Genomic DNA, 66,229 nt, shown 5'->3' on the forward strand with positions numbered 1-66,229 from the left:
TGACCAAAAGAACAACAAGGCTGTGTGCACACGCTGCAGATTTGGTGCGTTTTTCAATGGAACAGGCTGCCACGAGAGGTGGTGAATTCTCCTTCAATGGAAGTCTTCAAACAGAGGCTGGACAGACATTTGTCTGAGATGGTTTAGTGAATCCTGCATTGAGCAGGGGTTGGACACTAGGACCCTGGAGGTTCCTCCAATTCTAATGTTCTAGGATTCTATGTATAAACACCAGCTGCAATCTTCCATGGAGAAGTAACTGTGGTTTCAGGAGAACTTGCAGCAGAAGGTCTGTGCCTTCCGCTAGCTCCTCCCCCTTCCGCTAGCTCCTCCCCTTCCTTCTGTAAAGAGTATTAATAGCACTAACTGTCATCTATCTCACTAATAGGAAAGTTTGTCTTCACTGAATACAGATTTTACAGATGTTACCGCGAATTGAGACTGAAAGATCAATCCAGCAGGAAAAAGAAGACTTCTCTGATAAGATTATAAAATTACTTATTTTCATGTGTAATATTAATTTACAAAACAAAAATTAAAACAACGGTTATTCTTTAACTAATAAAGCACTTAGGACAGGGATTCATTAAGACTGGCCATATTCAAGCTGCTCTTGATGAGGGAGCGTGCTGGAGTCAGACGGTCCAGATTCATTAAGTGGCGCATGAATTATGCGCTTCTGACAAGTGGTGTGTGCACCTTGCCACAAATCTTACTCCAGTCACGGACTGGAGTAAGATTTCTGGTGTAAGGGAAGCCACAGTTCGCTATGAATTAGACAAGCTGTGGTGCCACACTTCCATCCTGCCCCAACTCTGCCCATTTTGGTGAAGCTGGGCAAAACTGACGTGAAAACACCAAACGTCACAGCATTTTTGATCAACTCAGTAATGTACGAGGTGTATGAAGCGGAGCCGCGCGAGGACAAGGTGTGCGGAGCGGAGCCGCGCGTGTACGAGGTGAGTGGAGCCGCGCGTGTACGAGGTGTGCGGAGCAGAGCCCCGCGTGTACGAGGTGTGCGGAGCGGAGCCGCACGTGTACTAGGTGTGTGGAGCGGAGCTGCGCGTGTACTAGGTGTACGGAGCGGAGCCGCGCGTGTACTAGGTGTGCGGAGCAGAGCCCCGCGTGTACGAGGTGTATGGAGCGGAGCCGCTCGTGTACTAGATGTGCGGAGCGGAGCCGCGGGTGTACGAGGTGTACAGAGCAGAGCCGCGCATGTATGAGGTATGCGGAGCGGAGTCGAGCGTGTACGAGGTGTGCGGAACCACGCGTATATGAGGTGTGCGGAGCAGAGCCACACGTGTACGAGGTGTGCAGAGCAGAGCAGCGCATGTACGACGTGTAAGGAGCGGAGACGCGCGTGTACGAGGTGTGCGGAGCAGAGTCGTGCGTTTACGAGGTGTGCAGAGCAGCGCATGTACGACGTGTAAGGAGCGGAGATGCGCGTGTACGAGGTGTGCAGAGCAGAGCCGTGAATGTACGAGGTGTACGGAGCGGAGCCGCACGTGTCCGAGGTGTGCGGAGCGGAGTGGAGCCGCACGTGTACAATCTGTACGGAGCGAGACCGCGCAAGTACGAGGTGTACGGCGCGGAGCCGCGCGTGCACGAGGTGTGCGGAGTGGAGCCGCGCGTGCACGAGGTGTGCGGAGTGGAGCCGCGCGTATACGAGGTGTGCGGAGAGGGGCCGCGCGTGTACGAGTTTTACGGAATGGAGACGCGCATGTACGAGTTGTACGGAGCGGAGCCGAGCGTGTATGATGTGTGCGAAACGGAGCCGCGCGTGTACGAGGTGTATGGAGCAGAGCTGCGCATTTACGAGTGTGCGGAGCGGATCCGCGCTTGTACAAGGTATACTGAGCGGAGCTGTGCGTGTACGAGGTGTGCAGAGCGGAGGCGCGCGTGTATGAGGTGTATAGAGCGGAACTGTGCGTGTACGAGTTGTGCGGAGCGGAGCCGCGCGTGTACAAAGTGTACAGAGAAAAGCTGCGCGTGTACGAGCTGTACGGAGCGGGCCGAACGTGTACGAGGTGTACGGAGCAGAGCAGCGCGTGTACAAGTGTGCGGAGCGGAGCCGCGCGTGTAAGAGTGTGCAGAGCCGCGCGTGTACTAGGTGTGTGGAGTGGAGCTGCGCGTGTACAAGGTGTGCAGAGTGGAGCTGCGCGTGTACGAGGTGTGCGGAGCGGAGCCGCGTGTGTACGAGGTGTATGGAGCGGATCCACACGTGTACAAAGTGTACGGAGCGGAGCCGCGCGTGTATGAGCTGTACAGAGCGGAGCCGTGCATGTACGAGGTGTGCAGAGCGGAGCTGCACGTGTACAAAGTGTATGGAGCGGAACCATGCGTGTACAAGGTGTACGGAGCAGAGCTAATCGTGTATGAGTTGTACGGAGCGGAGCCGCATGTGTACGAGGTGTGCGGAGCGGATCCGCGCGTGTACAAAGTGTACAGAGAAAAGCCGCGCGTGTACGAGCTGTACGGAGCAGAGCAGCGCATGTACGAGTGTGCGGAGCGGATCCACGCGTGTACAGGGTGTACGGAGCGGAGCTTAGCGTGTACGAGGTGTGCAGAGCGGAGCCGTGCGTGTACGGGGTATGTGGAGCAGAGCCGCGCAAGTACAAGGTGTGGAGAGGAGACACGCGTGTACGAGGTGTGTGGAGTACAGCCGCGCGTGTACGAAGTGTGCGGAGCGGAGTCGCGCGTGTACGAGGTGTGCGGAGCGGAGTCGCGCGTGTACGAGGTGTGCAGAGCAGAGCCGCACATGTACGAGTATGCGGAGCGGAGCCAATCGTGTACGAGGTGTGCGGAGCGGATCCGCGCGTGTACAAAGTGTATGGAGCGGAGCCGCGCATGTGCGAGGTGTGCAGAGCAGAGCTGCGCGTGTACAAAGTGTATGGAGCGGAGCCGCGCGTGTACGAGGTGTGCGGAGCGGATCCGCGAGTGTACAAAGTGTACGGAGCGGAGCCGCGCGTGTGCGAGCTGTACGGAGCGGAGCCGCGCGTGGACGAGCTGTACGGAGCGGAGCCGCACGTGTACGAGCTGTACAGAGCGGAGCCGTGCATGTACAAGGTGTGCAGAGCGCAGACATGCGTGTACGAGGTGTGCTAAGCGGACCCACGCGTGTACGAGGTTTGCGGAGCAGAGCCGCAAGTGTACGAGTGTGCGGAGCTTAGCCGCTCGTGTACAAGGTGTACGGAGCAGAGCCGCGCGTGTATGTGGTGTGTGGAGCGGATCCGTGTGTGTACAAGGTGTACGGAGTGGAGCCGCGCGTGTAGGAGCTGTACGGAGCGGAGCCGTGCGTGTACGAGCTGTACGGATGTATGATGTGTGCAGAGCATAGCCGCGCGTGTACGAGTGTGCAGAGCTGGAGCGGAGCCGCACGTGTACGAGATGTACGGAGCGAAGCCACGCGTTTACGAGGTGTACGGAGAGGAGCCACGCGTGTACGAGGTGTACAGAGCGGAGCCGCGCGTGTCCGAGTGTGCGGAGCAGAGTCGGACGTGTACGAGGTGTACGTAACGGAGCCACGCGTGTAGGAGGTGTACGGAGCGGAGCCGCACGTGTACTACGTGTAAGGAGCATAGTCGCGCGTGTACGAAGTGTGCAGAGCGGAGCCGCGCATGTACGAGCTGCACGGAGCTGAGCCGAGCGTGTACGAGTTGTACGGAGCGGAGTCGCACATGTACGAGTGTTTGAAGCGGAGCTGCGTGTGTAAGAGGTGTACACAGTGGAGCCGAGTGTGTACGAGGTGTACGGAGCTGAGTCGTGCTTGTACGAGTGTGCGGAGCAGAGTCGCGCGTGTACGAAGTGTATGGAGCAGAGTCGCGTGTGTATGAGTGTGCGAAACGGAGCTGCGTGTGTACGAGGTGTACAGAGTGGAGCCGAGTGTGTACGAGGTGTACGGAGCTGAGTCGTGCTTGTACGAGTGTGCGGAGCAGAGTCGCGCGTGTACGAAGTGTATGGAGCAGAGTCGCGCGTGTATGAGTGTGCGAAACGGAGCTGCGTGTGTACGAGGTGTACAGAGTGGAGCCGAGTGTGTACGAGGTGTACGGAGCTGAGTCGCGCTTGTATGATGTGTGCAGAGCATAGCCACGCGTGTACGAGGTGTACAGAGCGGAGCCGCGCGTGTCCGAGTGTGCGGAGCAGAGTCGGACGTGTACGAGGTGTACGGAGTGGAGCCACGCGTGTAGGAGGTGTACGGAGCGGAGCCGCGTGTGTACTAGGTGTACAGAGTGGTGCCGCGCATGTACGATTTGTACGAAGCTGAGCCGCGTATGTACAAGACGTACGGAGCAGCGTCGTGTGTGTACGATGTGTGCGGAGCAGAGGCGCGCGTGTACGAGTATGCGGAGCGGAGCCGCCCATGTACGAGATGTGCAGGGCGGAGCCGCGCGTGTACGAGATGTGCAGAGCGGAGCCGCGCGTGTACGAAGTGTACAGAGCAGAGCAGCGCGTGTACGAGTGTGCGGAGCTGGAGCGGAACCTCGAGTGTACGAGATGTATGGAGCGGAGACACGCGTGTATGAGGTGTGCGGAGTGGATCCACGCGTGTACAAGGAGTATGGAGCGGAGCAGCGAGTGTATGAGCTGTACGGAGAGGAGCCACGCGTGTACGAGGTGTACAGAGCGGAGCCGCGCGTGTCCGAGTGTGCAGAGCAGAGTCGGACGTGTACGAGGTGTACGGAGCGGAGCCACGCGTGTAGGAGGTGTACGGAGCGGAGCCGCGTGTGTACTAGGTGTACAGAGTGGTGCCGCGCATGTACGATTTGTACGAAGCTGAGCCGCGTGTGTACAAGACGTATGGAGCAGCGTCGTGTGTGTACGATGTGTGCGGAGCAGAGACGCGCGTGTACGAGTATGCGGAGCGGAGCCGCCCATGTACGAGATGTGCAGAGCGGAGCCGCGCGTGTACGAAGTGTACAGAGCAGCGCGTGTACGAGTGTGCGGAGCTGGAGCGGAACCTCGCGTGTACGAGATGTATGGAGCGGAGACACGCGTGTATGAGGTGTGCGGAGTGGATCCACGCGTGTACAAGGAGTATGGAGCGGAGCAGCGAGTGTATGAGCTGTACGGAGCAGAGCCGTGCGTGTACGAGGTGTGCAGAGCGGAGGCGCGCGTGTATGAGGTGTATGGAGCGGAGCTGTGCGTGTACGAGGTGTGCGGAGCCGCACATGTACGAGTGTGTGGAGGCCAGCGTGTATGAGGTGTGCAGAGCGGAGCCGCGCGTGTACGAGTGTGCGGAGTGGAGCTGCGCGTCTACGAGGTGTGCGGAGTGGAGCCGCACGTGTACGAGGTGTGTGGAGCGGAGACACGCTTGTACGAGGTGTGTGGAGCGGAGACACGCGTGTACGAGGTCTATGGAGCAGAGCCAATCGTGTACGAGGTGTACGGAGCGGAGCCGCGCGTCTACGAGGTGTGCGGAGTGGAGCCGCACGTGTACGAGGTGTGTGGAGCGGAGACACGCTTGTACGAGGTGTGTGGAGCGGAGACACGCGTGTACGAGGTCTATGGAGCAGAGCCAATCGTGTACGAGCTGTACGGAGCAGAGCCGCACGTGTACAAGCTGTACAGAGCGGAGCCATGCATGTACGAGGTGTGCAGAGCGGAGCCGCGCGTGTACGAGGTGTGTTGAGCAGAGCCACGCGTGTACGAGGTGTGCGGAGCAGAGCCGCACGTGTACGAGTGTGTGGAGCTTAGCCGCTCGTGTACGGAGCGGAGCCGCGCATGTACGAGGTGTATGGAGCGGAGACACGCGTGTATGAGGTGTGCGGAGCGGATCCATGCGTGTACAAGGTGTACGGAGTGGAGCCGCGCGTGTAGGAGCTGTAAGGAGCGGAGCCGCGCGTGTACGAACTGTACGGAGCGGAGCCGTGCGTATACGACGTGTGCAGAGCGGAGCTGCGCGTGTACAAAGTGTATAGAGTGGAACCGTGCGTGTACGAGGTGTGCGGAGCAGAGCTGCGCGTGTACGAGTGTGCGATGCCGCACGTGTACAAGGTGTGCAAAGCAGAGCCGCACGTGTATGAGGTGTGTGGAGCGGAGCCGTGCGTGTACAAGGTGTGCGGAGCGGAGCCGCGCGTGTACGAGGTGTGTGGAGCGGAGCCGTGCGTGTTCGAGGTGTACAGAGCAGAGCACTGCGTGTACGAGTGTGCGCAGCGGAGCCGCACGTGTACGAAATGTGCAGAGCAGAGCAGCGCGTGTACGAGGTGTGTGGAGCGGAGACACGCGTGTACGAGGTGTGTGGAGCTGAGCCGCGCGTGTACGAGGTGTGTGGAGCACAGCCGCGCATGTATGAGGTGCGCGGAGCTGAGCGGATCCGCACGTGTACAAGGTGTACGGAGCAGAGCCGCGCGTGTACGAGCTGTACGGAGCGGAACCGTGCGTGTACGAGGTGTGCAGAGCGGAGCCGCACGTGTACGAGATGTGTGGAGCAGAGACATGCATGTACGAGGTGTACAGAGCAGATCCGCGCGTGTACGAGCTGCACGGAGCGGAGCCGAGCGTGTACGAGTTGTACGGAGCGGAGTCGCGCATGTACGAGTGTTTGAAGCGGAGCTGCGTGTGTAAGAGGTGTACACAGTGGAGCCGAGTGTGTACGAGGTGTACGGAGCTGAGTCGCGCGTGTACGAACTGTATGGAGCAGAGTCGCGCGTGTACGAACTGTATGGAGCAGAGTCGCGCGTGTACGAGTGTGCGAAACGGAGCTGTGTGTGTACGAGGTGTACAGAGTGGAGCCGAGTGTGTACGAGGTGTACGGAGCTGAGTCGCGCTTGTATGATTTTTGCAGAGCATAGCCGCGCGTGTGCGAGGTGTACAGAGCAGCGCGTGTACGAGTGTGCAGAGCTGGAGCGGAGCCGCACGTGTACGAGATGTACGGAGCGAAGCCACGCGTTTACGAGGTGTACGGAGAGGAGCCACGCGTGTACGAGGTGTACAGAGCGGAGCCGCGCGTGTACGACCTGCACGGAGCGGAGCCGAGCGTGTACGGAGCTGAGTTGCGCGTGTACGAGTGTACAGAGTGGAGCCGAGTGTGTACAAGGTGTACGGAGCGGAGTCGTGCTTGTATGATGTGTGCGGAGCGGAGCCACGCGTGTACGAGGTATACAGAGCAGAGCAGCGCGTGTCCGAGTGTGCAGAGCAGAGTCGGACGTGTACGAGGTGTACGGAGCGGAGCCACGCGTGTAGGAGGTGTACGGAGCGGAGCCGCGTGTGTACTAGGTGTACAGAGTGGTGCCGCGCATGTACGATTTGTACGAAGCTGAGCCGCGCGTGTACAAGACGTACGGAGCAGCGTCGTGTGTGTACGATGTGTGCGGAGCAGAGACGCGCGTGTACGAGTATGCGGAGCGGAGCCGCCCGTGTACGAGATGTGCAGAGCGGAGCCGCGCGTGTATGAGATGTGCAGAGCGGAGCCGCGCGTGTACGAAGTGTACAGAGCAGAGCAGTGCGTGTACGAGTGTGCGGAGCTGGAGCGGAACCTCGCGTGTACGAGATGTATGGAGCGGAGACACGCGTGTATGAGGTGTGCGGAGTGGATCCACGCGTGTACAAGGAGTATGGAGCGGAGCAGCGAGTGTATGAGCTGTACGGAGCAGAGCCGTGCGTGTACGAGGTGTGCATAGCGGAGGCGCGTGTATGAAGTGTATGGAGCAGAGCTGTGCGTGTACGAGGTGTGCGGAGCCGCACATGTACGAGTGTGTGGAGGCCAGCGTGTATGAGGTGTGCAGAGTGGAGCTGCGCGTGTACGAGTGTGCGGAGTGGAGCTGCGCGTGTACGAGGTGTGCGGAGTGGAGCCGCGCGTGTACGAGGTGTGTGGAGTGGAGACACGCTTGTACGAGGTGTGTGGAGCGGAGACACGCGTGTACGAGGTCTGTGGAGCAGAGCCAATCGTGTACGAGGTGTACGGAGAGGAGACAATCGTGTACGAGGTGTACAGAGCGGAGCCGCGCGTGTACGAGGTGTGCAGAGTGGAGCGGATCCGCGCGTCTACAAAGTGTACGGAGCGGAGCCGCGCGTGTACGAGCTGTACGGAGCGGAGCCGCGCGTGTACGAGCTGTACGGACCAGAGCCGCACGTGTACAAGCTGTACAGAGCGGAGCCGTGCATGTACGAGGTGAGCGGAGCCGCGCGTGTACGAGGTGTGCTGAGCGGAGCCACGCGTGTACGAGTGTGTGGAGCTTAGCCGCTCGTGTACGAGGTGTACGGAGCGGAGCCGCGCATGTACGAGGTGTATGGAGCGGAGACACGCGTGTATGAGGTGTGCGGAGCGGATCCATGCGTGTACAAGGTGTACGGAGTGGAGCCGCGCGTGTAGGAGCTGTAAGGAGCCGAGCCGCGCGTGTACGAACTGTACGGAGCGGAGCCGTGCGTATACGACGTGTGCAGAGCGGAGCTGCGCGTGTACAAAGTGTATCGAGCGGAACCGTGCGTGTACGAGGTGTGCGGAGCAGAGCTGCGCGTGTACGAGTGTGCGGTGCCGCACGTGTACAAGGTGTGCAAAGCAGAGCCGCACGTGTATGAGGTGTGTGGAGCGGAGCCGCGAGTGTACGTGGTGTGTGGAGCGGAGACACGCGTGTACGAGGTGTGTGGAGCGGAGCCGTGCGTGTACAAGGTGTGCGGAGTGGAGCCGCGCGTGTACGAGGTGTGTGGAGCGGAGCCGTGCGTGTTCGAGGTGTACAGAGCAGAGCACTGCGTGTACGAGTGTGCGCAGCGAAGCCGCACGTGTACGAAATGTGCAGAGCAGAACAGCACGTGTACGAGGTGTGTGGAGCAAAGACACGCGTGTACGAGGTGTGTGGAGCTGAGCCACGCGTGTACGAGGTGTGTGGAGCACAGCCGCGCATGTATGAGGTGCGCGGAGCGGATCCGCACGTGTACAAGGTGTACGGAGCGGAGCCGCGCGTGTACGAGCTGTACGGAGAGGAGCCGCGCGTGTACGAGCTGTACGGAGCGGAACCGTGCGTGTACGAGGTGTGCAGAGCGGAGCCGCACGTGTACGAGGTGTGTGGAGCAGAGACACGCATGTACGAGGTGTGTGGAGCAGAGCCGCACGTGTACGAGGTGTGTGGAGCTGAGCCGCGCGTGTACGAGGTGTGTGGAGTACAGCCGCGCATGTATGAGGTGCGCGGAGCGGATCCGCACGTGTACAAGGTGTACGGAGCGGAGCCGCGCGTGTACAAGGTGTATGGAGCGGAGCCGCGCGTATACGAGCTGTACGGAGAGGAGCCGCTCGTGTACGAGCTGTACGGAGCGGAACCGTGCGTGTACGAGGTGTGCAGAGCGGAGCCGCACGTGTACGAGGTGTGTGGAGCAGAGACACGCATGTACGAGGTGTGTGGAGCAGAGCCGCACGTGTACGAGGTGTGTGGAGCGGAGTCGAGCGTGTACGATGTGTGTGGAGCGGAGACACGCGTGTATGAGGTGTGTGGAGCTGAGCCGCGCGTGTACGAGGTGTACGGAGCGGAGCCGAGCGTGTATGAGGTGTACGGAGCAGAGCCGCACGTGTACAAGGCGTGCGGAGCCGCGCGTGTACAAGGTGTGCGGAGCGGAGCCGCGCGTGTACGAGGTGTGTGGAGCGGAGCCGTGCGTGTTCGAGGTGCACAGAGCAGAGCACTGCGTGTACGAGTGTGCGGAGCGGATCCGCGCGTGTCCGATTGTGCGCAGAGGAGCCGCGCGTGTACGAAATGTGCAGAGTAAAGCAGCGCATGTACGAGGTGTGTGGAGCTGAAGACACGCGTGTACGAGGTGTGTGGAGCTGAGCCGTGCGTGTACGAGGTGTGTGAAGCACAGCCGCGCGTGTATGAGGTGCGCAGAGCGGAGCGGATTCGCACGTGTACAAGGTGTAAGGAGCAGAGCCGTACGTGTACGAGCTGTACGGAGCGGAGCCGCGCGTGTACGAGGTGTACGGAGCGGAACCGTGCGTGTACGAGGTGTACGGAGCGGAGCCACGCTTGTACGAGGTGTACAAAGCGGAGCCACGCGTGTAGGAGGTGTATGGAGCAGAGTCTCCAGTCTACGAGTGTGCGGAGCGGAGCCGCGTGTGTATGAGATGTAAGGAGCAGAGCCGCGCATGTACGAGTGTGCGGAGCGGAGCCGCGAGTGTACGAGGTGTACAGAGCAGAGTCACACGTGTATGAGGGGTACGGAGCAGAGCCGCGCATGTACGAGTGTGCGGAGCGGAGCCGCGCATGTACGAGTGTGCGGAGCGGAGCCACGCGTGTACGAGTGTGCGGAGCGGAGCCGCGAGTGTACGAGGTGTACGGAGCAGAGACGCGCGTGTACGAGGTGTACGGAGCAGAGCCGCGCGTGTACGAGTGTGCGGAGTGGAGCTGCGCGTGTACGAGGTGTGTGGAGTGGAGACACGCTTGTACGAGGTGTGTGGAGCGGAGACACGCGTGTACGAGGTCTGTGGAGCAGAGCCAATCGTGTACGAGGTGTAAGGAGAGGAGACAATCGTGTACGAGGTGTACGGAGCGGAGCCGCGCGTGTACGAGGTGTGCAGAGTGGAGCGGATCCGCGCGTCTACAAAGTGTACGGAGCGGAGCCGCGCGTGTACGAGCTGTACGGAGCGGAGCCGCGCGTGTACGAGCTGTACGGACCAGAGCCGTGCATGTACGAGGTGTGCAGAGCGGAGCCGCGCGTGTACGAGGTGTGCTGAGCGGAGCCACGCGTGTACGAGGTGTGCTGAGCGGAGCCACGCGTGTACGAGGTGTGCGGAGCAGAGCCGCACGTGTACGAGTGTGTGGAGCTTAGCCGCTCATGTACGAGGTGTATGGAGCGGAGACACGCGTGTATGAGGTGTGCGGAGCGGATCCATGCGTGTACAAGGTGTACGGAGTGGAGCCGCGCGTGTAGGAGCTTTAAGGAGCCGAGCCGCGCGTGTACGAACTGTACGGAGCGGAGCCGTGCGTATACGACGTGTGCAGAGCGGAGCTGCGCGTGTACAAAGTGTATCGAGCGGAACCGTGCGTGTATGAGGTGTGCGGAGCAGAGCTGCGCGTGTACGAGTGTGCGGTGCCGCACGTGTACAAGGTGTGCAAAGCAGAGCCGCACGTGTATGAGGTGTGTGGAGCGGAGCCGCGAGTGTACGTGGTGTGTGGAGCGGAGACACGCGTGTACGAGGTGTGTGGAGCGGAGCCGTGCGTGTACAAGGTGTGCGGAGTGGAGCCGCGCGTGTACGAGGTGTGTGGAGCGGAGCCGTGCGTGTTCGAGGTGTACAGAGCAGAGCACTGCGTGTACGAGTGTGCGGAGTGGATCCGCGCGTGTACGAGTGTGCGCAGCGGAGCCGCACGTGTACGAAATGTGCAGAGCAGAACAGCGCGTGTACGAGGTGTGTGGAGCTGAGCCGCGCGTGTACGAGGTGTGTGGAGCACAGCCGCGCATGTATGAGGTGCGCGGAGCGGAGCGGATCCGCACGTGTACAAGGTGTACGGAGCGGAGCCGCGCGTGTACGAGCTGTACGGAGAGGAGCCGCGCGTGTACGAGCTGTACGGAGCGGAACCGTGCGTGTACGAGGTGTGCAGAGCGGAGCCGCACGTGTACGAGGTGTGTGGAGCAGAGACACGCATGTACGAGGTGTGTGGAGCAGAGCCGCACGTGTACGAGGTGTGTGGAGCTGAGCCGCGCGTGTACGAGGTGTGTGGAGCACAGCCGCGCATGTATGAGGTGCGCGGAGCGGATCCGCACGTGTACAAGGTGTATGGAGCGGAGCCGCGCGTGTACGAGCTGTACGGAGAGGAGCCGCGCGTGTACGAGCTGTACGGAGAGGAGCCGTGCGTGTACGAGCTGTACGGAGCGGAACCGTGCGTGTACGAGGTGTGCGGAGCGGAGCCGCACGTGTACGAGGTGTGTGGAGCAGAGACACGCATGTACGAGGTGTGTGGAGCAGAGCCGCGCGTGTACGAGGTGTGTGGAGCGGAGTCGAGCGTGTACGATGTGTGTGGAGCGGAGACACGCGTGTATGAGGTGTACGGAGCAGAGCCGCACGTGTACAAGGCGTGCGGAGCGGAGCCGCGCGTGTACGAGGTGTGTGGAGCGGAGCAGTGCGTGTTCGAGGTGCACAGAGCAGAGCACTGCGTGTACGAGTGTGCGGAGCGGATCCGCGCGTGTCCGAGTGTGCGCAGAGGAGCCGCGCGTGTACGAAATGTGCAGAGTAAAGCAGCGCATGTACGAGGTGTGTGGAGCTGAAGACACGCGTGTACGAGGTGTGTGGAGCTGAGCCGTGCGTGTACGAGGTGTGTGAAGCACAGCCGCGCGTGTATGAGGTGCGCGGAGCGGAGCGGATTCGCACGTGTACAAGGTGTACGGAGCGGAGCCGCGCGTGTGCATGGTGTAAGGAGCAGAGCCGCGCGTGTGCATGGTGTAAGGAGCAGAGCCGCGCGTGTACGAGGTGTACGGAGCGGAGCCGCGCGTGTACGAGGTGTACGGAGCGGAGCCGCGCGTGTACGAGGTGTACGGAGCGGAGCCGCGCGTGTACGAGGTGTACGGAGCGGAGCCGCGCGTGTACGAGGTGTACGGAGCGGAACCGTGCGTGTACGAGGTGTACGGAGCGGAGCCACGCGTGTAGGAGGTGTATGGAGCAGAGTCTCCAGTCTACGAGTGTGCGGAGCGGAGCCGCGTGTGTATGAGATGTAAGGAGCAGAGCCGCGCATGTACGAGTGTGCGGAGCGGAGCCGCGCGTGTACGAGGTGTACAGAGCAGAGTCACACGTGTATGAGGGGTACGGAGCAGAGCTGCGCATGTACGAGGTGTACGGAGCAGAGCCGCGCATGTACGAGTGTGCGGAGCGGAGCCACGCGTGTACGAGTGTGCGGAGCGGAGCCGCGAGTGTACGAGTGTGCGGAGCCGCGGGTGTACGAAGTGTACATAGCAGAGCCGCGCGTGTACGAGTGTGCGGAGCGGAGCCGCGTGTGTACGAGATGTAAGGTGCAGAGCTGCGCGTGTATGAGTGTGCGGAGCGGAGCCGCGAGTGTACGAGGTGTTCGGAGCAGTCACGCGTGTATGAGGTGTACGGTGCAGAGCCGCGCGTGTACGAGGTGTACGGAGCAGAGCCGCGCGTGTACGAGTGTGCGGAGCGGAGCCACGCGTGTACGAGGTGTACAGAGCAGAGCCGCGCGTGTACGAGTGTGCGGAGCGGAGCCACGCGTGTACGAGGTGTACAGAGCAGAGCCGCACGTGTACGAGGTGTACAGAGCAGAGCAGCGAGTGTACGACGTGTAAGGAGCGGACCCACGCGTGTACGAGGTGTATGGAGCGGAGCCGCCCGTGTATGAGGTGTGCAGAGCGGAGCCGCGCATGTACGAGGTGTGCAGAGCAGAGCCGCACGTGTACGCGGTGTACAGAGCAGAGCAGCGAGTGTACGACGTGTAAGGAGCGGAGCCACGCGTGTACGAGGTGTATGGAGCGGAGCCGCACGTGTATGAGGTGTGCAGAGCGGAGCCGCGCATGTACGAGGTGTGCAGAGCAGAGCCATACGTGTACGAGGTGTACAGAGCAGAGCAGCGCATGTACGACGTGTAAGGAGCGGAGCCACGCGTGTACGAGATGGAGCGAAACCGTGCGTGTATGAGGTGTGCGGAGCAGAGTCGCGCATTTACAAGGTGAGCAGAGCAGCGCGTGTACGAGGTGTACGGAGCGGAACCGCACGTCTACGATGTGTGCGGAGCGGAGTGGAGCCGCACGTGTACAAGGTGTACGGAGAGACGCCGCCAAGTACGAGGTGTACGGAGCAAAACTGCGCAAGTACGAGGTGTACGGAGCGTAGACGTGCGTGTACAAGGTGTGCAGAGCAGAGCAGCGCGTGTACGAGTGTTCAGAGTGGAGCGGAGCCGCGCATGTACGAGGTGTACGGAGTGGAGCCACACTTGTATGAAGAGTACGGACCGGAGCCACGCGTTTACGAAGTGTACGGAGCAGAGCCGCGCGTGTTCGAGGTGTACAGAGCGGAGCCGCGCGTGTACGAGTGTGCGGAGCGGAGTCGCGTGTGTACGAGGTGTACGGAGCAGAGTCACGCGTGTACAAAGCAGAGCTGCACGTGTACGAGGTGTACGAAGCAGAGCCGCGCGTGTACGAGTGTGTGGAGCGGAGCCGCCCGTGTACGAGGTGTACCGAGCGGAGCCGCACGTTTACGAGGTGTCTCTGCATACAGCTGAATTTTACCACCACAAAAGGACTAGGTGGACTCTGGCTAGCAACAGAAAAAAAATTATATTTTTTTTACTGTGCATACAAATCAATTTCACCCCCAAAAACTGATAAGGTGGGCTACTATACCTTGCGCTATCACACTGGCAAATTATAAAAATATATTTTTGTGTTCTGCACTCAGCTCTGTATAACAGCTGAATTTCAATCCCACAAAATGAAAAGGTATGCTAGTCTTTATTAAAGCCATAAAAAATAAATAAAAAGTTGAATAAAATGTAACACTAAAGCCAAGTTCACACAACATGAAGACTGCATTTTTTTATGTCCGCACCATACAACAAAATAACAATCTTATTATTGTGTGTTTGCTGAGTTTCTTTTGAGTTTTCCCCCTTAAAATGTGTTTTGGTGAAGCTGTGAATCTACATTTTTAATACTACAGAAAAACTTAGATTTTTGAGCTTAAAAATGTTTTTTTTTTTTACAGGCTCCACAGAGGCTTATATATATATATATATAAAAAAAAAATGCATGAAATCCGCACAGTTCAGCAGCGTCTTTAGACTCACTGCAGGCGTAGATTTCATTAAATCACATCCACTGCACTTGCACATTTAGTCCGTGTTCAGATGTAGCATAAGTGCTGTGTTTTTTCAGCTGCTTTTTTGGAACAGTCATTTTGCAGCATTTAAATGGCCAAGAAAAGTGGATGTGATTTCATGAAAACGGCTCTGTGGTCTAAAGACGCTGCTGATCTGTACGGTTATGGTTTATTTTACGTCTAGAGACTTCTATGTGGAAAAAGAGAGAAAACGCAGGTAAAAAGACTGCAGGTACCTTAAGTGCAGAATCAAAGCTATTCTGTATTATAACAAAAAATGAACAATGCGGCTTCACATCTGCACCAAAAAACATCAAATAAGGGGGAAAAGGCATAAAAAATGCAGCAAGTACGCAATAATCAGAGAAGATTGTTATTGTGTAGTTTGGTGTGGACATCTGCAGAAAACAAAAAAAAAATACAGTATTTATTCAACATGTGAACACGGCCTTGCAGACACAAAAAAGCCAATGTCAAATAGTGAAGCTACATAAAGATGAGAAAGTTGAATGGACAGAAAATAAATCCATAGATCCCAAGTGAAAGAAGCACGACGCACAGATGACACCATGCCAGCTTCATCAAAAGTCACGCCGGATGAGGTAAGGTTAGTAGTGACGCATGAGCGTGTTCTCTTAACCCTCTCACAGAGCACGCTCAGGTGCTGCCTGAGTATTTTCGGCATCTATGCTCGAGCCGCCGCGGCTGCATGTGTCGCAGCTGTTAGACAGCTGTGACACATGCAGGGATTGCATGTTTGTTAGGCAATCCCTGCATGTGTCACAGCTGTCTAACAGCCCCAGCGGCCCGAGCATAGATACCGAGCACGCCGAAAATACTCGGGCAGCAACCGAGCATGCTCGGTGAAAGGGTAAACTGAGCACGCTCGTGCAACACTATAGGTAAGAGATTCGTGGCCTCCTGTCCAGCGTCCCATGAATTGATCCTCTCAGCTCTAGTTCCAACTGTCCCGGATACGGTGAACAGCCCCGTATAAATAAACTAGCTACTGTGAGCGAAATACGCTCTCTTCTATACCTTCCGAACTCCAAATTAATAAGATTTGTTTTACGAGCGCTCGGGAAATCAATACAGCACAGCCTTGTATGGTGTACTAGAAAAGACTTCTGCTTTATTAGCACATGTGGCACTTTAAATAGGGTCAGAGACAAAGGAATAGTTCCCTCTGACCTATGAACCAATAGTAACCTTAAGGGAGTGAATAGTAATGTGAAACCTCACTACCCATCAGTGTTACCTGATGACCATTACATAAGAGTGAAAACAAAATGGATACCACAGAGAAACAAGATGGATTATTTTCTCTCACACTACTGAATCCGTTCTACACCTGGGTGGCGAGCATCTTTATTGGTATATGGTCTCCCATGCTGGTATGTGCTGCCCCCCTCCTGGTATTTGTGCTGCCCCTATCATCCTATACTGGGATGCATGGCACCTCTCACCCCCCAATCCTGGTATGCGTGGCCCCCCTCATCCCCCAATGCTGGTATGTGTGGCCCCCTCATCCCCCAATCCTGGTATGCATAGTACCCCTCATCCCCCAATCCTGGTATGCGTGGCCCCCCTCATTGCCCAATGCTGGTATGCGTGGCACCCCTCATCCCCAATCCTGGTATGCATGGCACCCCTCATCCCCAATCCTGGTATGCATGGCACCCCTCATCCCCCAATCCTGGTATGTATGGCATCCCTCATCCTCTAATCCTGGTATGCATAGGGCCCCTCATCCCCCAATCCTGGTATGGATGGGGCCCCTCACCCCCCAATCCTGGTATGTATGGGCCCCTTACCCCCCAATCCTGGTATGTATGGCATCCCTCATCCCCCAATCCTGGTATGCATGGCGTCCCTCATCCCCCAATCCTGGTATGCATGGCGTCCCTCATCCCCCAATCCTGGTATGCATGGCGTCCCTCATCCCCCAATCCTGGTATGCATGGCGTCCCTCATCCCCCAATCCTGATATGCATGGCGTCCCTCACCCCCCCAATCCTGGTATGCATGGCGTCCCTCACCCCCCAATCCTGGTATGTGTGGCCCCCTCATCTCTTTCACGCTGCACACACATACAAAAAAATAAACACTTATACTCACCTTTCTTCCCTGTGCTCCAGCGCTGCTGTGTCCTGCTCTGCCGGGGGAGGAGTGCGGCGCCGGAGTACGTGCGTGCCCATACCGCGCTGTCCGGCGCCACTTTGCTGAAGAGACACTGCAAATGTGTCTTCAGTAAAATGGCGCTGGATAGCGCTATGCGCATGCGCCGATCCGACGCCTCACTCCTGCCCCGGTCTCTGGCGAAGAGAGAGGCGCCGCGACAACGCTCCTCCCGGTCAGGTAAGTATATGAGTATGCATTCAGTGTCTAGGCATACCGCGATCTCCGGCGCCATACACTGCTCTTACCTGTAACGGCTCCATGCGTTCTTCTGTCTAGAGCCAGACTGCGCGTCACACATGCGCAGTCTATCGAGGCTTCAGACAGAGGGACGCTTAGCTGATTATATTATAGATATAATTATAACACTGTTTATCAATGTACTATATTTTGTTGCTGTGGTGCTCTTTCAGTCATATTTTGATTTATTTTTTTATCTGCAGCATGTGGTCTGAAGAGCGGCAGGCACAATCTAGTACCGTCCTCCCGTGTGGTCTGAGGCACGGCAGGCACAATCTAGTACCGTCCTCCCGTGTGGTCTGAAGCACGGCAGGCACAATCTAGTACCGTCCTCCCGTGCGGTCTGAAGAGCGGCAGGCACAATCTAGTACCGTCCTCCCGTGTGGTCTGAGGCACGGCAGGCACAATCTAGTACCGTCCTCCCGTGCAGTCTGAGGCACGGCAGGCACAATCTAGTACCGTCCTCCCGTGTGGTCTGAGGCACGGCAGGCACAATCTAGTACCGTCCTCCCGTGCGGTCTGAGGCACGGCAGGCACAATCTAGTACCGTCCTCCCGTGCAGTCTGAGGCACGGCAGGCACAATCTAGTACCGTCCTCCCGTGTGGTCTGAGGCACGGCAGGCACAATCTAGTACCGTCCTCCCGTGCAGTCTGAGGCACGGCAGGCACAATCTAGTACCGTCCTCCCGTGTGGTCTGAGGCACGGCAGGCACAATCTAGTACCGTCCTCCCGTGTGGTCTGAGGCACGGCAGGCACAATCTATTACCGTCCTCTCGTGTGGTCTGAGGCACGGCAGGCACTATCTAGTACCGTCCTCTCGTGCGGTCTGAGGCACGGCAGGCACAATCTAGTACCGTCCTCTCGTGTGGTCTGAAGCACGGCAGGCACAATCTAGTACCGTCCTCCCGTGTGGTCTGAGGCACGGCAGGCACAATCTAGTACCGTCCTCCCGTGTGGTCTGAAGAGCGGCAGGCACTATCTAGTACCGTCCTCCCGTGCAGTCTGAAGAGCGGCAGGCACTATCTAGTACCGTCCTCCCGTGCGGTCTGAAGAGCGGCAGGCACTATCTAGTACCGTCCTCCCGTGTGCTCTGAGGCACGGCAGGCACAATCTAGTACCGTCCTCCCGTGCGGTCTGAAGCACGGCAGGCACAATCTAGTACCGTCCTCTCGTGTGGTCTGAGGCACGGCAGGCACTATCTAGTACCGTCCTCCCGTGCGGTCTGAAGAGCGGCAGGCACTATCTAGTACCGTCCTCCCGTGTGCTCTGAGGCACGGCAGGCACAATCTAGTACCGTCCTCCCGTGCGGTCTGAAGCACGGCAGGCACAATCTAGTACAGTCCTCCCGTGTGGTCTGAGGCACGGCAGGCACAATCTAGTACAGTCCTCCCGTGTGGTCTGAAGAGCGGCAGGCACTATCTAGTACCGTCCTCCCGTGTGGTCTGAGGCACGGCAGGCACAATCTAGTACCGTCCTCCCGTGCGCTCTGAGGCATGGCAGGCACAATCTAGTACAGTCCTCCCGTGTGGTCTGAGGCACGGCAGGCACAATCTAGTACCGTCCTCCCGTGCGGTCTGAGGCACGGCAGGCACAATCTAGTACCGTCCTCTCGTGTGGTCTGAGGCACGGCAGGCACAATCTAGTACCGTCCGACTTCTTTACAGCACTCTAGGTCATACAGGTGGTGGTCGTACTTTATATGGGGAAAAACAGGTGACAGGTTCCCTTAAGGCTGTGTGCCCACGATGCATTTTTTAAGCAAAAACGCTGCAGAAACGCTTAAAAAACACATGGTAGAAGGCCTGCCATGTTCCCCAATGATAATCCGCTTGTGCTGTGCACATGCTGCGGAAATTTCCTCTGCGGATCATCATTGCGGAAAAAAACACAGCACTATCAATTATTTTGCGGAAGTGCTGCATTTTCGCCGCCATTGACTTGCATTAGATCGCATGGATTACGCATCACTGTATATGTAGATGCGCATTCCATGCGTTCTAGTGTGCGGATGGTACCCAGGTATAGAGGAGAGGAGACCGTCCTCCGGACCAGGGTACCATAGAAAACTGTAAAGAAAAAAAAAAGAATAAAATAAAAAATAAATATATACTTACCTTCTGGCGGCCCCCCGCTGCACTCCTCCTCTCATGCCGGCAGTTCGCGATGTACTGAAGGACCTGTGCTGACATTATAGTCATGTGACAGGTCACGCGACGCTGACGTCGGCAGGTCCTTCAGTGTATCGCTGCTGGCAAGGGAGAACGGAGGGAAAGCAGGACACCGGGGGCCATCAGAGGGTAAGTATATATTTATTTTTTTAACATTCTTTCGGTCACACTATATAAATCCATGCCGGTTGCATGGATTTATTTAGTGTGACCAAGTTGTCAAACACTTTCCAAGTGATGCTAAAATCGCTTGGAAAGCGCTTGACAACCTGCAAGCGGAAATGCAAGTGAAGAACGCTTCACTTCCGCTTGTCCCTGGCAGCAAAACGCATGTACAATCCGCATGCATAATCCGCATGTACAATCCGCATGTACAATCCGCATTGTGATGCAGCAGGCATCCCTTTAATGGTTCAGTGTGTGTTTTGACGGACCACGTACCTCCCTCAGCTGACTGGTCACATGACTGTGACATCACACAGGTCCTTTTGCACAACAGAAGGTCTGGACATGTGACTGTGAGATAAGCACAGGTCCTGTGGCTGTTTCTATAGGATATAAAAACCCTGGTAATTTGAGACAGAAGTATGCAGGGGTGCAATGGGTGTGATAGGCGTGAGGCCTGTTACCTGTTACCTGTTACCTGTTACCTGTTACCTGTTACCTGTTACCTGTTACCTGTTACCTGTTACCTGTTACCTGTTACCTGTTACCTGTTACCTGTTACCTGTATGTGTGGCACCGTGTGAGGCCTGATGAATCTTGGTGGGCTCCTGGAGGGTGAAGCCTGGATCCTTGTGTGTGTAAGCGATGCCAGTAAGCCTTGGAGAGCCAGAGGTTTTGGAGGATAAGTGTCCTGGAGGGCAGAGCCTGGATCTGTGTGTGTGAGAGATGCCAGTGGCCTTGGACGGGACAAGGGCTGGAGACCACGTGTGGTAAGCTGTAGAGCCACAGTGGTGGCGGAACCAAATGGACTGAAGCAGCTAAAACCTGACAAAGGTAATACACTTTGTTATATGGACATTGCTATAGTATTACCTTGCTGAAGGCTGTATCTGAAGCCAAGTGGGCCTGTCTGCCACTTGAGCTCGTGGACATTATATGTGTGAACTGCGGTTTATGAAGTATAATAAACTGCTGAAGTGTGAAAACCGGAAAGACATTGCTGGTGTGCATTAATTGACGCGCTGCAGCGAGTATTCCCCAGGATGATGACTAGCGCTGCCTTACAGCATGCACGATCCGCATGGACGATCCGCATGGACGATCCGCATGCACAATCCGCATGCGTTTTTTTCTGCCAGGGAGTTGCAGAAAATCTCAGGATAAAATCCTGAGCATTTCTGCATCGTGGGCACACAGCCTAAAGCAGGTTTTCATCTATGCAGCTTGTACAAGTGAACTTCATTGTTTGAAAAGTGGGTTACCTGTCTAAGCCATGTTATTATAGTACCTTTTATATGGTTTACACAGGTGCATCATGGGCTTTTCCTGCCCTATGAGTAAAATGAAAGGCTAAAATACAATGTGGAAACTTAATCAGAGAAATGTTTTATTTACATTCAGAACAGGTTTAAAAGAAACAAAATAACCATTACCACAGAAATCTCAAACGTTTAATTGTAGAAATATTATAGAAATAACATTTTACCATTATGTATAGAAATAATTCTAATTTTATAAAAGTGCATTTATGGGAGGATTGTGGGTAAGGTCTTTGGCTTTGCCCCGACCCCTCGGACTGCCTCCGGTGTCTGATGTCTCAGCGTCCTGGAACTGAGATCATGATGCTGCTTTGGATAGCAAATCAATAGCCTTGAAAAACCCAGGAATAAGGGAAGGGGGTCTTTAGGGAAATTGGTCTCGAAAACAAGGCAGCGTGGAAAAATCTATTTTGTGGCTGTAGTCGACAACATCTCAGACCCAAGCGTTGTTGACTACCGAGAGCCACTCATCCTGGAACCAAAGGAGACGGCCACCCACCCTGAGAAACATCCCAGGTGGGAATCTTCTAGATCCGGGTCTGGCAGACCAGCGCTGGTGGGTTCGTTGATGCCAGGAGGGGGCTAGCCTAAAGGAAGGTCTCTTCTTTTCCTGGTGGGCCGGAGTGTTGTCCTTTTGGTTGCTTTTCTACACTGAAAATTTCCGAAAGGACCATAACTGGACTGTGCGTCTCTTGGGAGGAGGGCATTTGGCCCTCTGTTGCAGAAACAAAATACTCTTACTCCCCATGGCATTAGAGATCATCTTATCTAGCTATTCGAAAAGGCAGGAGCCCTGGAAGGTGAGGCTGGTGGACTTTTTGGAAGCTGAATACAAGTTCCATGATTTCAGCTATGAGGCCATGGGGATGGTGATGTTGCCGGCTGCCAGGGCTGAATAGGGGGCTGCAGGGGGGCGGGCACACTCTCCTTATGGGGTCTCTGGGGGGATATAATGTTTGCAGGGGGCCATCCGCTGGGACGCCCCCCCCACCCCACAAGCGTGCATCATCCCCCCCCCCCCCCACAAGCGTGCATCACCCCCCCCCCCACAAGCGTGCATCATCCGTCCCCCCCCAAGCGTGCATCGTCCGCCCCCCCCAAGCGTGCATCGTCCGCCCCCCCCCCAAGCGTGCATCGTCCGCCCCCCCCCCCACAAGCGTGCATCGTCCGCCCCCCCCCCCACAAGCGTGCATCGTCCGCCCCCCCCACAAGCGTGCATCGTCCGCCCCCCCCACAAGCGTGCATCGTCCGCCCCCCCCACAAGCGTGCATCGTCCGCCCCCCCCCACAAGCGTGCATCATCCGCCCCCCCCACAAGCGTGCATCATCCACCCCCCCCACAAGCGTGCATCATCCACCCCCCCCCCACAAGCGTGCATCATCCGCCCCCCCCCACAAGCGTGCATCATCCGCCCCCCCCCCACAAGCGTGCATCATCCGCCCCCCCCCCACAAGCGTGCATCATCCGCCCCCCCCACAAGCGTGCATCATCCGCCCCCCCCACAAGCGTGCATCATCCGCCCCCCCCCACAAGCGTGCATCATCCGCCCCCCCCACAAGCGTGCATCATCCGCCCCCCCACAAGCGTGCATCATCCGCCCCCCCACAAGCGTGCATCATCCGCCCCCCCACAAGCGTGCATCATCTGCCCCCCCACAAGCGTGCATCATCTGCCCCCCCACAAGCGTGCATCATCTGCCCCCCCACAAGCGTGCATCATCTGCCCCCCCACAAGCGTGCATCATCTGCCCCCCCACAAGCGTGCATCATCTGCCCCCCCCCACAAGCGTGCATCATCTGCCCCCCCCACAAGCGTGCATCATCTGCCCCCCCCACAAGCGTGCATCATCTGCCCCCCCCCACAAGCGTGCATCATCTGCCCCCCCCCACAAGCGTGCATCATCTGCCCCCCCCCACAAGCGTGCATCATCTGCCCCCCCCACAAGCGTGCATCATCTGCCCCCCCCCACAAGCGTGCATCATCTGCCCCCCCCCACAAGCGTGCATCATCTGCCCCCCCACAAGCGTGCATCATCAAGCCCGCAGCATCCCCCCCAGAATACCTCCAGAGCCCGCAGCATGCCCTCAGTATCCCCACAGAGCACCCAGAGCCCGCAGCATGCACCCAGAGCCCCCACAAGCCTGCAGCATCCCTCCAGAGCAACCACCAGCCCGCAGCATGCCCCCACCAGAGCCATAGACATGCCACCACAGCCCGCAGCATCCCCACAGAGCCCCCACATGCGTGCATCATCAGGCCCCCCCCAGCGTCCCCACAAACCCGCAGCATTCCTCCAGAGCCACCACCAGCCCGCAGCATGCACACACAGCCCCCACCAGAGCAATAGACATGCCACCACAGCCCGCAGCATGCCCCCAGCATCCCCACCAGCCCGCAGCATCCCTCCAGAGCCACCACCAGCCCGTAGCATGCCCATAGAGCCCCCACCATGCCCTCAGCATCCCCACCAGCCCGCAGCATCCCCCCAGAGCCCCCACCAGCCCGCAGCATGCCTAGACAGCCCCCACTAGAGCAATAGACATGCCACCACAGCCCGCAGCATGCCCCCAGCATCCCCCCAGAGCCACCACCAGCCCGCAGCATCCCCCCAGAGCCACCACGAGCCAGCAGCATCCCTCCAGAGCCCCCACCAGCCCGCAGTATGCCCCCACAAGCCCGCAGCATTCTTCCAGAGCCACCACCAGCCCGTAGCATGCCCACGGAGCTCCCAGAGCCCCCCCAAGCGTGCATCATCCCCCCCCAGAGCCCCCCCAAGCGTGCATCATCCGCCCCCCCCCCAAGCGTGCATCATCCGCCCCCCCCCCAAGCGTGCATCATCCGCCCCCCCCCAAGCGTGCATCATCCGCCCCCCCCCCAAGCGTGCATCATCCGCCCCCCCCAAGCGTGCATCATCCGCCCCCCCCAAGCGTGCATCATCCGCCCCCCCCAAGCGTGCATCATCCGCCCCCCCCAAGCGTGCATCATCCGCCCCCCCCAAGCGTGCATCACCCGCCCCCCCCACAAGCGTGCATCATCCGCCCCCCCCACAAGCGTGCATCATCCGCCCCCCCACAAGCGTGCATCATCCGCCCCCCCCCCACAAGCGTGCATCACCAAGCCCGCAGCATCCCCCCCAGAATACCTCCAGAGCCCGCAGCATGCCCTCAGCATCCCCACAGAGTACCCAGAGCCCCCACAAGCCTGCAGCTTCCCTCCAGAGGAACCACCAGCCCGCAGCATGCCCCCACCAGAGCCATAGACATGCCCCCACAAGCGTGCATCATCCGCCCCCCCCACAAGCGTGCATCATCCGCCCCCCCCACAAGCGTGCATCATCCGCCCCCCCACAAGCGTGCATCATCCGCCCCCCCCACAAGCGTGCATCACCAAGCCCGCAGCATCCCCCCCCAGAATACCTCCAGAGCCCGCAGCATGCCCTCAGCATCCCCACAGAGCCCGCAGCATGCACCCAGGGCCCCCACAAGCCTGCAGCATCCCTCCAGAGCAACCACCAGCCCGCAGCATGCCCCCACCAGAGCCATAGACATGCCACCACAGCCCGCAGCATACCCCAGAGCCCCCACACGCGTGCATCATCCGACCCCCCCCACACGGGTGCATCACCCCCCCCCCCCGCAGATTACCTCCAGAGCCCGCAACATGCTCCCACAGAACCCGCACCAGCCCCATAGAGCACCCACGAGCCCGCAGCATGCCCCCAGAGCCACAAGCCCACAGCATGCCCCCACCATCCCCCACAGACCCGCAGCATCCCCCCAGAGCCACCACGAGCCCGCAGCATCCCTCCAGAGCCCCCACCAGCCAGCAGCATGCCCGCAGCATCCCTCCAGAGCCCCCACAAGCCCGCAGCATCCCTCCAGAGCCACCAGCCCGCAGCATGCCCACAGAGCCCCCACCAGAGCCATAGACATGCCACCACAGCCCGTAGCATCCCCACAGAGCTCCCAGAGCCCCCACACGCGTGCATCATCAGCCCCCACCAGCCCACAGCATGCCCCCACCATCCCCCACAGACCCGCAGCATCCCCCCCCAGAGGCACCACCAGCCCGCAGCATCCCTCCAGAGCCCCCACCAGCCAGCATGCCCCCAGCATCCCTCCAGAGCCCCCACAAGCCCGCAGCATCCCTCCAGAGCCACCACCAGCCAGCAGCATGCCCACACAGCCCCCACCAGAGCAATAGACATGCCACCACAGCCCGCAGCATGCCCCCAGCATCCCCACCAGCCCGCTGCATCCCCCCAGAGCAACCATGAGCCCGCAGCATCCCCCCAGAGCCCAGCACTGACCTCCTCCTGAAGCTTCACCGTATCACTTTCTGCATGAATCTATGGCGTCTGGTGCTAAACTAGAACACGCCCATAATGCAGTCAGGACACGCCCACGGAAACGACGTCATACCTGGAAGGAGCCCATACATTCTAGCGTTTACCAGGGAGGAGGCTGCAGAGCGAGTGGTTGGTGGGGAGGCTGCTGAGTATTGGGGAGACATGGCGGATGACTGCGCACCCCACACTGAGCTCCCGGGGGGGGGGGGGGGGGGCAGTCTCAGTCCGGGGGGGGCACCCTGGCTTCCTGTGGATGTGGTTAGTCCCCTGCACTATAGAGAGCGGCACATAGACTGCTGTAGAGCAGCAATGGTCGGTGACGGGTCAGAGCCGGTGATTACAGGGAGCCGCAGCCTCTCACCTGTCAGCAGTTGGACTATGAACCAGGTTTCCAGTCACTGACAGTATGGCTGGAGCTGCGCCCATTATGCACTGTAAGGCTATGTGCCCACGTTGCATTTATGAAGCAGAAAATTTCTGCTGCATAAATGCAAGTCCTCTCCCGGAAAAACGCATGCGGAATTCCGCACGCGTTTATCGCGCGTTTTTCGCGCGTTTATCACGCGTTTTCCACATGCGGAATTGCCTTGCGTTTTTTATGCATTGGACAAAGGCAATTCTGCTTGCGGAAACGCAAAATTAATTGACATGCTGCGGATTTTTGAACGCGGCATAAACGCTGCGGAAAAATCCGCAGCATGTGCATAGAAGTTGCGGAATCCCATTGGGGACCATGGGGTGCGGATTACCATGCGTTTTTCAAGCGTTTATGCTGCGGAAATTCCGCAGCATATATGCTTGAAAAATGCTACGTGGGCACACAGCCTTAGAACTTGGCGATTTCTGCCATGTTTGGAGGTTCCTGGATTCTGTATTTTTCTGCACAGGGTTTGTCCATGAGAAAAAGGAACACAGAGCGCCAGTCCTGGCCACAGGTTGTGTCTGGTACTACAGCTCCGGTCTAGTGACGTGACAGGTGCTGTAATGCCACACACAGCCTGTGCCCAGGGGTGGCGCTGTAATACAACAGCTCTGGCTTTCTACTCTGGGACAACTTCTGTAAGGCTGAATTCACACATCTGTGCTCCACGGAGCGAGCTCAGATCTGACAACCGCTGGGTCACCAGTGCTGATCTGTGATTACCTCCTAGGAATAGATGAGGCACTGATCAGGTCCGGAGAGCCGGGCCGGGTCCTCCGATCCCACCACGGATGTGTGAATTCCTCCTTAAGTTAATATCTTAGTGTTAGAGTTCTCCTTTAGAATTTGTGTTCACATGAGAGTAATTTATTATAGTTTATTGTGTAACTTTCGAAAAACGTATCGATTACTAATCCTGAGTTACAGCCAGTGATAGTCTAGAGCTGCGTTCAGAGATCTGCAGGCTTCTGAGCTGAAATCTCCCAGCAGTCCTTGCTGAGATCACTATTGTTAGCGTTGCAATGTTAAGGCAGGTGCAGATAGCAGTGTTTTCGGTCGGAGTGCGATCTGACAAAACATTGAATCGCACTGTGACTAGTGTTTGTCCAAGGAGAAAAATCGGACATGTGCACGGCCCGATAGACAGTCTGTCCGAGGACAAAAATCACTATGCTTGAGTTTCATCTAATATTCGGATCACGCTCTGCCATGCAAGTTAATGAGTCCTTGGAAAAGATCGCACTGCACTCAGATGACATCTGAGTGCAGTCCCATTTTTCACGGATTGACGTAACGAAGAAGATGGAGAATTTTTTTTTTACCTATGTCTTGTATCTTGTTTTGTGTCACTTTATGTACAAATCCTGACTGACGATGGACAATTTTTGTCTAATCAGTGCTAGGAGCTCACTACATACATTTCTGTTTGTCCACCCTCTTTTTGAGGAGTGACCACAATCGAATTGAGATCTGGAGAGTTTACTGGCCATGAACCCAAAATGTCAGTGTTACCCAGACACTTAGTTGTCACTTTTGCCTTGTGACATATTCTCCGTCATGCTGATATATGCATTGCTGTGTTCTTAGGTATAATTGTGAGTGAGCCCACTCCCTTTTGATGATGGATAACTCCACACATGACTCGTCACGGGGTGCTTTACTGTTGGCATAACACAGGACTCAAAGTAGCGCTCAGCTTTTCTTCTCCGGACATTCATTCTTCCATATGTCCCTAACAGTTTGAAGGGGGCCTTCATCAGGGAAATAACTTTACCCCAGTCCTCTGTAATCCAATCACTGTAGTTTACTGCATTATATAATCCTGTTCTTCATCTTTTTCATGGAGAAAAGTGGTTTCTTTGCTGCCCTACTTGACACCAGCACAGCCTCCAAAATCCTTCTCCTCACGGTGTGTACAGATGCACTGACGCCTGCCTGCTGCCATTCTTGAGCAAGCTCTGCACTGGTGTTGAACCAATTCCATAGCTGAATCCTATGTAGGAGATGATACAGGGACTTGCTGGACTTTCTTCGGAGTCCTGAAGTCTTCACAGCAAATTAACCTCCCCCTATTAAGTTATTATTTATTATAGTGGCATTTTACATGGAGCTTTACATGTGAAAAGGGATATACATAGCAAAAAACAAGTACAATAATCTTGAACAAAAGCGAATCACCGACTGGTACAGGAGGAGCGAGGACCCTGCCCGCGAGGGCTTACAGTCTACAATGAATGGGTGAGGATACAGTAGGTGAGGGTAGAGCTGGTCGTGCAGTGGTATGATGGAGCGGTGGTTACTGCAGATTGTAGGCTTGTCAGAAGAGGTGGATCTTCAGCTTCCTTTTGAAGGTTTCCACGGTTGGCAACAGTCTGATATATTGGGGTAGAGTTCTAGAGTAGGGGGATGCATGGGAGAAATCTTATGTGCAATTGTGGGAAGAGGAGATAAGAGGGGAGTAGAGAAGGAGATCTTGTGAGGATCGGAGGTTGAGTGCAGGTATGTAGCGGGACACTAAGTCACAGTTATATGGAGGAGACAGGTTGTGAATGGCTTTGTATACTATGGTTAGGGTTTTCAACTGCAGTCTCTGGATAATAGGGAGCCAGCGAAGGGATTGAAAGAGGGGAGAGGCCAGGGAATAGAGGGGGGGACAGGTGGATTAGTCGGGCAGCAGAGTACAGTTATCTGACCGGAGAAAACAAACTCCTTTGCCATGCTTGCCGATGGGGCGAGGGGTGTGGGAAAGGTGGAATCCAACGTATGAAAGTGCAGCTGGAGACGCCATGTCAGATGGGGTGAGTCAGGTACCATTGATGCCAAGGAAGGAAAGTTTGTTAGTAATGAAAAGGTCATGGATGTAGGAAAGTTTGTTGCAGATGGAGAGAGCGTTCCATAGAGCTCCTGTTAGTGGGATTGGGGAAGCGGGGGATGGGCAATGGGTATAGGGTTAGAAAGGTTGTGGAAATTTGATAGATTGTGGATGAGAGGTAGAAGTGACTGTGGGGATGTGGTGAGGAGGGCCATGATTTGGAGAGATATCGCAGCAGTGAGGAGCAGCAGGAGAGAGCGTGAGGTGGCTGTCTGTGTTTGGAGACAGAGGATTGTATGTTGAGGAACAGATCTGAGGAGGAGGTGAGATGGAGGGAGAGATGACCAGTTCATTACTAGGTGTAGGGATGAGAAGGGTTAGTAGAACGTGTAGGACTATAGGGGTGAGAGTGAAAACAAAGAGAAACCTTTTTTACTCTGGCTGTGCAGTTACCTTCAGTTATCTTCTGGTTCAATTCTGGTCTAACTCAGTGCAACACAATGTAAGGTGGCTGCCAGACAGGTCGTGGACGGGAGGTATGTGTCCCCGAAGTACCAAACTTCGGTGATGTAGGACATGGAGAAGCAGGCTCCAGAACACATAGTGCTGGGAGGGAGTTAATGGGCCCGGATTAAAGGGCCGGGTTTCAAGAGCAGCTGAAAGAGTTGGGGGGAAACAGCTGCTCACTTACCTCCAGTCCAGGTCTTGGAAGGCTGATTTAAGACAGCTGCGCCTGTCTCAGTGGTGCTGTGTGTTGTGCAAGGTGAGCAAACCTTGCATGTGGTGCTCAGTCTGCTGGAGGCAGAGAAAAGCACTACATTTAAACGGCTGATGACGTGCTGTATGGACTGGTTATTTTTAGTTTTGTTCTGTTATAGCAGTGTTTCCCAAACCCCATCCTCACGGACCCCCATAGGTCATGTTTTCAGAATCTCCTTAGTATTACACAGGTGAGAGAATTCCTGATGCCTTGATGATACTTCAATCACCTGTGTAATACTAAGGAGATCCTGAAAATATGACCTGTGGGGTCTGTGAGGATGGGGTTTGGGAAACACTGCGTTATACCTTTTGTGTATCTATTGTATGGTGGCAGAAGGTGCCAAGCCCCCCCCTGCTTTGAGCAGAGGGGGGGGTGTGTAAGGTTGCTGCCGGACAGGTCGTGGACGGGAGGTATGTGTCCCCGAAGTGCCAAGCTTTGGTGATGTAGGACCCGGAGAAGCAGGCTCCAGCACACATAGTGTAGGGAGTTAGTGGGCCCGGATTGAAGGGCCGAGTTTTACGAGCAGCTGAAAGAGCTGTTATGTTTTGTTTTCCTGGTTGGTTTATGGACATTTAATAAACCACCAGTTTGTTTTGGAACCTGCGGACTGCATACCTGTGTGAACCTGCGCCTACCCAAGAGCTGATCCGTCACAGCACGTATATGATGCACCGCAGACTAAATTCTTAATGACCCGATAAATGGTTGATCTAGGGGCAATCTTACAAGCAGCAATGTCCTTGCCTGCAAAGCAATGATGACTGCACATGTTTCCTTGAAGGTAATCAGAAGACCATGATTTGAAGCACCAGCCTGCTCTTGTAATTCAGTAAGCATGACTGTGGAAATGGGGGTTTTGTGGTTAAGTAATTTCCTTGGGAAAAAATTAATATGCATTTTTTTTTTTTTTTTTTTTTAACAATTCATCTGATCATTCTTCATAACAATCTACAGTTAATGCAAATTGACACTATAAAAGCTGAAGCAGCAAACTTTATGAAAGCCAGAATGTGTTTCAGTCTCCAAACTTGCCGACTGTGTATTATTTTGTTACCTCTTTTGTATATTATTGTGTCACCTCTTATCTTGTGTATCGCTTCTCTTTTCAGTTTGTTAGCCACATGCTGCCAGGCGAAAACTTGTGGGCACAATCATGCGGCTGGTGATTCTTGATGACTATGCCCTGGCCAGCGAATGGGCAGCAAAATACATAAGTAATCGCATCGCCCAGTTCAATCCTGGACCTGACAATTACTTCACACTTGGGCTACCCACAGGTAATGTGCCTTTTATCTATCTTTATGCAGTTTTCCACGAGTTGGTTCAAGCATTTTAGTTGTGGATTGAACTATTTTTGCACATGTGAATTACGAGACGTCCTCAGGAGTAAGTCAGATGTGTACGGCAAAGCTTCATAGAGGAGGGAGACTCCAAGTTCACTGCTGAACATCTGCTCTCTCCATGTTTCGTTGCGATCTACCAGTGTATCCGTAAGATTTTGCCATTCTCTACTGTTATATGCAAGAGTGTGCCAATTTTCCAAAGGAACAAGGAGATTGAGTAGCTCAACAGCCTCTTGCCACTGATCGGCAAACAAATTTGGAGAAAATAATTGGACAAAGCCTGAAGGACGCTGTAATGCAGGGCTGTGTTCTGGGGGATCGATGAAGACATAAGAAGCATGATCTGTGCTGAACAGTATGGATGGTAATCCAAAGCCTCCATAACCAAGCTTGGCGTGGAAGGCACTCGGGAAATAGGAGTGTGAGTTGGGGGTCTCCCAGTGGTAATAGTTGGAATCACTGCCTTATTAATACAACGGGGAACTGTTTTGATTTCAATTAACATTAAAGGGGTTGTCCGTACCCTATACTGATTTAATCCTAAATCTCTATTTAATTTAATAATCTACCGTATTTTTCGGACTATAAGACGCACTTTTTTTCCTCCAAAATTTTGGAGGAAAATGGGGGGTGCGTCTTATAGTCCGAATGGGGTGTGTGTGTGTGTGTGTGTGTGTGTGTGTGTGTGTGTGTGTGTGTGTGTGTGTGTGTGTGTGTGTGTGTGTGTGTGTGTGTGTGTGTGTGTGTGTGTGTGTGTGTGTGTGTGTGTGTGTGTGTGTATATATATATATATATATATATATATATATATATATATATATATATATATATATAATCTCTATTGAACCCGTTCTACGCCCTGGTGGCGAGCATTTTTATTGGTATATGGTCTCCCATGTTAGTATGTGCTGCCCCCCTCCTGGTATTTGTGCTGCCCCCGCCTATCCTGGAATGCGTGGCTCCCCTCATCCCCAATCCCGGTATGCGTGGCTCCCCTCATCCACAATCCCGGTATGCGTGGCTCCCCTCATCCCCAATCCCGGTATGCGTGGCTTCCCTAATCCCCCCCACTATACACACATCCCCAAAAAAATAAACAGTTATACTCACCTTTCTTCTCTGTACTCCAGCGCTGCAGCGTCCTGTTCTGCCGGAGGCCGGGGGAGGAGTGCGGCGACAGAGCACAGCGCCGACCGGCGCCAATTTGCTGAAGACACACTGTAAATGTGTCTTCATAAAAATGGCGCCGGATAGCGCTATGCGCACGCGCCGATCCAACGTCTCACTCTGCCCCCGGTCTCCGCTGAAGAGAGGCGCCGCGGCAACGCTCTTCCCGGTCAGGTAAGTATGGCGCCGGAGATCGCAGTGTGCGTTCAGTGCCTACACACAACCGCGATCTCTGACGCCATACACCTCTTACCTGTAACGGCTGGATGCGGTCTTCTGTCTGGAGCCAGACTGCGCGTCACGCATGCGCAGTCTATCGAGGCTTTGGACCGAGACCCGCATCCCCGGTTATATTATAGATTGTGGGGTGTGAGGGGAGTGGTAGCTGTGGAGGAGCGGGGCACAGGAGGCAGCGGTGCAGCCTACACTGTCCCTGCTGCTAAAGAAAATGAATATTCACTGCTCCTTAATAGCAGCACACAGTGTAGCCGCGCTGCGGCTCCTGCTGCTGCCGGAATCGCCTGTGCCCGCTGTTAAAGGGCATGAATATTCAACCTCTCTCCACGCTCATGGGCGTGGGGAGGGGGTGAATATTCATGCCTTTTAATAAGCGGGCACACGCTATAGCCCGGCAGCAGCAGGAGCCGCAGCGCGGCCAAGCTGTGTGCCGGCTATGAAGGAGAGAAGTCACTGCTCCCCGCGCACACAGACCCGGCGTGGGGAGCAGTGACTTCCGGCAGCTGATCTCTCCATGTGAGCCGCACATGGCAGTGACGTGCGGCTCACATGGAGAGATCAGTGCGGGCAGACATGAGGAGAGAGAAGAAAGGTGAGTATAAGTGTTTATTTTTTTTTTTTTTATATGTGCAGCCTGATGGGGATTAGGGGGACCATGCATATTAGGGTATGGATGAGGGGGCCATACAAAACAGGATAAAGATGAGAGGGCCATACATACCAGGATGGGGATGAGGGGTGCCGTGCGTACCTGGACGGGGATGATGGCCGCCGTGCGTACCTGGACGGGGATGATGGCCACGTATAAAAGGAAGGGGGTTGGGCATATATACCAGGATAGGGGATATTGTCAGAATTGGGTATTACCCCTATACCAGAAGACCCCCTCCCCCTTAAAAGTGCATCATGAACAATTTTTTGCTTAATTTTTTTTTTTTTTTTTTCCCTCCTCTAAAACCTAGGTGCGTCTTATGGTCCGGTGCGTCTTATAGTCCGAAAAATACGGTAATTGCTTTTCTAATATACTTTAATTAAAAGTTAATCTAAATTTATCTAACTGGGGTGTGTTTCTATGTGTGTATACATTTGTTTTTTTTTACCAACTTCCTGTTTGATAACATTTAGTTTGAAAATCCCCAGTGCATCCTGGGATATGAAGACGGACGTGATCAGGGAGCAGAGGCTGCGGTCACTGCTGCTGCCTCTTTCCCCACCCTGAATGAAGCGTCATCAGTGATGCCTGTTTCAGGGGATGGGCTAGTCCCTGCTACTCTGCGCATGTGTCAATTCTAACTATCAGTTGCTCAGCAGGATCTTGTCACTGTGCAATATTCTTTTTAATGCGCAGCGTCAGGGATTCCTCAGAGACGACACCGGGGAGATCACGCAATATCTCACCCTGCCATCACTGTGTCATGGATTTCGTCTGGAATCGCGAGCACACGATCCAGATTACTCAACAGTTCAGCAGTTTTTGGGGATTGCGAATCTCAAGAATGCTACCTCCCGGAAGCTAAAATACGATAAATGAGGGGCCCGGTGAAGAAAGCCATAGCAAATTCGGTCATGTCCCTTGGAGGTGCAATGTACCTGTTGGGTACCCTGATATCGTGGGTTCTGTGAGCACAATACCATTCCAGAGTTTTACAGTGGGATCTGCTACATAATGAAGTTTCTCTTAAGGGCACTTGGAAAGGAAGATGTCCTTATCACCCCGGTCAGTAAAATCTTTATAGAGGTTAGGCTCATCCTGCCACCAATCTCGAGGGGTTCCCTGGGTACTTGGGGTCACTAGCACAATTACCACAGATGCGAGTCCCAGAGGGTGGGGAGCCCAGGGGACCTGGTCAGATATCGAAAAGGGTCTCTCCTCCAATGCAAAAGAACTTGTCGGTCCGAGCTCTGCTGTGCCTGTTAGGGGTGAAGATCGGGTCCTAGGAGGCATCGTCTATGCAGCCTGCACAGCAGATCACAGCCCGGGCACCACGTCTCCGGGTAAATCTCCACCTTTTGAGTTACTTCTTGTGCAGCAGCCCCATGCAAGTTGCTCCGCTCTCCTCGGCCAGCTTCTGCTGAACAATAGCCCTGATCAGGTCAGTGGTAGCCCAGCGCTGCTGGATCAGATTTACAAATGGCAAACTAATCAGCCCTAGGCATTTCTAATATGTGCAGAGCAGGCGACATAAGTCTGACCGGTGTCCTCATAGACCTTTCCTCAGCCGGGGTCTAATAGGAGCAGTAAGATGGCCGTCATGGGGTCCATTGTTAGATCTCGGCTGCCATAGAAACTCATCAGCACCATGATCGCACCTCCCTCTCCTGTCTAAAGTGCCTAAATGCTGTGGAAGCCCCCTACTGTGTCATACAGTGCATTAAGCTGCCAGGATCCGGGTTGGCTCCACTGTCGGTGGCTGAGGCAGGAGCAGGACTGTGTTATACAGCCACACTTCTGCCGCCGATCTTGTAAGATCCCTGACAGGACCTGCCTGATGATAATGTGTCCTATAGAGCGGGTCCTGGTACCGGACTGCCCTGTACATATTCACCACTAGCTGGGAACCAGTTACTTACAAGGTCTAGTTTCGGATGTGTTTCCAGGATCTGTAGTTATCAGCATTTTATCCTTTAGGCCGAGTTATAATATCACTGTAACACTCTCGCCCTGTACCTGTATCCCTGCCCTGTGTGCTGCACAAAATTATATAACAAAGTGTGTGTGTGTACACAGATATCTATCTCCTGAATGGAATTACTGCTAGATCTCCTGTACATAGAAATATGAGGTTCTTAGCGCACATTTTGAGCAAATTGTGCGAGCCCATCTGCCAACGTCAAGGCGACCTCTTCAGATGGGTCCCTACACTAACACTACACTAACTTAGGAACTGGGGCTAGTTTTTTGTATTATTATTATTACCACCATTTTTACTACTTATTATTATTGCAATAATGCAATTAATTGTAACTGTTATAACACTAATTAAAAAAATTTAATTCAATTTTTTTTTATTATACTTGTGATTCTAATAATGGTATTACTAAAATCCCTTTGCCTAAAGCTGTTGATCCAGAAGTAGGCAAAAACCCCAGGACACCTAACGCCAATATGTTTCCTAGGGGAAAAAATTCCTTCTTGACCTATGGAAAAGGCGATCAGTCCTAGGACCCTGGATCAAACCTAATAATATTATTACAAGTTATATAATATTACGCTAATTATTGTACTACTGGAGTTATTTTAATTTTGTTTTTATAAATCTAACTATTTGAGATGGTTATACTTAACATTGTGCTATCTTATTACAGTATTATTCTTCTTTCCTATCACTACTAATACTGCCCTATACCTACAGTGTTGATCCAGAAGAAGGCAAAAAACCCAGGACACCTTCAGCCAATTTGTGTTACAGGGGAAAAAGTCCTTCTTGACCCCGAGAAAAGACGATCAGTCCTAGAACCCTGGATCAAACCTAATTATGTTACTAGTTATGTAATTACTATTACTGTACTAAATGTACTTCTACAGTTTTTAATATAATTTTTTTTATATATTTTGTCTTATGTCCTGCTTTCTTATTAAAGTACTACTCTAATTTTTCTATAACTATTTAATATTACAGTATTGATTGAACTACGTCTATAATTATTTTTATTTACTCTTTGTTCTTTCTATAGATATAACTAGTTTATATTTATTATTAATAATAATAACCTGCTATCTTATTACGGTATTATTCTTCTTTCCTATTACTACTAATACTACCCTATACCTACAGTGTTGATCCAAAAGAAGGCAAAAACCTCAGGACACCTTCAGTCAATTTGTGTCACAGCGGAAAAATTCCTTCTTGACCCCGAGAAAAGGCGATCAGTCCTAGAACCCTGGATCACACTGTTATTCTACCTACTACTATTACTACTGTTATTTTATTACTTTCTTACTATTATCACTAGTAGTATTACTCAAATTACACTAATACTGATATACTACCTCTAGATTACTACTATCCTGCTATTATTACTTTGGTGGATTTCTACTTACCAGCCGGTATTGCCGTATGATGATATCGGCAGAGAGGTCCCAGCAGGATGGTCCACATGGTGTTCCTCTTTCCTCTCAAATACCTTTTGATGTAATGGCAGATGTTGTTCTGCTTCTTCCTTTATGTTGTAGGATCGATTGTTGTGTCCTCTTCTGTCCTCTTCTGTCCTCTTCTGTCCTCTTCTGTCCTCTTCTGTCCTCTTCTGTCCTCTTCTGTCCTCTTCTGTCCTCTTCTGTCCTCTTCTGTCCTCTTCTGTCCTCTTCTGTCCTCTTCTGTCCTCTTCTGTCCTCTTCTGTCCTCTTCTGTCCTCTTCTGTCCTCTTCTGTCCTCTTCTGTCCTCTTCTGTCCTCTTCTGTCCTCTTCTGTCCTCTTCTGTCCTCTTCTGTCCTCTTCTGTCCTCTTCTGTCCTCTTCTGTCCTCTTCTGTCCTCTTCTGTCCTCTTCTGTCCTCTTCTGTCCTCTTCTGTCCTCTTCTGTCCTCTTCTGTCCTCTTCTGTCCTCTTCTGTCCTCTTCTGTCCTCTTCTGTCCTCTTCTGTCCTCTTCTGTCCTCTTCTGTCCTCTTCTGTCCTCTTCTGTCCTCTTCTGTCCTCTTCTGTCCTCTTCTGTCCTCTTCTGTCCTCTTCTGTCCTCTTCTGTCCTCTTCTGTCCTCTTCTGTCCTCTTCTGTCCTCTTCTGTCCTCTTCTGTCCTCTTCTGTCCTCTTCTGTCCTCTTCTGTCCTCTTCTGTCCTCTTCTGTCCTCTTCTGTCCTCTTCTGTCCTCTTCTGTCCTCTTCTGTCCTCTTCTGTCCTCTTCTGTCCTCTTCTGTCCTCTTCTGTCCTCTTCTGTCCTCTTCTGTCCTCTTCTGTCCTCTTCTGTCCTCTTCTGTCCTCTTCTGTCCTCTTCTGTCCTCTTCTGTCCTCTTCTGTCCTCTTCTGTCCTCTTCTGTCCTCTTCTGTCCTCTTCTGTCCTCTTCTGTCCTCTTCTGTCCTCTTCTGTCCTCTTCTGTCCTCTTCTGTCCTCTTCTGTCCTCTTCTGTCCTCTTCTGTCCTCTTCTGTCCTCTTCTGTCCTCTTCTGTCCTCTTCTGTCCTCTTCTGTCCTCTTCTGTCCTCTTCTGTCCTCTTCTGTCCTCTTCTGTCCTCTTCTGTCCTCTTCTGTCCTCTTCTGTCCTCTTCTGTCCTCTTCTGTCCTCTTCTGTCCTCTTCTGTCCTCTTCTGTCCTCTTCTGTCCTCTTCTGTCCTCTTCTGTCCTCTTCTGTCCTCTTCTGTCCTCTTCTGTCCTCTTCTGTCCTCTTCTGTCCTCTTCTGTCCTCTTCTGTCCTCTTCTGTCCTCTTCTGTCCTCTTCTGTCCTCTTCTGTCCTCTTCTGTCCTCTTCTGTCCTCTTCTGTCCTCTTCTGTCCTCTTCTGTCCTCTTCTGTCCTCTTCTGTCCTCTTCTGTCCTCTTCTGTCCTCTTCTGTCCTCTTCTGTCCTCTTCTGTCCTCTTCTGTCCTCTTCTGTCCTCTTCTGTCCTCTTCTGTCCTCTTCTGTCCTCTTCTGTCCTCTTCTGTCCTCTTCTGTCCTCTTCTGTCCTCTTCTGTCCTCTTCTGTCCTCTTCTGTCCTCTTCTGTCCTCTTCTGTCCTCTTCTGTCCTCTTCTGTCCTCTTCTGTCCTCTTCTGTCCTCTTCTGTCCTCTTCTGTCCTCTTCTGTCCTCTTCTGTCCTCTTCTGTCCTCTTCTGTCCTCTTCTGTCCTCTTCTGTCCTCTTCTGTCCTCTTCTGTCCTCTTCTGTCCTCTTCTGTCCTCTTCTGTCCTCTTCTGTCCTCTTCTGTCCTCTTCTGTCCTCTTCTGTCCTCTTCTGTCCTCTTCTGTCCTCTTCTGTCCTCTTCTGTCCTCTTCTGTCCTCTTCTGTCCTCTTCTGTCCTCTTCTGTCCTCTTCTGTCCTCTTCTGTCCTCTTCTGTCCTCTTCTGTCCTCTTCTGTCCTCTTCTGTCCTCTTCTGTCCTCTTCTGTCCTCTTCTGTCCTCTTCTGTCCTCTTCTGTCCTCTTCTGTCCTCTTCTGTCCTCTTCTGTCCTCTTCTGTCCTCTTCTGTCCTCTTCTGTCCTCTTCTGTCCTCTTCTGTCCTCTTCTGTCCTCTTCTGTCCTCTTCTGTCCTCTTCTGTCCTCTTCTGTCCTCTTCTGTCCTCTTCTGTCCTCTTCTGTCCTCTTCTGTCCTCTTCTGTCCTCTTCTGTCCTCTTCTGTCCTCTTCTGTCCTCTTCTGTCCTCTTCTGTCCTCTTCTGTCCTCTTCTGTCCTCTTCTGTCCTCTTCTGTCCTCTTCTGTCCTCTTCTGTCCTCTTCTCAGGAAACGCAACCAGATATTAGGAGCAATCCTCAATTGACAGAGCGCCTCTACTGACCTCATCCCGCTAAGTAAAAGTGTTTTCCTGCTTTACACAGAATGCGGACTACCATGCAGCAACCTATACTCCCGAGGGGCCGCAGGAAACTGGAGTGAATAATGTCCTCCTCTTCCTTTAGATTAAGCTTATGCCGTGTTCTCACTGGTGCTATTGGCTTCCATTGGAGATTTAAGCTTTTTGGTATTTTTGATGCTGTATAGTTAGTCACAAAGTTACCTGAGACGTAATAAATAGCATTAAAGCTGCAGTAATTTTTTTATGTACACTGCTCAAAAAATAAAGGGAACACTTAAACAACAGAATATAACTCCAAGTAAATCAAACTTCTGTGAAATCAAACTGTCCACTTAGGAAACAACACTGATTGACAATCAATTTCACATGCTGTTGTCCAAATGGAATAGACAATAGATGGAAATTATTGGCAATTATCAAGACACCCTCAGTAAAGGAGTAGTTCTGCAGGTGGGGACCACAGACCACATCTCAGTACCAGTGCTTTCTGGCTGATGTTTTGGTCACTTTTGAATGTTGGTTGTGCTTTCACACTCGTGGTAGCATGGGACGGACTCTACAACCCACAGAAGATGCTCAGGTAGTGCAGCTCATCCAGGATGGCTCATCAGTGAGAGCTGTGGCAACGAGGTTTGCTGTGTCTCAGCGTAGTGTTCAGAGGCTGGAGACGCTACCAGGAGACATGGAGGGGGGCCGTAGGAGGGCAACAACCCAGCAGCAGGACCGCTACCTCCGCCTTTGTGCAAGGAGGAACAGGAGGAGCACTGCCAGAGCCCTGCAAAATGACCTCCAGCAGGCCACAAATGATCCTCCTTAAGACTGTCAGAAGGAGCTCACTGATAGATTCTCAGTTAGCTAATTTTGCAGCCAGGAATAGACAGTGCAGCACAGATGCTACAGAAGGCAACATTTTTAATGAAACTCAATTACAGAAATCAATTTTAGCCCCAAATACTTGCATTAAAGTAAAAAAAAACAAATGACCCCAAATCTGGACAACCGCTTTAACTCCTTACCAACATCTGCCGTACGTGTATGGTATAAGTCAGTAGCGGGTGTATGGAGCAGAGTCAGCTCGCCCCGTACATGGCAGATAATGGCTGTGACAAACAACCAGGACCTGCCTCTAAGAGCTGCGAGTGGAGCGAAGATCTGCTCACCACTGTTAACCTGTTCAGTGCTGCTGTCAATCACTAACAGCAGCATTAACAGTGCACCAGCATTGGGACGCATCGTTCCATGTGCCCACCGGCGCTCCAGTGACGCGATCACAGGGCGCAGATGGACTGCTATGTCATCCGGGGGTCTGCTGAAGCCTCCGTGCCTGTCATCATAAAGCTTCATTTGGGCTGTAAAGAAGACCGTGATTTTGCTATATGGAGCATTACTGTGGTATCGCTGTATATAGCACAAGCAATCAGATGATGTATACAAATGCAGTGAAAATTTAAAAAAAAAAAAAAAAAAAAAAAGTTTAAAATATTAAAACCCCACACGTTCAGCTCACCTCCCACTAAAAATAAAGATAATAAAAATATACACATTTGTGGTATGGTCTCTTTCAGAGAAATACAATCTATCCAAATATAAAAAACAAACGATCAGAGAACACAGAAAAAAATTCAAAAAGCCCAAATTACATTTTTTTCGTTCGCCACAATACTGCAGAAAACCCTGTAAGAAGCGATGACCATGTCATATGTGTCCCAAAATGTTATCAATAAAGTCCTCTTGCCCTTCAAAAAATAAGCCCCCACACAGCTCCATCAACCCGAAAAACGAAAATGTTACGGGTCTCAGAAAAAATGGTGACACCATAAAAAAAAAGTTTTTTTCTTTTGCCAAAACTCTTGGAGAAGTTTGGTCTTGCTGTAATCACACTGAGGAGTAGGATCCTATTACCAGGTCATTTTCACCACACTATGTACGCCGATAAAACCGTTCCCAGAAAAACAGTGTCAGGCTTTTTTTTTCCTCGCACTTTTACTGCACTTGGACTTTTTTCCCCGTTTTCTAGTACTATGTGGTAAATGAATGGTGGGATTTATAAGTACCGCTCGTCCTGCAAAATAACAAGACCTCACACTATGTGGACAGACATGAAAAAGTTATAGCCCTTGGAAAAAGCGGAGGAAAAAACAGAAAAAAACATCAATTGGTTCTGTTGGGAAGGTGTAAAGCTGAAGAAACGCATGTAACAGCAGAATATGGAGGAAGGTGAGATATCACCGGCTGGTGGATACTACCTGCTCCATCGCTGGCAGAGTAACCCATCCCCATGGTGGCCGCTGAGATCTTCTCTTGTAGAAACGTCTCCAAAATCTATAAAACATGGGGAACAGTCAGCAGAGGGTTTGGTGATTGGCTCATATTGGCGATATACCCAGGGGCATTACTGGGCACAGGGAAGATTGGGAATGAATAGGATTGGCTGTTAGATATGTGATCTCTTCCATTAAAGGGGATGTCTAGTTGGAACAAGTTCTCACTGATCTCTGGATAGGTGATGACTCTTAGATCGGTGGGTTTGGCCGCTATGACCCAATCAGCAGAACAGCACTTATAGATAGAAGTGAGCGAAGTGCAAATGTTCAACCGCCGGTCCGTTCATTCTCTATGGGGGGCGCTGTACTCAGCTTTCTCCTGCATAGAGAATGAATGGAGCGGTGGTCCGGGGAGGTACTAGCAGGGATTAGTTGGGTTCCCAGCAGATCTAGAAGTTGTCACTTATCATGTGTTGGGGAATAATGACTTCTCCTCTGATAAATGTGCTGATTCCTGTCAGTTGTGGTCGCTGAGTGCGTGTGATGGGATGTGGCTCCGTCCGTTATATTATATCACGTCTTATACCTATAATCTCGCTGATCGCAGGTGTCTGTCTTCACACTCAGATGAGATGGAACAAACTGACCATATAGAACTTTTTTTTTTTTTCAAATTCAAACCGAGCAATCCTATTGGCTGAGTATGAATGCAGTTACCATGGTGACAGAAGTAGCTGCAGATTTAAAGGGACAAGATACTAATATTGTACTAAAGTGTATTTTATTATATACTTCACATAACTGACTGGGTACACCTTGGTGCTGGTGGGATGGCTTTTTTTTTTTTTGTCAAAAACCATGTTTACTAAGTACCCTATATTATATATATTTCCTATTGCTTTTACTTACTTATAGCAGGGTATATGTTCATATTGTTTCTATCCTAAGTTTGTCTATTTTCTAATAGAGACATGACCAGTCCTCTTTAGAATTTTATAGTGACCCCATTGAGGTCATGGACTGATATTGGGGATTGCAGAGTTGGGGCAAGGTGTTGGTGCTAAGTAAGTGACATCAAATGAAGGCTATGGTGCATACACAGTAAATCAGTCTTGTTATTCCACAGAAATCCTGTTCTATAACACAAAATATCTTCACATGGTGAGGAGTTGTGTTGTGTTTTTCTCCATTTACATTCTAGCGTGGTGATCACATAAAATGTAAAATTCCTATTCAATAATTACTGAATGACAGTAGCCTGTATCCCTGGAGGACAAGTCATTTACCGGTTCACCAGGTTTGATGTTCTAATGCATTTAGATGTTTCAGTATTTGTATATATGTATATATTTTTTTTCCCCCCTTAAGGGTATTCAAGCGCAAACGGTGGCAAACTTCTTCCTCTCCTTTGAAGCACAGCTTTCAATTATTCCTATCGTAAACCAGGTAAAAAGCTTCGAGCCGAGCACGATCAGACTCCTTCAGTCCCGCAGCAGGTAAATCTGTGAACATCGCCGGCACTCCTGCTGTTCCTAGTACCGATCCCTCTGAGCGGCTGTGCAGTAATGAAGGCAGGATTCACCCCAAACTTGCTCGTCTTTTTTTTCGATTTCCAGTTCTGGTAATTAGTGATACACATGTGTATATCCAGTGGTCAACTCAAAACCTATGTATGGAAAATCAATTGTTTGCTGTATGCATCTCATTTGTAGGATGCACACTATTCATTTCAATATGGAGCGGAGTAGGAGGAGACTTTCATTACTGTTCCCTTTACTTCCTCCCTGCTGATAGGAAATGCCATGCTGTTTGCTTGTGTCCTGTGATTACAGCAGCCTGCAACAGTTTTCAGCGTGCACTCCCCGGCTCAGGCATCAAGCAGTAAATGATAACATTAAAACGCTGCTACCCCTTTGTTAGTCACTTTTTTATCTTCTTCCCCCTTCTACGAATGCTATAGTCCGTTATTCTAGAACTGCTCTGAAAATGGTTCTCTCTGGAGTGTTGGGATTTGGGTTTAGGGTGGGTTATGGGAATTGAAGTTCAGATACTTTGTTCATATTTTTACTATGGAATTACTATGTCATGTATGTTATTTGAAAGATGGAATATTTGTAGTTGGAGTTTTTCAATAAAAATGATTTGATTAAAAAAAATATATGAAATTAAAATTCCTCTGTTCTTGAGAAAGCATAGGATTTTACTAAGAGGTAAATTGCACGTTCCTTGTTTTCCAGGCACTTTACATTTTTGCTAGTTTTGTACGATTACACAATCCCTTTTATAGGCCAGAGCCAGTTGTACATCTCTCCCTAAACTCTTGTTCACACTATATTTTAAGCCAGTTTTATTATATGGTTTCTAGATGTTGTCCAGCTTTGATAAATAATTAGTATTTATACTTTTGCTTTTAGATAGACTTGAAGAATGCAGATCCGGAAAGGGTGGAGAAACAAATTGAGAAGATGTTTGACGTTCCCGCTAGTGACTGTATCCGGGTACGATGCGCTCCAGATCAAAATCATTCCTGTAGGCAAATTTAACTCCGCTGTCTGTACCTTGTCTTTTATTTTTTTCTACAAAATGTGGCTGGAAAAGGGGCAATGTAGCGAGGAATTTACATCAATTTTTGGTGTTAAAAAAAAAAAAAAAAACCCTTTTGTGATGCATCATTTTTGCGTAAAAATATGCAGCGTCCTATTTTACAGCACTCTTGCAACTTTTAGAAATTGGGCTTGGTAAGCTACACAGGTCTAAGAATGACTGGTGACGTTAAAAGTGGATAAAGATACACGGTGGCTCAGGGGTTAGCATTGTTGTTTTGCAGCACTGGGATCCTGGGTTCAAATCCCACCAAGGACGACATCTGCAAGACGTTTGTATGTTCTCCCTGTGTTTGCGTGGGTTTCCTCCGGGTTCTCCGGTTTTCTCCCACAGTCCAAAGACATACTGCTAGGGAATGTAGATTGTGAGCCCCGATGGGGGCAGTGATGATAATGTCTGTAAAGTGCTGTGACATTAATGGCGCTATATAAGTGAGTAAAATAAATAAAGATAGATGGAAGTGCTACATAAACATTTATCAAACATCGTGCAACACTTTGATACATTTGGCACAAATAATGGTAACACAACCACAAGCAAAACTGACCTGAGAAAGTCCCTTTATGATACATTTTTCGGAAAGAATTTGAAAGATTTAAAGCGTTAGAAATGAAGAAGATTATCCAATATCCCAGAAAAAGGAAAAGTCTCCAGATGTCTTTATGCCGGATGCCGGTCTGTGTCCATACCTAAAGAAGAGCTGCCAAAAGAATGGGAAAGGAATCCTTTAGTAAACATAAATATCCATTGGGGTTTTAGGTGTTAAAAAAATGATCATATGAAAGATTTTGTGATCTGCGGTTACATGATTGTAATAACAACATTAAAGCCCCATTCAGATGTACAGGCTTTATCCATGAGAAACTGAGCAGAACGATATATAGGTTTGTGGGAGAAGATTCAGTATAAATTGTAATTTATTCATTAGATTTGAGAGTCCTCAGTGGTTGATACCTTTAATGGCTAACTGAAAAGATGGTAACAAATTGCAAGCTTTCCAGACTACTCCGGCTTCTTCATCAGGCAGACCTGAGACCTGAGTAGTCTGGAAAGCCTGCAATTTGTTACCTTTTAATGGCTAACGGAAAAGATGGTATCAACCACTGAGGACTCTCAAATCTAAATACTCTTCTATCTACTGGCTAATACGGTACAAAGATAGATGTTTTTCCTGTATCAATTTATTCAGTGGAATACTGCTGTTTGTACAGATGAGTCCAGTGGGCGGTCCTACTAGTGATTGACAGCTATCTTTGCCTGCATGGTCATACAGGGAACTGTCAATCACTTAGTAGGACCGCCCACTGGACTAGTGTACATACGGCAGGACTTTTCACTGCATAAAATGCCAGTTTTGCTGACTCTCTTCCCACAGATATGTCTATCAGTCTGATCAACTTCTCTGCTCTACAACACCCCCCTACAGATCTTATACCATTTCAGCATGACAGGTTCCTTTAATCACCTGCAGATGACATAAGTAGCCATGTTCTGTGTGGCTTACGGAGGGGCTTGATTGCTTGTCAGCTTCAAACAGGTTTCATTTCTTCTGATTCGTTGTAGCCGAGTTCTAAACTGTATTAAGAAATTCATTTCTCTGTTTATTTCTATTAGATGTCGGGGAAGCTTGGAACAAATGTGGAAAGTGTTCTTCAAGAAGTTGTCAGGAGGCTTCCACCGTGAGTACGGACTAATGCGGCTCTATCCATCTTCTCTTTATTAAAGGGAACCTGTCACCTTGGAAAATGCTATGTACCTGCAGGTATAGGGTTAATCTGCAGATAAATATTGTTACAATGCTGCCCGGCCGCCTTATTGATAGTGTAGGTACCGGGAGAAAATTAACTTCTTTCCTCCCTGCAGCCGCCGGCCTTCACTCATCGTTGTGCACGGAGCGGCTACAGTCTTGGATCACAGCACCGCTCGCTATATCAGGGGCGACGGCTGTAAACCCGGCCCGGATTTTGATTGACAGCTTGCTCTGCACAGATGCGCTGCAGAACCACTTAGAATCTGAGTGAAGGAGTAGTATGTTCACAGATAGAGAATATGGCTCATCCACGTGCAGATCTGCTCCACGTCCGATTACATATTTGTGGGAGAAACCCTAGTGGCAGCCTCATATTTCTGACATGGATCCTCTAGCACTATTTGTGAAACTGCGGCTCCCAGCATAACTTGATGAGAGACCGTCAGTCTGCTGGGACCTGTAGTTTCACTACAGCAGGAGTGTCACAAGCTGCGGACCTCTGCTCACCAGCACTGGTCGGCATTTTCAGCACGTGAACATACGCTATGCTTTCTGGAGACACAAGGGTGTAGATAATTTTATCAAACCCTTGACTGTAAGTTTGAACCCTAAGTGGATTATATTGTTCCCACAGTTTCAGTTTTGGACCATTTAAGGGGAATTTAAAGGGTTCTGGCCACTGATTTTCCTTAAAGGGGATCAGTATCCCTGTATGTCTTTGTATATACTTGATAAAGACCTATAACAGGTCGAAACGTTATGTGATGGCGGAATAAACTTTGTCTTTTGGAATTCATCACTCTGGACTGAACGCGGTTTACTTACCTTTATCCCCTTTAACAGGATGTCTTATTTTTGTGTTTTAGTCCCAAGATTGAAAAGGGCAGCCCTCTTAAAGCCCTGCTGTTTGACTCAACGTTTGATCACTACAGAGGCGTCGTAGCAGCATCGCCCTGTGTGGAGGTGACGTGTGTAAAGGCAATAAATCGTGTCTGCCCACTCTGGCAAGTGCTATGAAGTCAATGAGGTTGGCATACTGACCCCAGAGGAAGTGGCAGCCGAAAAACGAAGTTTTTTTTAATAATTTTATTAGCCTTTCCCTCTGTCTTCACCAATCAGCCCTCTGTATTGATGATCAGATCAAAGATGTAGACAGGGATTGTCTCACGCTGCATCTCCTTCCTGATTGTATCACTGAGAAGACAGAAGCTGCCCCATCCCATTCTCCAAGAAATGCAGAACCCAATGCATCTGCTGTCCGTCATCCGCTTATTGTCAGAGGACATCATTAGGGACTGCATTTTCTCATTGCTTAAGAAATTGTTGGGGGATCCTGCTAATTGCTGAATAATAAAACTGCAGCACCACTCCATTTAAAGCAGTGTTTCCCAAACTCCAGTCCTCATGGCCCCCAACAGGTCAGGTTTTCAGGATTTCCTCAGTATCACACATGTGATGAAAGTATCATCAAGGAATCCGGAATTCTCTCACCTGTGCAATACTATGGAAATCCTGAAGACATGACCTGTGGGGGGCCGTGAGGACTGAAGTTTGGGAAACACTGATTTTAAAGGGACTGTCAGCACAGAATGACTGTTGAAACCAAGTACAAGCGCTCCGTGGATCACGGCGTGGGCCAATCCTTTATATACACCTTCCCACCTGCTTGTTTTACCTCTGTCTCCTTCCTTCTCTGGTTCTATGAAGCCAGAGCTGTCAATCAAAGAAGAGGAGGGTGTGGATAGAGGGAAAACAAGCAGCCGGGAAGATAGATAGATAGATAGATAGATAGATAGATAGATAGATAGATAGATAGATAGATAACATTGCAATGCAATATATTGGTAAAAGCTGAGCACATATACTAAATGAGAACAGATACTACACTTGATGTTAGCCAAAAGGCCGAGAAGCGATAACCTGAATTGGTTTTGGCCTATGACTGCACCCTGGCTTCAAGAATGCACCCATTGCAGGGATAGGGACAAAGACTCCCCTTAGGAGGACATGTTGTTCATCAATAGACATCTTAAAACCAACAACTTTACTGCTTGTTGCAGCTGCAGCCCACGCATGCATTTTTAATCTGCATGAGTCTGCCTATTTTCAAACATTCTCCCCTCCCCCCCAATGTCCCATGTACCTGCAGACAAGGGGATGGGGAGAGGATAACTAATTAGTGAACAAACAAGCAGCGGTCCACCTTCTTCCTAGTCTACAGGCTCCCTGCAGACTGTAGCTGACTGCAGCAGCACAGCCAGATAAAGGCCAGGAGCCCATTATGACACGTGCAATGATGTTCCATTCTTGCATTATTCCATTGTTCCATTGTCCCATTCTCTTGCATTATTCCATTGTTCCATTCACTCATTACATCTATTGCAAGCAATCTATCTGCCTGGGTGAAAACCAATAGGATGCTCTGATTGACACACATAGGTAGCACTTTAAAACAACATCTCAGACCAAACTTTTTTTTATCTTTTTTTCATCCATAGATAGAAAATTAAAGAAGTCAGTGCTCCACCAGAGGGAGCCAGCATTTCACTAAAGAAATCGCAACGGCCCCACATTTTTTTTAAATGCGTGGTACTCAGCAACACCCAACTGATGGGACAGTTGAATTAAAAGAGTAGCAGCTGATAACAAGGCCACTGATTAGGTATATGGCGTATGTGCAAAGGTGTAGCAAAGGACAAATGCATTATTGCAGCTTATCTCAGAAAGGAAGGGATAGAAAGATAGATAGATTGGATGGATGGATGGATGGATGGATGGATGGATGGATGGAGGGGCATATACACCTACCCAGGATGGATGGATGAATGGAAAAGCATATACATCTACCCAGGATGGATGGCTGGAGGGGCATTTACACCTACCCAGGATGGATGGATGCAGGGGCATAAACACCTACCCAGGATGCATGGATGGACGCATGGGGCTGAAGGGGGGTCAGGCTGGACACATGGGGACATGGATGGACGCATGGGGCTGAAGGGGGTCAGGCTGGACACGTGGGGACATGGATGGACGCATGGAGCTGAAGGGGGGGCAGGCTGGACATGTGGGGACATGGATGGACGCATGGGACTGAAGGGGGGGCAGACTGGACATGTGGGGACCTGGATGGATGCATGGGGCTGAAGGGGGGGCAGGCTGGACACGTGGGTACCTGGATGGATGTATGGGGCTGAAGGGGGGGCAGGCTGGACACGTGGCGACCTGGATGGACGCATGAGGCTGAAGGGGGGGCAGGCTGGACACGTAGGGACCTGGATGGACGCATGGGGCTGAAGCGGGGCAGGCTGGACATGTGGGGACCTGGATGGACGCATGGGGCTGAAGCGGGGCAGGCTGGACATGTGGGGACCTGGATGGACGCATGGGGCTGAAGGGGGGGCAGACTGGACACGTGGGACCTGGATGGACGCATGGGGCTGAAGGGGGGGCAGGCTGAACACGTGGGGACCTGGATGGACGCATGGAGGTGAAGGGGGGCAAGCTGGACACGTGGGGACCTGGATGGACGCATGGAGGTGAAGGGGGGCAAGCTGGACACGTGGGGACCTGGATAGATATATGGGGTGGGGTGGGATGCATATATGGGGGGGCTAGGATGGATATATATAAATCAAAACTGTTATATATATATGATATAGATATAGATATATATAGATATATGGGACAGAATGGATATATGAAGGGGGGCAGGCTGGACACATGGAGGCCAGGATGGATATATAGGAGGGGCATGGGTTGCAAAGGATGCTCACCAGAGGGATATATTCCTGAAAAGGAGTCAATCATAATCAGTGTCCCGGGATTACGGCTACAAAAATGAATTAAAGGGTTATTCCCATCTTCATAGATATTGTAAAAACCTGCACTTTTGCAATTCACTGCTTCTTGACATTTGCAGCCGTTCTTGAGATATTAAGACTTTTCTTTTGTTTACAGATCGTTGCCTAGGAGACCGACCACCGCTGCTGTCTCGATAGTAACCACTGTGCTAAAGTTGGCTGGGATTGGGAGTAAACAGCGCGCTCCAGCAAACCTGGCCTAGATTACTGATATATCCATTATTTGATGCATCTACCTTAAAAGCCTTGATTTGCTCGGTGATGGCAGAACACATGAGAACTATGCGGCTTTCCTTCTTTTCCTCGTCCACCGAATCCTTATCTTCAGACAGTGTCCGGTGTTGAGACGCCTTTTTCTTCTCCTCTTCTAACGTCTTCTGCTTCTGCTGAAACAGTTTCATCATCTTGTAGACCTCTCGGAAGAATTCGTCCACCTCGGCTTCCATGCTTTCTCCGTTCAGGTCAAGGAAAGCGCCGTCGATCCACCTGGAAGCGTGAGATTTTTCAAGACATATTTTGATAAATTTCATGTTTTTAGCTCATCTATTACTGTTTATTCTGCTTTTTTTCTCTTCTACATCTATGGCTATGGTTGTCCCATAAATAATGTTTAATCACCTATCCACAAGGTTGTTGATAAATGTCTGATCACTGGGAGTCTGACTGCTGCAGCCCCCAGCAGTTTTGAAAGCGGTGGTCCTAGATACAGCTTTGTGAATGAAGCATGTGTGCATCTATGGGAGTAATGGCTACGCATGCGCATGACTGCTCCCACAGACATGAATGGAGCACTGGCTATGCATGCGCACGATCACTCCATTCACACAGCAGACTTTGGAACCTCTGTCCTCAGGATTACTGGAGGACCCTGTGGTTAGAGCACCCCTACCGATCATACATTTATCTCCTATTTTGCAGAAGGGATTGTCCGGCCTTGGGGTACAAGTCTACAGTCTATGTAACTGCAGACTTTTAAATTCTCAAATTGCACGCACTGCGAGGATTTTCCGGTGCCGGGAACGGGCTGTTATGTGACCACAAGTATGTGATTTGCATACTTCAGACCACATTCCGACTAGACATGTCTGGCTCCACTCAATGTGCTTGCATTGAGCAAGGCCGGATAGGTCTAGTTGGGATGTGACCGTATATATGCAAATCACATACTTGCTGTCACACGCCTGTGCTCCCGATGCTGGAGAATCCTTATTACGCGCACAGTACACATGCTGTGAGGATTCACATGACTGCAGTCACATGGAGTGACTGCAGACTTGTGCCCCAAGGCCGGACAGCCCTTTAATAACACATAATCCCCTTGTAATATATGCAAGACTTTTGGCGCTTGGTTATTTCCAGGACCGAAGAACAGTGATGGGGACAGAACGATTGGTTATTAGAAATACTTTGTCCCTATAAGGTTACAAGGGGCGAAGTGCTGTAGATAAAGATGATTTTTGCTGCCATAAATGATTCGTTCCCAACGAATTAGTGTTTTGCTTGTTCATCGGGTGATTACAGGCACATTTACACGGGCTGATAATTGGGAATGATCATCAGCTTGTTTAAATGTACCATTTACTCTCCACTTCAGATCACGTCTGGTGTTAATAAATAACGGCATGCCAAGAGTTAACTCAGAATTCCCCAATGGGGTGCACATACTTTTTTTCAGTTTTTTGCCATTTGTAAATCAGTGCAAAAAGTTTCTGGTAAGGTTCAATGTTGACTTTTGAAGAATCCAGCTGAGGGTATGTTGTAAGGTCCCATTTATACAGCGCTTCTTCTTTGTTAATATAAGCCACCGCCTCCTCTGCGTCTGCTATTCGCTTCTGTACAGTCCTCACATCTGTCACTTACTGAAACCAGGCACAATAAACACAGATAAGTAAAGGGTTAACCGGACTGCCTCCATTAAAGAAAATGAGTTAGACATTCACAAGTTACAGTATGAGACTGACTTCTCACCGGTGAACTTTACTTCTCATTTGCAGAATACAGACTCCTATATGCTCCACTTTATAGACAGCTGATGTCAGAGGTGTAACTTTCAGGCCTTTCAGGTCTATTGGACACAAATCGTTTCAGGCCTATTGGACGCAATGCGTTTCAGGCCTATTGGACGCAACGCATTTCAGGCCTATTGGACGCAATGCATTTCAGGACTATTGGACGCAATGCATTTCAGGACTATTGGACGCAATGCATTTCAGGCCTATTGGACGCAATGTATTTCAGGCCTATTGGACGCAACGATTTTCAGGCCTATTGGACGCAACGATTTTTAGGCCTATTGGACGCAACGCGTTTCAGGCCTATTGGAACAACTCGTTTCAGGCCTATTGGACGCAATGCGTTTCAGGCCTATTGGACGCAACGTGTTTCAGGCCTATTGGACGCAATGCGTTTCAGGCCTATTGGATGCAACGCGTTTCAGGCCTAGTGGACGCTTTCATACGCCAGTGCTCAGGTGTGATGACTGCCTCTGACCTGCCTTTGTTTGACTGCACTTCAGGTTAAGCACTAGGGACTGCCTCTATAAAGACTGTTCTGGCTGATAATGGTGGTCAGTCGGGTTTATGTTTTTTTCATAGTTTTTTTTTGCATAGCAAAAATAATGCTGCAGTCAAGGGCGTAACTACAGTGCGTGCAGGGGTTGCAGTCGCATCTGAAGCTAAGGGGGTCTCAAAAGGTCTCTTTGACTCATATGAGAAGATCACTACTATTAAAGACCTGCAATAGTTGGGGGCCCTAATGGAGATTTTGCATTGAAGCTTCAGGTTACACTATTGGCTGTAGTCTCAATATTCTTGATTCTTGCCTTTAAAAAGGGATAGAACCCCCCCAAAAGAAACAACATAAAAAAAGCCTAATGCAACTCCAAACCGGAGTTAGGGAGCATTTTATAACTACTTCCCAGGAACGCTCGTTTAAGGATAATTGTGCAGTATAAATAGGCTGCCAATCACCGACGAATGGCCAAACACTTGATCGTCGGGTGAAATGATCTTTTGTATTGCACAAAAAAATTATCGTTCACGACAACCATGATGCGTTTTGGGTAAAAAGGATCTGTACAAATATGAAAAGAGTCTTAAAGTAATGAAAATAAGAAGAGGGAAAACTATAACACAGCCTGTGACTATCATACCTGCTGCATCATATCCAGCTCAGAGTACTCTGCAAATTCTTCCATCCGACGCAAAAGTTTTTCCAGTTCCAGCATAAGCTTCTCTCTTTTCCCCAGCAGCTCGCCCTCTCCTTTACACTTGCCGTTTTCAATCAGCTTTTAGAAAGGAACAGTTATCAAAAAACGCTCCCAGAGCGCCCCGTTTAATTACCTGGACACTGCAGGGGGCTGCTGCTTCATTGGGGCTGGCACCCGAGACCCCATTTTCAGAAATGAGCCCACATACCTGGCCATTTTCATCAAACACTGGGTTGATATTTTTTGGCCACAGTAACACTGTTGAGTTCAGGATGATATCTTCAGGTACAAATAAATGAACATCTAGAAGATAACTCATCCTCCGCTGACACTTCTAAAATTAAAAAAATGAAACTCACTCTGTATTAATGTATCTAGCATCTACAATCACAGGGGTTGCACCAATTATATTTTTTCCAAAAACTTAGGTTATAAAATTATACTGATGCTCCACAACTACAGTTCCCTCCATCAGTTTGTGTTCTTCCTGCTCTATGTGGACATGTGATTTCTGTAGCCAATCACTGGCTGTAGCAGGTTACCACCGTAGTCACTGATAGGCTGCAGCAATCACATGATCATGTTGGGGATCTGATCACTGAAACCTGGAGGGGGACTGGTAAGTATAGCTAGTATGACATGACCTATATATGGAAAAATACATATTAACCAGGACACAAGAAATATCGGAATAATCCTATATATTATGTTTTACACTAATTATACCCAGGGACGTACTGTACGTACAGCAATTCGGGACTTTAGCTCTACCAGGCTTTTATTCTTCGCCTGCTCCACAAGCGCAATCTCCTCTATTACATCTTCATTAGTTTCAGGAGCCTTTAACGCTTGTTCCTTGATTTTCTCAAATTCCATGAAGATCCTAAGCGAAGCAAAGATTATTACACACAGGTGCATCTCACTAAATTAGAATATCATCAAAAAGTTACTTTATTTCAGTTTTCAGTACAAAAATTGAAACTCCTATATTATATAGAGTCATTACAAACAGAGGGATCTATTTCAAGTGTTTATTTCTGTTAATGTTGATGATTATGGCTTACAGCCGATGAAAACACAACAGTCATTATCTCAGTAAATTAGAATACTATATAACAACAGATTGAAAAATGTTTTTAAAATCTGAAATGTCCTACTGAAATGTATGTTCAGTAAATGCCCTCAGTACTTGGTCGGGGCTCCTTTTGCATCAATTACTGCATCAATGCAGCGTGGCATGGAGGTGATCAGCCTGTGGCACTGCTGAGGTGTTATGGAAGCCCAGGTGGCTTTGATAGCAGCCTTCAGCTCGTCTGCATTGTTGTGTCTGGGGTCTCTCATCTTCCTCTTGACAATACCCTATAGATTCTCTATAATAGATTCTCTATGGGGATTAGGTCAGGCGAGTTTACTGGCCAATCAAGCACAGTGATACTGTTGTGTGTAAACCAGGTATTGGTACTTTTGGCCGTGTGGACAGGGGCCAAGTCCTGCTGGAGAATGACATTTCCATCTCCAAAAAGCTTGTCAGCAGAGGGAAGCATGAAGTGCTGTAAAATGTCCTGGTAGATGGCTGCGCTGACTTTGGTCTTGATAAAACACAGTGGACCTACACCAGCAGATGACATGGCTCCCCAAACCATCACTGATTGTGGAAACTTCACACAAGACCTCAAGCAGCTTGGATTGTGGCCTCTCCACTCTTCCTCCAGACTCTGGGATCTTGATTTCCAAATGAAAATTGGAACTCTGGGACCTTGTGGAGTGTGTTAATGTCTGCCTTCTGGACATCTGTCAAGTCAGCAGTCTTCCCAATGATTGTGGAGCCTACTGAAACAGACTAAGGGACCTTTTTAAAAGCTTAGGAAGCCTTTGCAGGTGTATTTGTTAATTATTTTAATTTACTGAGATAATGACTTTTGTGTTTCCATTGGCTGTAAGCCATAATCAACAACATTAACAGAAATAAACACTTGAAATATATCACTCTGTTTGTAATGACTCTATATAATATATGAATTTAAATTTTTGTACTGAAGAAATGAAAAAAATTAACTTTTTGATGATATTCTAATTTAGTGAGATGCACCTGTATATTATATACTGGAATGTGATGATATTTTATGGTATCATAAGTAAAGTAATGTGAGATTCTTAACTTTTACTGTAGCATCAGCATCTATAACTCACTGTATGAAATCATAGCAGAAGTAACACTTGACCTCGACCCCAAGGGCCCCTGAACGGCACATGGCAGGTAGAGGCCCATTACAGATTATTTTTTTCTATTGTGAAACCTCCTTGAATCCAGGATTTTACTCACTCTTCATTCTCCAATCTGTGATTTGTCACCAGTCTATCTAGTAATATATTTGCAAAACTTTTTGCTTTGTCAGCCAGGCCTTGCTTTAAGTCATCGTAGTCGAGGTGTACCATGGTGAAGTAAGCGCGGGTGGGCCGTCCCATGATATCTCTGGCCAGGGTGTGAAATTGTTCTATACACTGGAATACAAATATAAATCAGTCTCGTTTACCCTTGAGATTTCTGATTTGACCCTCAATTATTATCGGACACGTTGCACCCCTCGCTCTGTAGGACTTAGGACAGTATTGATTCTAATGGGAATGGTAAGAAAATGATTCCTGCAACTTAGTCCTCGTTGCTGCGTCCACCCGACTACAGCTGTGATCAGCTTATTGTCAAGGGACCCTTCAAACGAACCAAAGGGGGTCCCCGTAAAGTGAACCTGTCAGGTCCTTCAGGCATGCCAAATTCCTGCATTGACATCCACGGTATATATCTGGCAAAAATGTTTCTACCTTAAAAGACTAAACTTTTTATGTGCCGGCTGTCATATGCAAATTGGGCATGTGAAATTAAGTATTATACACCTGTCTTGGGTATCCGAGCTCTGCTTCCTTCACTTCGGTCTGCTGCCCCGTGTTGTGCTCCACGTCAGGTTTTACAGGTTGTCCTGTGTAGCTCAGTGACATAATCTCCTAAATCCTATTTATGGACCATTAGGACACACACCTGGGTCTTAGGATTGAGTTTTTAGACTTTTGTTTCGTGTGCTCCACCTTCTGCGTTAACTTTCTTCCATTCCTACTGGGTTACGCTACATCCATCCTGCAGCTCCCAAGATTCCTGAGTGCCAATTCCTTGCTGCTCATGTGCCTTCCTGCTTGCCACACCAACACCCGGGGTCCGTGTGCCCACCCAGACCCGAGGCTTAGAAGATCCACCTCGCCAGGTGAGACTAAGATGCCATGATTTGGGTGTGATCACAGCATCTGAGGTCGGATTTGTTTGTGGGAAGTGAGGTCCCGCTGGACTAGTCCTAGATAACTTGCATATGATGAACGGCGCATAAGCAGTCGATTTTTACTAGAAACATCAAAGCCAGTGTTGCTGTGCAGGGATGAGTCAATTTAATGACGGTTCGAGATAATATGCAAGAAGGTCCAATATGTAAAAAAAAAAAAAAACACATTATGATCACACATACAGTACAGACCAAAAGTTTGGACACACCTTCTCATTTAAAGATTTTTCTGTATTTTCATGACTATGAAAATTGTACATTCACTCTGAAGGCATCAAAACTATGAATTACCACATGTGGAATTATATACTTAACAAAAAAGTGTGAAACAACTGAAAATATGTCTTATATTCTAGGTTCTTCAAAGTAGCCACCTTTTGCTTTGATGACTGCTTTGCACACAGTTTCTACTTTCTCCGCGGCTGAACCATCCACCAGCCAGCTGAAGCTTTCAACTATCAAATAATATAACACAGAATTTATAGTTGTATCTAGACTCATCTTAATGTCGGGCGGAGAAAACTTTCAAAGAGGATTATACAGCTGATCGGACATGGATTTTTGAAAGCGAGTTCTCTGGCTTCATCAGGTCTAAGAAATCAATTTGATAATCTACATTTATATGGTGAAATCTAGAGACAGATCCTCTTTGCAGTGCTTGTTAGACCAATGATATATAGTATTTCTGCATGATAATGTCTGATAGATGAGGATCACACCTCTGGGAACCCCTAACACTGAGTTCAATGGCTTTTGGAAAGGTATCAGGATCAAAGCGTCCACAGGAATATCACGCTGCAAGCGCCGGCAGGAGATTTCTGATTGTGATTGTTCCATCCCTTTAATACTAGATTCACGTCCAGCTTCCCATATGTTCCATCGCTTTAATACTTACGATTCACGTCCAGCTTACTGTATGTACCATTCTTTTAATTATTCGCAGCCAGCTTACCATATGTACCATCCCTTTAATGACTCACGTCCAGCTTACCCTATGTACCATCCCTGTAATGACTCATGTCCAGCTTACCGTATGTACCATGCCTTTAATGATTCGCAGCCAGCTTACCGTATGTACCATCCCTTTAAAGACTCACGTCCTGCTTACTGTATGTATCATCCCTATAATGATTCACGTCCAGCTTACCGTATGTACAATCCCTTTAATGACTCACATCCTGCTTACTGTATGTACCATCCCTATAATGATTCACGTCCAGCTTACAGTATGTACCATCCCTTTAATGACTCACGTCAAGCTTACCGTATGTACCATCCCTTTAATGATTCACGTCCAGCTTACCATATGTACCATCCCTTTAATGACTCATGTCCAGCTTTCCATATGTATCATCCTTTTAATGATTCACGTCCCGCTTACCGTAGGCTTGGAAATGCCTGAATGGCTGGTGTAGATTGTGGCTGACGGCCTCCTTCAGCTTCAGCGCGGCAGAATCAAAGATGTAATCAACGAGTTTGGCCTCGATGATCTGAACCGTGTTACTACCAGAAAGCCACGGCTGCACCGTCTGAATATTCTGGACAAAGAAGAACGTTCTATAAAGTGACATGAATACTGCAGAAGTCTCTAATATAAACCCCCTGAACATCCACCTATTTTGATATAAATAAATCAAAAACTCCATACAAAGCTCCATATCCTCAGCATAGACATGAAATAAAAGCTGCCATGCTGTGTATCCTCAGTGGCCACTAAAGGGAGCTTAAAGGGCATCTGTCACCCCAAAAATTAAGATTTAACCACTTATACATTTAAAGCGCACCTGTCAGCAGGATTGAGCTCAGTAAAACACATACATTGTTAGGTGGGTGCCACTACACTGATTAAAATGATAACTTAGTTGATTAAATCCGTCCTGTGGTTCTTGTGTAACCTTTACTTTCAGTTTGGAGATAATGATACGCTCGTGCTCCGGGGCGGCCTGTGGGGGGCGCTCTATCTGGTGCTCTGCTTACATATTCATCTGTATGCTCTTATGACAGCTCACTGTGCCTTCACTGACCTGCCTCCTCTTTTACATAATGCATCTAGTAGTGCGGGGCTAGGTAAAATAGGAGGCAGGTCAGTGGACGATCAGTGAGCACCAGATAGAGTGCCCCCACACGCCGCCCCGGAGCATAAGCGTATCATTATTTCCAAACTGAAAGTAAAGATTACACAAGAACCACAGGACGAATTTCATCAACTAAGGTATCATTTTACTCTGTGTAATGTCGCCCTCCTGACAGTGTATGTGGTTTACTGAGCACACTCCTGCTGACAGGTGCACTTTAATAGGGGACTGGAGTGGAGAGCCATCCCTTCATGGGGGCCCACCGGAGGATTCTCCATTTCTCCTGTTGGCCAGTCCGAGCCTGTAAAAGTGTTTATGCTACCCAACTCTTCTACTTATAATTCTCATATATTTTTGCAATGTGTATTACAAAGTCAATATACTCGTTGTCCTATCCCTGCATGGGGGCCCACCGGAGGATACTGCTGCGGACGCTCATATACTAGGTGACAGCCAATAGCAATTGTAAATCAGCCAGTACTATATTTTTTTTTTGCTGTGATATTCCAAAATGGTGGCAGCAAATTTCCAATTTTTTTTACTGCAGTTTTTACCTGTGAGCCACACATGTACCTACTATAAAAAGTAAGTTGTCAGCATTGAAAAAAAATCCTGATACCTGAAGGGTCTTGGAGATCCGAGTTAATATAAATAGTACAACTTCTTCTACGTCCTGGAAGCTTGGATAGAAATCCATTTTCTCGTCATCAAATGTAAGTTGCATTTTGAAGATTGGTAAAAATTGCACGTCTATCAGGTCAAATAAACGGAAAAAGTTTCTACAGTTTTCTGCAGAAGGTCTCTCACCTGTGGGGGGAGAAATCAGCAAGTATATATTAGTGTTTATAAGGAGAAAAAATATATGACTACGAGAGTGGTGCAGAAAACAGGGAGACGGACTGGGCCATAAGAGAAGAAAGCTGAGTGACAACATTTACTGTGGGTGGGAAATCCTTAATCCCTTCAGGACCATTTTTTGTTTTGCATTTTTTCCTTTCCGTCTTCAAAAAGCCATACATTTTTCATTTTTCCATTGATATAGCTGCAAGAGGCTATGTAATGTGCTGTAGCTTAAACCCTTCCCAACATATGACATATTGTTATGTGATAGACAGGCCGCTGTATCTTATATTCAAGCACTCTTTATGGACAGGGACTGTCCCACTAGACTGGCGCCAAGCAAATGTGGTACCAATATTCAAAAAGGGGTCTAAAAGTGACCCTGGGAACTATAGACCAGTCAGCTTAACGTCTGTTGTGGGTAACTTGTTTGAAGGATTTCTTAGAGATGCTATTGTAGAATATCTTAATGATAATAACTGTCTAACTCCATATCAACATGGATTCATGAGGGATCGCTCCTGCCAAACAAACCTGATCGCCTTCTACGAGGAGGTGAGCTCACAGCTGGACCGGGCAGAGTCAGTGGATGTTGTATACCTTGACTTCTCCAAAGCGTTTGATACGGTGCCACACAAAAGGTTGGTATATAAAATGAGAATGCTTGGTCTGGGGGATAATGTGTGCAAGTGGGTAAATAGCTGGCTGAGTGATAGAAAGCAGAGGGTGGTTATCAATGGAGTAAGCTCAGGGTGTGTCAGGGTTACTAGCGGGGTGCCTCAAGGGTCTGTCTTGGGCCCTATATTATTTAATATATTTATTAATGATCTAGTGGAAGGGTTGCATAGTAAAATAGCAATATTTGCAGATGATACTAAACTTTGTAAAGTAGTTAATACAGATGAGGATAGGGCACAGCTACAGGAGGATTTAGATAAATTGGGGAGTTGGGCCAAAAAATGGCAAATGGGGTTCAATGCCGATAAATGTAAGGTCATGCACATGGGAAAGAAAAACAGCAGTCACCCATACATATTAAATGGGAAACCGTTGGGGAAATCTGACATGGAGAAGGACCTGGGCGTCTTGGTTAACAGCAAATTAAATTGGAGTGCCCAGTGTCAGGCAGCAGCTGCGAAGGCAAATAGAGTCATGGCATGCATCAGAAGAGGAATAGGGGCATATGATGAGAACATTGTTCTTCCTCTGTATAAAGCGCTGGTAAGGCCGCACTTAGAATATTGTGCACAGTTCTGGGCTCCAGTGCTCAGGAAAGACATATTGGAGCTAGAGAGGGTACAAAGGAGGGCGACTAAGGTAATAAAGGGAATGGAGGGACTAGAATACCCAGAGAGGTTGTCAAAATTAGGCCTATTTACATTGGAAAAGAGAAGGCTTAGGGGAGACCTCATAAACATGTATAAATACATCAGGGGGCAGTACAGAGATCTCTCCCATGACCTGTTTATACCAAGGATGGTGACAAAGACGAGGGGGCACACTATGCGTCTGGAGGAAAGGAGGTTCCTGCACCAGCATAGAAGGGGATTCTTTACGGTCAGAGCCGTGAGACTCTGGAACTCTCTGGGAGAGGAAGTGGTGATGTCCAACTCACTTAAAGAGTTCAAGAGAGGCCTGGACGCCTTTCTTGAGAACAATAAAATTACATCTTATGCTTAGTTAATTAATCCAGGGATTTAATCTTACTGCCAGATTGGTGTCGGGAAGTGAATTTTTCCTCAGTGATGTAAATTGGCCTATACCTCATGGTTTTTTGTTGCCTTCCCCTGGATCAACGCTGCTGAATAGCTGCAGTGCACAAGAAATAGGCTGAACTGGATGGACGCTTGTCTTTTTTCGGCCTTATAAACTATGTAACTATGTTCCTGTAGATGTGCAAAATTTGGACCTGGGCCCCCACCAGCATGTTGGTCAGATGTATGGGCCCTTATAGCATTCTAGATCCGATAATGATGCGCGTGTTCGCCCTTGCCTTGGATGTTTCCTGTAATAATCTCCCCCATCATAGCTCTAGCCCCATCCTATAATAATGTCTCTCATTCTAGGCCCCTTCCTGGTATAATGTTCCCCTTCCTGCGCCCCTTCCTGTTATAATATCCCCTATCCTGGGCCTCTTCCTGTTATAATATTCACCTTCTGTGTATAATACCCCCCATCCTGAGCCCCTTTCAGCAATAACATCCCAATCCTGGGCTCCTTCCTGGTATAATGTCCTTGGTCCAGGGCCTCTTACTGTAATAATGTCCCCCATCCTGGCCCCTTCCTGTAACAATGTCCCCTATCCTAGTATAATATCCCACATCCTATAACAATGTTTTCCATCCTGGTATCCTGTCCCCCATCCTAGGCCCCATTCTGGTATGACCTCCATCATTGTGCCCTTCCTGGTGTAATGTCCTTCATCCTGGCCCATGTCATGGTATAATGATCCCCATTCTGGTATAATGCTCCCTATCCTGGGCTGCTTCCTTGTACAATGCCCCCCATCCTGAACCCCTGCCTTGTATAATGCTCCCCATCCTTGGCCCCTTCCTTGTAAAATGCTCCCCATCATGCGCCCCTTCCTTGTATAATGCTCCCCATCATGCGCCCCTTCCTTTTATAGTGCTCCCCATCCTGCGCCCCTTCCTTGTGTAATGCTCCCCATCTTGCGCCCCTTCCTTGTATAATGCTCCCCATCTTGCGCCCCTTCCTTGTGTAATGCTCCCCATCCTGCGCGCCTTCCTTGTGTAATGCATCTCATCCTAGGCTACTTCCTTGTATAATGCTCCCCATCTGGCACCCCTCCCTTGTGTAATGCTCCCCATCCTGCGCCCCTTTCTTGTATAATGCTCCCCATCATGCGCCCCTTCCTTGTATAATGCTCCCCATCCTGCGCCCCTTCCTTGTGTAATGCTCCCCATCCTGCGCCCCTTCCTTGTATAATGCTCTCCATCTTGCTCCCCTTCCTTGTGTAATGCTCCCTATCCTGCGCCCCTTCCTTGTATAATGCTCCTCATCCTAGGCTACTTCCTTGTATAATGCTCCCCATCTTGGGACCCTTGCTTGTCTAATTCTCCCCATCCTGGGACCCTTCCTTGTATAATGCTTCTCATCCTAGGCTACTTCCTTGTATAATGCTCCCCATCCTGGGACCCTTCCTTGTCTAATTCCCCCTATCCTGGGCACCTTCCTTGTATAATGCCTATGGGCCCTTGTAGCATTCTAGATCCGATAATGATGCGCGTGTTCGCCCTTGCCTTGGATGTTTCCTGTAATAATCTCCCCCATCGTAGCCCTAGCCCCATCCTATAATAATGTCTCTCATTCTAGGCCCCTTCCTGGTATAATGTTCCCCATCCTGCACCCCTTCCTGTTATAATATCCCCTATCCTGGGCCTCTTCCTGTTATAATATCCACCTTCTGTGTATAATACCCCCCATCCTGAGCCCCCTTTCAGCAATAACGTCCCAATCCTGGGCTCCTTCCTGGTATAATGTCCTTTGTCCTGGGCCTCTTACTGTAATAATGTCCCCCATCCTGGCCCCTTCCTGCAACAATGTCCCCCATCCTGGTATAATGTCCCACATCCTATAACAATGTCCCCCATCCTGGTACAATGTCCCTCATCCTATAACAATGTCTTCCATCCTGGTATCCTGCCCCCATCCTAGGCCCCATTCTGGTATAATGACCTCCATCCTTGTGCCCTTCCTGGTGTAATGTCCTTCATCCTGGCCCATGTCATGATATAATGACCCCCATTCTGGTATAATGCTCCCTATCCTGGGCCGCTTCCTTGTACAATGCCCCCCATTCTGAACCCCTGCCTGGTATAATGCTCCCCATCCTTGGCCTCTTCCTTGTAAAATGCTCCCCATCCTGCGCCCCTTCCTTGTGTAATGCTCCCCATCTTGCGCCCCTTCCTTGTATAATGCTCCCCATCTTGCGCCCCTTCCTTGTATAATGCTCCCCATCTTGCGCCCCTTCCTTGTGTAATGCTCCCCATCCTGCATTCCTTCCTTGTGTAATGCACCTCATCCTAGGCTACTTCCTTGTATAATGCTCCCCATCTTGCACCCCTTCCTTGTGTAATGCTCCCCATCCTGCGCCCCTTCCTTGTATAATGCTCCCCATCATGCTCCCCTTCCTTGTGTAATGCTCCCCATCCTGCGACCTTTCCTTGTATAATGCTCTCCATCTTGCGCCCCTTCCTTGTGTAATGCTCCTCATCCTAGGCTACTTCCTTGTATAATGCTCCCCATCTTGGGACCCTTCCTTGTCTAATTCTCCCCATCCTGGGACCCTTCCTTGTATAATGCTTCTCATCCTAAGCTACTTCCTTGTATAATGCTCCCAATCCTGGGACCCTTCCTTGTCTAATTCCCCCCATCCTGGGCACCTTCCTTGTATAATGCTCCCCATCCTGGAACCCTTCCTTGTCTAATTCCCCCCATCCTGGGCCCTTTCCTTGTATAATGCTCCCCATCCTGGGCCCCTTCATTATATAATGCTCCCCATCCTGGGCCCCTTCCTTGTCTAGTTCTCCCCACCCTGAGCCCCTTCCTTGTATAATGCTCCCCATCCTTGGCCCTTTCCTGGTATAATGTTCTGTCTTTCTTTTCCAATACATTAAATAAACAAAAATAAATGATTCTTCTTACCTTCCTCCGCTCCCACGACATGCGGCGCCTTCTTCTGTAGCTGATTTCAGTGTGCCGGTAGAGGCAGCGCATGACGTCACTTCCATGCGTCGCTCGTGACTGGCACGCCGACATCAGCTACCGGCCTTTGGCTGGCGGCATGCATTGCAGCTCAGGGACCCGGCATGTTCCTGCGCAGCAATATACTTCAACCGGATGTGCGTCCTCAGACTGTGGAAGTGCCATACATATATGAGATGGGAATACCACTCTGACTCTATGTTTGATCCAGAGATACAATAATGAACATGAATCCTTATATATCACGGATCTCGCTGCCGACTTTACCTGGTTGGACATAAGTGTCGAGACGCAGTTATAAAAGGAATCCAATTTGTCCGCATTAATCAGCTGCAGGGCATCTTGATTGGCAAATAGATTGATCACGTTGGGGTACCAAGTGTTCAGCAACTTTTCTTCTGTCTTGGCACAAGCCAAGGATCCGCTGTTCCTCAGGGATTCACATTCTACAGGACCCCTGGACCTGACAAAGAATAAAGCACTTTATCATATTAAACCTGACAGGGCACACCTGTGAAGTGAAGACCATTTCCGGTGACTACCTCTAGAAGCTCATCAAGAGAATGCCAAGAGTGTGCAAAGCAGTCATCAAAGCAAAAGGGGGCTACTCTGAAGAACCTAGAATATAAGACATATTTTCAGTTGCTTCACACTTTTTTGTTAAGTATATAATTCCACATGTGTTAATTCATAGTCATGAAAATACACACTTATACAGTATACATATATATACACCCATATACATTATACATACACATATACAGTATACATATATATATACACCCATATACAGTATACATATATATACACCCATATACATTATACATACACATATACAGCATACATATATATACACACACATATACAGTATACATATACACACATATACAGTATACATATATATACACACATATACAGTATACATATATATACACACACATATACAGTATACATATATATATACACACATACAGTATACATATATATACACATATATACAGTATACATATATACACACATATACAGTATACATATATATACAGACATACAGTAAAAAATATATATACACATATATACAGTATACATATATACACATACAGTATACATATACACACATATACAGTATACATATATACACATACAGTATACATATACACACACATATACAGTATACATATACACACACATACAGTATACATATACACACACATATACAGTATACATATATATACACACATATACAGTATACATATATACACACATCAGCAGAGTGGTGTTTAAATTTGGCGCCAATATCGCTGTATATGTATACTGTATATGTGTGTATATATGTATACTGTATATGTGTGTGTATATATGTATACTGTATATGTGTATATATATGTATACTGTATATGTGTGTGTATATATGTATACTGTATGTGTGTGTATATATATGTATACTGTATGTGTGTATATATATGTATACTTTATATGTGTGTGTATATATATGTATACTCTATGTGTGTATATATATGTATGCTGTATATGTGTGTGTATATGTATACTGTATATGTGTGTATATGTATACTGTATATGGGTGTATATATGTACACTGTATATGTGTGTGTATATGTATACTGTATATGGGTGTGTATATATGTACACTGTATATGTGTGTGTATATGTATACTGTATATGTGTGTGTATATGTATACTGTATATGTGTGTATATATGTATACTGTATATGTGTGTATATATATGTATACTGTTTATGGGTGTATATATGTATACTGTATATGTGTGTATACAGTGCTGGCCAAAAGTATTGGCACCCCTGCAATTCTGTCAGATAATACTCAGTTTCTTCCTGAAAATGATTGCAGTCACAAATTCTTTGGTATTATTCTCTTCATTTAATTTGTCTTCAATGAAAAAAACACAAAAAGAATTGTCCTAAAGCCAAATTGGATATAATTCCACACCAAACCTAAAAAAGGGGGTGGACAAAAGTATTGGCACCCTTTGAAAAATCATGTGATGCTTCTCTAATTCGTGTAATTAACAGCACCTGTAACTTACCTGTGGCACCTAACAGGTGTTGGCAATAACTAAATCACACTTGCAGCCAGTTAACATGGATTAAAGTTGACTCAACCTCTGTCCTGTGTCCTTGTGTGTACCACATTGAGCATGGAGAAAAGAAAGAAGACCAAAGAACTGTCTGAGGACTTGAGAAACCAAATTGTGAGGAAGCATGAGCAATCTCAAGGCTACAAGTCCATCTCCAAAGACCTTAATGTTCCTGTGTCTTCCGTGCGCAGTGTCATCAAGAAGTGTAAAGCCCATGGCACTGTGGCTAACCTCCCTAGATGTGGACGGAAAAGAAAAATTGACGAGAGATTTCAACGCAATATTGTGCGGATGGTGGATAAAGAACCTCGACTAACATCCAAACAAGTTCAAGCTGCCCTGCAGTCCGAGGGTACAACAGTGTCAACCCGTACTATCCGTCGACGTCTGAATGAAAAGGGACTGTATGGTAGGATACCCAGGAAAACCCCACTTCTTACCCCGAGACTTAAAAAAGCCAGGCTGGAGTTTGCCAAAACTTACCTGAGAAAGCCTAAAACGTTTTGGAAGAATGTTCTCTGGTCAGATGAGACAAAAGTAGAGCTTTTTGGGACAAAGCATCAACATAGAGTGTACAGGAAAAAAAAAGAGGCATTCAAAGAAAAGAACACGGTCCCTACAGTCAAACATGGCGGAGGTTCCCTGATGTTTTGGGGTTGCTTTTCTGCCTCTGGCACTGGACTGCTTGACCGTGTGCATGGCATTATGAAGTCTGAAGACTACCAACAAATTTTGCAGCATAATGTAGGGCCCAGTGTGAGAAAGCTGGGTCTCCCTCAGAGGTCATGGGTCTTCCAGCAGGACAATGACCCAAAACACACTTCCAAAAGCACTATAAAATGGTTTGAGAGAAAGCACTGGAGACTTCTAAGGTGGCCAGCAATGAGTCCAGACCTGAATCCCATAGAACATCTGTGGAGAGATCTCAAAATTGCAGTTTGGAGAAGGCACCCTTCAAATATCAGGGACCTGGAGCAGTTTGCCAAAGAAGAATGGTCTACAATTCCAGCAGAGCATTGTAAGAAACTCATTGATGGTTACCGGAAGCGGTTGTTCGTAGTTATTTTGGCTAAAGGTTGTGCAACCAAGTATTAGGCTGAGGGTGCCAATACTTTTGTCTGGCCCATTTTTGGAGTTTTTTGT

The 66,229-nt window shown here is 49.8% G+C and overlaps 1 pseudogene; it reads right to left on the bottom strand.

The window, feature by feature from the left end:
- Nucleotides 1-46,735: 46,735 nt before the first annotated feature.
- On the bottom strand, nucleotides 46,736-46,853 carry LOC141233745 (U2 spliceosomal RNA; annotated as a pseudogene).
- Between the last annotated feature and the right edge of the window lie 19,376 nt (nucleotides 46,854-66,229).

The sequence above is a fragment of the Phyllobates terribilis genome, unplaced genomic scaffold (assembly GCF_046119375.1).
Source record: "Phyllobates terribilis strain yellow unplaced genomic scaffold, ASM4611937v1 Scaffold_607__1_contigs__length_977875, whole genome shotgun sequence".
Classification (NCBI taxonomy): Eukaryota; Metazoa; Chordata; class Amphibia; order Anura; family Dendrobatidae; genus Phyllobates; species Phyllobates terribilis.